The 69,104-nt window shown below is 47.5% G+C and overlaps 1 protein-coding gene across 1 annotated transcript; it reads left to right on the top strand.

The window, feature by feature from the left end:
- The first annotated feature begins 19,952 nt into the window (after window positions 1-19,952).
- Window positions 19,953-68,289, top strand: BLK (BLK proto-oncogene, Src family tyrosine kinase). The gene is made up of 13 exons (XM_070415494.1): window positions 19,953-20,113; window positions 48,746-48,854; window positions 52,470-52,521; window positions 54,662-54,755; window positions 55,713-55,811; window positions 56,880-56,983; window positions 59,711-59,857; window positions 60,292-60,444; window positions 60,880-61,059; window positions 62,184-62,260; window positions 65,031-65,181; window positions 66,384-66,515; window positions 67,436-68,289. Exons 2-13 carry the CDS (start codon window positions 48,747-48,749, stop codon window positions 67,639-67,641), a joined length of 1,503 nt encoding a protein of 500 aa, XP_070271595.1. The 5' UTR covers window positions 19,953-20,113; window position 48,746; the 3' UTR covers window positions 67,642-68,289.
- The last annotated feature ends 815 nt before the right edge of the window (window positions 68,290-69,104 follow it).

The raw sequence follows: 69,104 nt of genomic DNA, 5'->3' as shown, positions 1-69,104 counted from the left end.
ACCCAGTGCCTATCCTGTGCTCCACTGTCAGTGAAATGCCCAGCAGGCAGAGGGGGCATTTCCAGCTACAGATGAGGAGACCGAGGCTCAGAAAGGCCAAGTAGAAACCAGAAGTGGGGTGGAAAACAGACGTTCTTCCAGGTCTGTCTCCTAGACCAGCTGGGAGTAGTTCGAGGGACCTGCCCCCAAGCATGTGTTCCCCCCACGAACCACAGGGTGCCTCATGGCATATAATACTATGTGCTGTGTCAACCACTAGAGGTGGTTATATTCTAAATCCAGCTGCTGCTCCACCAGAGCCTAGAGCTCCAGGTACCTAGGACACATACAAGACAGACGCCAGGGCAGCCCCGTCCTGGCTTTCAGGATCAATTTTTTTAAAAAAAAATTCTTTATTGATTACAGTATTACATATGTCTCCTTTTCCCCCCCATTGACCTCTCCCCGGCCATTTCCACCCCCAGCATGTGACAGCAGACAGGGTTCTCCAGTCCGGACCCTTGGGCTCCGCCTCCTCCTGGGACCACTGGCTGATTCCCGATACCCTTGTGCTGCCCCCTGGTGCCTGTGTCCTTCACTGCTTCTCCCCGTCAGGGCCCTTGACCCACTTCCTTTCCCCCTTCATTAGCACCTCCGCTAATGGACTTGCCTAAGAAGGCACCCTGCTAATGTGAGCACCTCTTCATGCTAACGGGGTAATGCTTCCAAGCTAGCAAGTCTACTTGAACAGCCGTCTTCGGGAGAGTCACAGCACCCACCCAACCTTTTGATTCCAGCTCCTAAACAGTGATCCAATCCTCCACTTCTTCCATCCCCTCTACCTCTGCCCTGGCCCAAGGCATCACCGCTTGCCCCACCTCCAGCAACAGCCTCTTATTGATGCCTGCGCCCACTCTTGGCTCCCCACCTGCCTCCCTCTGAGCCAATTATTCCTCCACAGCCAGAACAAATTCTTTGAAATGCAAATCCGACCCTGGCTTCTTCCTGCCTAAAGCCTCCTAACAGCTCCCATTCCTCCCCCGATTAAAACCCAGCGATTAAAACCATTAAAACCCAGCGTGGCCCACCAGGCCTGCGTGGTCCAGCTCCGCCCACTGGGCCTGCCTTGCGCCTTGCCTTGATGTTCTGCTCTCCAGACAGATGCTCTTCCGGGTCCTTTTACACACCTGCTCCTCCCACACAGGGCTGACCCAATTCCTGCCTCCTGAGAGAACCCCAGGTCACATGTCCTTATAGCCTCACCGACCTCTCCTTCATGGACGAGCTGTCATCTTATCTTTTTCGGTGAGGTTATTTGATTGGTATCTGTCCCCTTCGAGGCTGTAGACTCCGGGTGGCAGGAACCACGTTTGCAAGTTGAAGGCTGGGTTCAGACTTGGGGACTTGGCGTCCTCCTGGGGGGGTTGTCCCTGGCCACACTGCCCTGTGCTGGGTACTACTCGCCAGTGTGATCTGGCCCCAGCATGTGGTGGTGCTCCAATGTCTTCTTGGTGGAGCCATTCCAGCCCATCTGGAAGTGTTTTCTCCCATCTTCAGCGTCATCGCCCCTCATATGGCCTGGGCTCCTGGTGCTGCTTTCTCATGGATGCGTTGTCTTCCTTCTTCACATTGATAACCTGCCCTGGGCAGGAACAGGTCTTACCCTCATGCCTCCCTTTCTGCCTGGCATTTGCCTTGTTAGGGGGGTGGTCAGTAATGAGGACCAGGAGAGGCAGCGAGGGAAGGAAGAGGAAGAAGAGGAAGAAGAGCTGGGTTTCTGTTGGAATAGTCTCACGCTAAGCAGATGCAGTGCTGAATGAGTTCTTGGTAGAACTCTAGCATAGGCTAGTATGTGGCCATACAAATAATGTTTTCAAAAAAAAATATTTGATGGCATAGGAAAATGCTAATGATTTCATGCTAAGTAAATAAGACTGGAACACCAAATGTCTAAGTAAGCAAAACGTTGTGGAAAGTTTAATTCCAATATCTAATTCCTCTAAATGTGCAGAAAAAAGATTGGGAGGGTATATATAAATATTAGCTGTGGTTATCTCTGGGTGGCAGGATAACAGAGGATTTAAAATTTCTTCTATAGACTTCTATTAATGTTCTATGTTTTCTACAATGAATAGTTTTTGTCACTGGCAACTTCAAAAACACTATTACAAAGAAAAGATGGCCCTGTGTTTGGGGTAGCTGATGCCTGCTGCTTTGTGTGGAGCTGCCATTTATATGTGAGGCTGGACAGGAGCCCAGTGATGGGTGGAGGTATCCCCAGGCCCAGAGCCACAGGGCCACCTGGGGACTCTTCCCCTCCAGCTGGCCCTTTGGACCAGGGAATACTGGGTCAAGCCCATGAGTCTGGACTTGGTAACAACAAACTGGTTGTAGAGCTGCCTTTTGGATCAGCCCTATTGATCCAATTTGATTTTTAAGATGTAAGATGTAATGTTGTGTGAGATGGCTGGCCTAGGCATCTGGACCATTTTAGTGAAAGCATATGTCGGCCAACAGTCACCTCACTGACAGGAGCACAGCACTTTACAGGTTACAGAGCAGTTTCCTTTCCATTGGTCCCAAGACGAGTGAACATGGTCTCCTTTGGATCTACAGAAATCCTGTGAAATAAGGGAGTCAAGAAACATTTTCCTGACCTAGCCAGTTTTCTCAGTGGTTAGAGCATCTTCCTGTGGACTCAAGGGTCACAGGATTGATTCTGGACAAGGGCATGTATCTGTACCTCAGTTGCAGGCTCGATCCCCAAGTACAGAAGGCAACCAATTGATGTGTCTCTATCACATCGATGTTTCTCTCTCTGTTTCCCCTCACCCCCCCCCCCCCCCGCCCCCACTTCCACTCTTTCTAAAAATCAATGGAAACAATATCCTGCCCTAGCCAGTTTGGCTCAATAGATAGAGTGTCAGCCCACAGACGGAAGGGTCCTGGGCTCAATTCCGGTCAAGGCCAGGTACCAGTTGCAGCTTGATCCCCAGCCCTGGTCGAGGTGCATGCGGAAGAAAACCAATCAAAATGTGTCTGTCTCACATAGGTGTTTCTCTCTGTCTCTTCCCCCCTCCTTTCCACTCGCTCTAAAAATCAATGGAAAATATCCTTAGATGAGGATGAATAACAGCAAAAAAAGAGAATATATCCTGGGGTGAAGATTAACAACAACAAAAGAAACATTTATTTTATCTTACCTAGGAGGACGCTAAGCTTGAAGAGGTTTGGGGGCTTACTCACACGGCTAGCAGTGGCAGGGCTCCCAGGGCTGTCCCGCTCTGAGTCTAGGGCCCTTCATACTGCATCACACTAACCCTGCAGTCCCCCCACTACCACCGCCCAAAAAAATAGCCAGGGCAGCCTCAGCGACCACAGTGTGCTTGAGCCATGCTCGGTGGTCAGGGATGACCTGATTAATAAGGTGATGTTTGGGCAAAGATGTGAAGATGTGGGAGTTGGTTATGAGGTATTTGGGGGAAGGCTGTTCCAGGCAGAGGGACTAGCCAGTGCAAAGCGTGCCTGTTGCAAGCAAGGAAGAGCAAGGGGCCTCACAGTGGAGTGCAGCGAGCAGGGGAGAGATGAGGGCTGTGGGAGATGATGCTAGAAAGGTGACAGGGTCGGGGTGCTGGAGCAGATCCCGTGCATAGACCATTGTAAGGACTCATCTTCCCCCAAAGGAACACAGAGAATGCACAGCTGGGTTGGGTCTCTGCCTTCCTGTCACTCCCACAGCACAAAGCATTCTCTAAATTAGTCTTCCCAGTTCCCACCGGAGTTTTTAAGCTACTCAAGGGCAAACTCCATTGTCTAAGGCTCCTGGCTATCCTTCTTGGTGATTAAAATTTGGTCCCTATTGACTGAATGAGAGGAGGAGGAAATATATTTCTGATTGGCTCTATTATACGTAGGACATGGAGGCGGGTGACACCCTCCCCTGCTTCAGGGAGCAATTAGAACTCACAGTCCTGGGCCGGAGTCCACCAGCTTCTAATCTGCCTTTGAGAGAGACTTTTCCATTCCGGGGCCCAGCGTTTCAAGAGGATCCAGGAAACGTTTGTCATTTGGCACTGCTGCTGGCGTCAGGAATGGCTTTTCTCTGCCCTTATCTCTCAGGAGGGGCTGAATCAGGCTGAATCACAGAAGGCTCCCATCTTGTAGGGAACCCATTAGTTCAATGAGCAGTATGGGTGGCTCGCTCTGTGCCACCTGGTGCTAAGCATGGGGATACGGTGCCTGCGGCTTATTAGTGTAGAAAGATAATTTAAAAAGCAGCCACCTTGGAACTGGAGTTAAGAAGGTGACAGCTGCCATCTGAGCCCAAATGAGGGGGATGAGTGGGAGCTGGCTGGGAGAGGCGCTGGGGAGGCCTGAGGGAGAGCGTGGCAGGAGAGGAAATAGCATTGGCAAGAGCAAGTTGAAGACAGAGAGGGATTAGGCTTGGCTGAGAAGAAGAGTGTAAGAGGGTGTGATGGACCAAGGTAAGGTCTGTGGACGTGGCCCTGAAGGTGAGGGGTGAAGAAGGAAACATGTCATGGCTTTTATATCTCAGAGAAGCTGGATGGATAAGGGGACAAGGCAGGGGGCAAGGAGACTAATAAAGAGGATGCATCCATTTCACCAGCGGTGAGAGGCGATGGAAGTCCAGACCCACAGCAAGGTGGGGCTCACTGAGTTTCCAGTGGGACAATGGGAAAGGTAGCGCTGTGAGGGGGCAGAGCAGGGGATCTAGAGGTAGGCTGACCCAGGTTCGAGTCCTGACTCTTCTGGTTACTGGTGTGTGCCTGTAAGAAGTCACGCAAGTTTTCTGAGTAGAAGCTACTTCATCTATAAAATGAAAATAATTTTAATGATACTGTTTGTATACATGGGTAAGGGGGCCTGCCTTGAACCCTATGCTTTAGAAGCCTAGCTCTGGGCTTCCTTAAGGTAAGGTGGCTATGCGACATGCCCACTCACCGATCACTCCTTTTCTTCTACACCGTGCTCCAAGGATCAGGGCCTGGAAATATTCTGGCCAAGGGGCCCGCATTCAGGCCTGTGCAGACCTCTTATCTGTGGAGTGTGGGAGAAGGTTGCTTTCTCAGTCTAAGCACAGGGTCCTCAGTTGGAAGGAGAAAGAGGGAGGGCCATGGGCAGGGCTGAGGCCTCACTTCTCCTGACCCTACAAGTTCCAGGGTTCAAGGATGCAGAATTATAACCTGCCTTTGAGGTTGTTATAAAGGTATATTTGTCAAGGCAAGAGGAAAGAACAAACATTGCTTAACCGTTTGTTAGCTTGATTTATAACTCTCAAATATTTAGACACATGGCATGTGGGCCTGCATTTGTGCACTTGCTTTGGACCTCTCCAATGTTAGGGTGGGCCTGATTGTGGTCCTGGCTTGCTGGATTGTTTAAGAAGCAAAAGACACTGCCCGGCTGGTGTGGTTCAGTGGTTGAGTCTTGACCCATGAACCAGGATGTCACTGTTTGATTCCTAGTCAGGGCACATGCCCAGGTTGCAGGCTTGATCCCCAGTGTGGGGCGTGCAGGAGGCAGCCAATCAATGATTCTCTTTCATCATTGATGTTCTTTCTCTCTTTCCCTCTCCCTTCCTCTCTCTGAAATCAGTTTTAATTTAAAAAAAGAAGAAGCAAAAGACACTGTACACAGCACACAGACATGAGCTATTGCCATGCCAATCTCTCTCCCCCTCCATCATGGAATCCCAGCAACTCCTGCAGAGTTCGCCCTTTTATCTTGTGGGACACTGAAGGAATAAGCATCTGGAAGAGGCTGCAGAGAGTATTTCCAGGCCCAGGCCCAGCACATACTGGTGGCAACTGGAAGGAGGGCATGCGAAGTATTTGAAGGAAATCAGAAATGATGCCACTAACGACTAAAGTGAAGCAGCCCCTGCTGGGTAAAGAAGAACCTCCTAGATTCTTCCAAGCATCATCTCACCCATGGAACCCAGGCTCCTTTGAACAATGGAAACAGCTCTGGGTAGGAAACAGGAGATCCAGGTTCCAGACCAGGCTCTGTTACTAATTAGACCTTTGTCAAATCACTTTCCCCCGTTGGATGGTTCCCTCATCACTGGGCAAGAGAAAGCCAAGCTCTGGCATCTTCTGACCCACGATTCCAGGATGCTCCCCACCCACTGAATTGCTGGGCGGGGTCAGGAGGCAGGACCAGAAACTGCAAAGTGGGAGGATCTGGCAGATACTGAAAGTCTGAGGTAGCAAGAGATCAAGGCCAACTGGACAGAGAGAAAGAGTCGGGTGGGCTTGCCCTGAGGCTGAGGTGAGAATTCACAGGTGAGACACTCATGAACAAGGCTGCACCCCCATATCCTGGGAGCTCCTGCTTGTTCTCTGCCCTGCTTTAAGTTCTGTGGGTGGGGATGGGGGAGATGAGGTCACGTGGTCCTAGACCAGCAGACAGAATGAGGAAGTCTAGGATCTCCAGTAGAACTCAACCCCTTATGAAAGTGAACAGATGCCCAACTGCTTTATGAACTCATAGCACTCCTAGTGGTTGAGCCAACAGCTGCTGCTAATGAGTTTATTTTCATTTTCACCAGCCAGTCTTTGATGATACTTTAGGCTAGAGATGGGTGTCAGGAGGAGAAATGTCACAAACAGGGATGAAGTGGAACCTGATCATTCTAGCACTAAGGAAACCTAGACCATAACCATGGGCTTTAGAGGCAGGATCAAGACCAGGTCATGGAAGATAACTCGTGCTTGTCATCCATCACAGCAGAGCACTGGGAAGGGGTTCTAGGGGAAGTTGCTCTGTGGATCTTCATATTCAGCCCCCTTCCAGAAATTCTATCCCATGTACACCAACTGCCTAACAGGAAGCAGAATCTCCCTTGTTACTTAGCTGCTCTCTAAAATCAACTCAAACAACTTCCCCCATAGATGTTAAAATAAATGGAATACACCCTTTCCCCCCCACCCCATCTTAACCAGTGATTGAGGTGGAAAGAAAGTATAGTTGACTTGAACACCAGGGGGGGGGGAGGGGATTAGGGTGTCAACCCCTCTCACAGTCAAAAATCCTAGTATAACTTTTGATTCCCTCAAAATGTAACTACTAATAGCCTGCTGTTGACAGGAACACACACTTGATTAATGCATATTTTGTATGTTTGTGTAGTACACACAGTATTCTTACATAAAGTAAGATAGAGAAAAGAAAATGTTAAGAAAATTATAAGGAGGTTAACATACTTTTACAGTATTTATTGACAACAAATCTGCCTATAAGTGGACGGACCCGTGCAGCTCGAACCCATGTTGACCAAGGGTCAACTGTATTATTACATTACTTCAGTCAGGCTTTGGGGGAGCTTGGGTCAATTTCCGGCTCTTTCACTGTTATCGGCCTGTCTCAGGCAACTATCTAACCCTTTTGAGCCTCGATTTCTTCGCCCATATATTGGGGGTAGGCATACCTCCACTATGGGTTGTTGTGAGGATTCGAATTAATGCCTATGAAATGCCTGACGTGCGTTTGGCACGGAGTGGCCACCCGATAAATGATGTTTCTTATGTCTTGTGAACCAACTGGGTCTTCAATTGTGCACAACCTGAAATGGGGCGTGCTTGAGCCTCATTCTAGTCTAATGCACAGCGTGAGCAAATATTAAACAATCAAGCCGGCAGGGTTTCCAAATACCTCAGCTGCCTTATTTATCTTCTTTGAACACGAGGTAGCTCTGTTTGGAATCTGACACCAGGAAAACAGGCTGGAGCGCGGAGCAGACAAACACACCCCGCGGGTCGGCCACAGTTCCAGGCACAGACTCAGCGCTCCCCGGCGGGGATGCAGCCAGCCTCTCCGGCTCGGTCCGCTGCCATTGTGCTGACTAACATCTTATGACTATGACTGTTCCTGGTTCCCAGAGAGAACTGGCGGCAGACAGGGAGAGAAAAATAAATGCGGGCACACAGAGCGGGACTTATTTAATGCACTCTGGGATGAGAGAAACAAGATACAGATAACAGGCTGATGAACGCACAGCGAAATCACGTCTGCAGGACCCCCTGATGAATCGCTTTCAGGTTCATGTTTCCTGATCGGATCGAAGTGTTTAGCAAGCAGAATCAGCCCTCGTTGAAAATGGTTGTTGGGGATGATGCCGTAGGCTTATGAAAAGGAAAGAGAGTGTAAGGGAGAGAGAGGGAGGAGAGAGGAAGCAAGTGGAGGGGAGAATAAAAAGGAGGAGGAGGAGGAAAGGAAGAAAAGAGAAAGGAAGGAAACTGTTCAGAATGGGTGCTATGGTCTGAATATGCCCCCCCCCCCCCCCCCCGATCCCTGAAAAAAATAATTCATATGTTGAAATCCTAAGCTCTTAGGAGAATGGGGCCTTGGGAAGGTGATTAGGTCTTGAGGGTGAAGCCCTTGGGAATGGAATTAGTGCCTTGTAAAGAGACCCCAGAGAGCTCCCTCTCCCCTTCCACCAGGTGAGGACACAGGGAGAAGCACCAGCTATGAACCTGGAAGTGGGCTCTACCCAGACGCAACATCTGCTGGTACCTTGATCTTGGACTTCCAGCCTTCAGCACTGTGAGAGATAAAATCTTGTTGTTTATAAGCCCCAGTGGATAAGACAGTGGGACTAAGACATTCTCCTGGGGCCTGGGTGTCTGGAGCCCGCAGCCTGTGAAGTGAACAGGGCACTGCCAGAATGAACTAATAGCCTGACTGTTTCTCCCACTTCTCACGAGGCCTTGGCCATGCCCAGCCTGGGCAGTCTAGCTGTTACAGTAGGGCCAGGTCAGCCTGGGGGTAAGAGTTCTGCAGCCAAGCCCCACCTGTGCAAACCCCCACCTCAGGACAGCCCTATCACTCCTTCTCTCTTCAGGATTCACTCTCTTCTCCTTGGACTTGACCTCAGTTTTCTGAGCTGTGGGCATTTCTGCATCGCTGCAAGTGAGGGCTCATAGTGCTGAAGGGTTTAGGTATTTTTGAAGTTTTCCAATTGGCAAAAATGACCTGATGGCAGTCGGGAGAGAATAGCACCTTAGAGTGTATAAAATCCTCTCAACCCCTACTCCATCCCTCAACTGGCCCTTCTTACCCTGAACTCCAGCTGTGCAAACAAATCAGGCCTATGGGACCTCAGAGTCTAAGAGCAATCAGATGGAGGCAAAAAGAAAGCAGGCAGAGGCTAAGTTTAAAAAACAGTTAAGGCCCAAACATCACAGTCCTTCTGAACTATGTCTTTACAAAAGACTTCTTGCCTTGAGAAGAACCATTAGATTTTTGAAACACATTTGTAGTCAAACAAGCCCACACAAATACATTCAGTACCCTGCAAAATGCTGGGCTAGGTTCTGGGCTAGATCAATTATTCTTGTGTGATCTGACTTAAGTGTTAGAAGAGAGTAGAGAAATATTTAATAAATCTGGTCAGATGTACCCATTTGCAGGTCCTAGAATACAATCCTTCCCTAAGTGTATTGATTCTATTTCCCTCTTCCCTCCCCCAAGTATCTACTCCTCTAACTGGAATTGGTGCCGCTCATCTGTGGTTCCCTGTCACCAGGGGCAAACCGCTATGCTACCACTCTATCCTGAGGTCACTAATCTCTGTGTCCATCTCGCCTAATAGGTTCCAAGCCCTATAAGGTCAGGGGTGGCATCTCACTCATTCCATTCCTGGAAATGTTCCCAGTGCCCCACACAGGGCCGGAACGTGGTGGGTACCTAAATCAATGGTGTGTGTATATGTGGACAAATGAAGGAATAAATGCTGAAATATTAATAATAATCAATTATGGGTGTTGGGAATATGAATGATCTTTTTGGACTCATTCTTATAAACCCCTGTGCTTAGTTTCCTCTGCTAAGGAATGACTGGGAGGGAGACAAGCTGAACCAGGGATCCCAGGAATGGGCTGGATGGGCAGCTGGCCATGGGGTGGGTGGTTTGAGGGCTGGGTCATTTGCCCTATCCCATCCTAGGAAGGAGCTTGATGAGGGTCCCTTAGTTCACCACAGATGTCATCTGGCCACCACTGATCCCCCCCCCCCCCCCCCCCACACACACACTGACTTACAAGAAGACAGGAGGGGATCTCACCCCATTATTAATGGGCCTGTGCGATCGATCGCTCCTGCTTTCTTTTTCTTTTTTCTTGTTCTTTTATCGCTACTCTTTTCTAAGACACTAAAAAGGGTAGTAGATTGCTCACTGCATCTTCTTTTTCTGCAAGGGACAAACTTTTCAATGTCCTTTTTGCAGATGGAGAGGCTGAGGGGAGAGAGCGGTCACTTCCCCAAGTGACTCCACAGATGGTTGCCTGTCAGGACTTCTCACTGCCTCCAGCCCTGAGCTTGGGAGTAAGGGCATTAAAATGTTTTCCATTCGTTAGATACCACTTGGGGAAATTCCACGACTCGCCCCACCTTCCGCCAAGGCCCAGGCCACTGAGGTGTGTGCACCTGCATGTCTGGAATGTGTGTGCACCAGGCGGGGGCAGAGCAAGGGAAGATGGGTCTCAGTGCGATCGGGGCCTTGAATTCATTTCTGTGGCAGGTGGGTGCCTCCTGATGGCTTGGGCAAGGCAGTGGGAATTTAGCCCCCTCTGGCTTTAGGCCCTTCATAGGCCAGATACTCTCCTGTGTGTCCTGTTTGGGAGACTGTTTGGGCTACAGTGTGGTGTCCAGAGCTGAGGCAAAGCTAGTCTGTGGGAAATACAAGGGCTAAGGGGGGGGGCGGGGGGAGGTGCTGTGAGAGCAAAGCAGTGGCGACCTGCCTCTTGGGAGGTCCGAGAAGTGAAGAACTGACCGAGAAGTGAAGAACTGAGGTTCAAAAGGCCGTGGCAGCCTGCTGATCCTGGGCCTGGCCCTGCCAGTCTCCGGCCTGTTTGCTCACCACTGAGCCCCATTCCTGGGGTGGTCAGGGACAAAGGTTTTTTGCCTTTGGTTTTAGGTTTGGTCTCATTTCTATACAGATATGGTACATTTGAAAAATAAGAAGTAATTAAACAGTTCACAAAGATGCCCAATTATTCCCACCGCCCATAATTGATTATTATTAATATTTCAGCATATTTGCTTCTAGGTTTTTACACACTGTATATTGTTTTAAAGAGTATATTAATAGTAAGTGAATTGATTCTTTTTTTTAAAAGGTTAGAATCATATAGGTAAGGCTAAGGCTCTTTTGACCAGACTCTGCCACTTACTCCTCCCCAAAAACAATCACTGCTATGAATTTGGAGTGTATTTTCCTTATTTGTGGTTTCACTTTTATACACATGGGTATATGAAGTGGGCGTGCGCGCACACACACACACACACAGTTTATTTTGTTTGTTTGTTCGGATTTTTTCCTAATGGTATAAGCCTGTATTACTTTGTAATTTGCCTTTCCTCCCCAGTAGGTGCTTGATATTGATACACATGGACCTGGGTCACTTCAATGACCCACTCGCTTCCTGATGGACATTTTCATTGTTCCAATCACAATGGTACAGTGCTTTGTTCCAGTCACAATGGTACAGCTCATCTACCTGTGCTTCCTAAAGTGGGTTCCTGGATGTGACATTGTGGGACTAGGCCAGATACTGGCAGGTTTCTCTCCCTATAGTGATGGCACCATTTACATTTCCAACATAAGGACCCATTGTTCCACTAACCCAGCCTAGTTCATGACAGGCTTGGGCCTACTATCCTCAGTCCTGGCTCAGTCTTACTTTTCCACTCTTTTTAAAATTTTTGATGTTTATGTTTTTATTGATTTTAGAGAGATAGGAAGGGAGAAGGAGAGAGAGATAGAAACATTGATGAGAGAGAAACATCAACAGCTGCCTCCCACGCGCCCTCTACTGGGGATCTAGCCCCCAATCCAGGCATGTGCCCTGACCAGGAATCGAACCTGTGATCTCTTGGTTCATGGGTTGATGCTCAACCACTGAGCCATACCGGCTGGGCTTACTTTTCCACTCTTATTCTTCTGTTTGACTCATTTCCCCCATCTACTTAAAAATGTTTTATTTTAATGTATTGTAGAGGCAAATCTTTTTAGTTTAACAACAGTCCTTTTTGGAACAAGGTAGCAAGGCAATCTATAAATGGAAGTATTCCAGGTAGTGGTGGGAGCTATTTTAGGCCTGACTCTGACCTTAGGGGGTCCCAAGGTCTTCTGGGGCCTCTACCACCTCCCTGGGGAGAATTCTCCAGATCCCAGCCCTTATAGCCACTGTGCCTCCCCAGCCCCAGCCCTGGCCTGTTTCTTCGTGCACTTGGGGCTTGGTTTGTGTTCCACTGAGCGACCAGTTTCTGCTACTGCCCTTCATGAGTCCAGGACCCTCCTGGGCACTTAGCCATGACTCACCAGTTGGGCCCCAGCTTGGAGTGTCCCCTTAAGGGGGGCTGGGCAGGACCTACAGTTGCCAAGCTGCAGACGTTGCTGACTGCTCTTTAAATGACTGAGAAAGCCTGATTTGTGGCAGCTCAGCCTTCAGGGTTTGAAGCTCCCAGCACATCTGGTCTCCACTGAAACCAGTCATTAGTGGGATTGTGGGATGGAAGTCTGGGAAGAGTTTCCTAAGAGGCCAAGTATTGGAGCAAGAAGAGGACTAACTGTGGGTCAGGAGGCCTGGCAGCTTGTCCCGGTGGTACTGCTCACCAGCTTGCAGCCTTGAGCAAATCCTTCTCTTAACCCTGTAAAATTGGGATGGTATGACCCAGATGAAAATGTTTTCAATCATTCAAGTAACTATGACTGGGCACTTTCAATGTGCTAAGAACTGTGTGAGGGGATAGAGTGACGGACAAGAACAATAGGCCTCTTTTGGGGGCTACCTACATTCTAGTGAGGAAAGACAGGCAGTAACAATCAAATGCACCAACCAATGAGGTAACTTAAGCTACTGATAAGTACCATCAAGAAAATAAAATGGGTGACTCTAGGGAGATTGCTGGGAAGAAGGCTATTGTGGCTCACGATGCCTCATACTGGGGTGATAGCACTGGGCATGGGCATTAAGTGGGAAGATGTTAGATCACATTGGAGGTAGAGCTCATAGGATTTGCTGATGGAGAAAAGGGATGGAGAGGGTGATTACAAGGCATTTTTGGATTGAGCACTGGAGACAATGATGGTGTTGATTCATTGAATCTGGGAAGAAGTGGTTCTGGAAGGGAAAATCAAGAGACTTAGTCTTAGACATGTTAAATCTGAGACCCTCAGTAGACAACCACTGTGGACGAGATGAAGGCAGCGAGGCACCCTGTCTCGGAATGTGGTGCAGAGCTGCAGAACGGATGCAGAGGGCTCACCATGGTGAAGTGCTACCGGAGATGGGGGTGCAGGTTTCTAGAGCTCTTCACACCTTTCCCACCCACCCCACCTACTTTCATATGCCCTCAAACTGCACCCCTACCCCTGGTGCCTTGAGCATTTCAGTGCTGGCCCCAAACACCCTCTGCAGGTGGCTCTGGGATTGTTCCCACTTCTCAGCACAAATCCACACGTATTCTGTCCTGGGCCTACGGGCCTGGCCCCCAGTTAGGAAAGCAGCTGCAGAGTACCCTTCAGGGAGGTATCAGTGACACTCCATGTCTTATTCTCTGGTGGGTTATTTTCCTCCTTTTTTGGGGTGTGTAGGGGGGGCAACATGTACCAGCATGGGAGCAATGCCCTAATCGAAGCATTGATGGAGATGTTGGGATATTGTAAATTGGGGCCTGGTTTTGAGCAGTTAAGAGCCCTCTGAGGTGTTGGATGTCAGTGTGAGCAGCTTCCTGGGGCAGGGAGAGACCCCCTTCCTGAGGCAGCTTTAGAAGACAAAGAGGATGCTGGCTTCTGGGAAAGGGGTGCCCCAGAGACACCCCCTTGGCCCTTTTCACCCTTGCATCAGCAAACATTGTGGGAGTCTTCAGTGGTGAAACCTTTTGGGTGTCTACAGCAGAGACAAGGGCTGCTGGAATCCTCCTGATCTCCTTTTGTTTTATTTTATTCCTTTTTTTTGTTTTATTTTCTTTTTTTGGAGTGTGTGTGTGTGTGTGTGTGTGTGTGTGTGTTTTCTCCCGATCTCCTTTTCCCCATGTGGGAAGGTCAGACTGAAAGGGTCCCTCTTGGCCCTGAGCTGTGCGGGACTGGAGGATGGGGTGACCCAGGTAAAGGTACTTCCTCTGCTTTCTGCGCAGCCATCCTTGGGTTTTGTGCTTCACTGGGTTGCTGCAAGTTCTTCATTGTATTTCAGAGCTCTCCTGGAGTTATGTTCACCTGTTTGTTGTTCTTGTTACTTTTGCTATTGTTATTTTTTTATTTTATTTTATTTTTTTTTGTGTGGGAGGAACAAGCACTGGGACTTCCTAGTGTGCTAACTTGCTGAGATCACTTCTCCTTTTTACTTTTTAGCTACATCTTCAATTTATCACAATGTACTTTAAATTGATACTGACTTTGGTGAAGAAAAGAAACTCCATTTCTCATGTTCCCTCCTCTGTGTTATTACTGTCAACTGTACTTATACATGCTCTAAACCTATAGTGTAATGTAATTTCTGCTTTGAGCAATCATATGTGTTTTTAAAAAGTTAAGAGAAAATAATATATACTTATATTATTATATATAGTTTTATTTACCTACATGCTTGACATTCCTAGTGCTTTTCACCCCTCTGTAAACTGGTTACCATCTGGTATTGTTTTCTTTCAGCCAGAAGGACTTCCTTTAGTTTTCCTGAACTCTAAGTCAGATAGAAACAAATTCCCTCCAGTTTCATTTATCTGAAAAATTATTTATACCAACACCATTTTTAAAGAATAGTTTTATTGGGTAGTGAATTCTTAGGAGACAGTTCTTTTTTCTTTTAGCACTTTGAATATACCATTTCACTGTCTTCCACTACCATTGTTTCTTTTTTTCCCCACCACCATTGTTTCTGATGAGAAGTTAACTATCAATTGTATTGTTGCCACAAATATGATGCATAATTTTTTCTCTTGCTGCTTGCAAGGCTATGTTTTTTCTTTGACTTTCTGTATTTGGACCATGAGTGGCTCACTTATGTTATGTTGGTTTCATTTAGTTTCTTGACTGTCCTAGTCAGTTTGGGCTACTTATAAACAACAGGAATTTATTTCCCACTGTTCTGATGATTGGGAAGTCCAGATCAAGGTGCCAACAGATTTGATGTCTGATGAGGACCTGCTTCATCGATAGCTATCTTTTTAAAAAATATATATTCTTATTGATTTCAGAGAAGAAGGGAGAGGGAAAGGAAGAGAGATAGAAACATCAATATAAGAGAATCATTGATCATTAATCAGCTGCCTCCTGCACACTCACACTGGGGATCAAGCCTGCAACCTGGTCATGTGCCCTGACCAGGAATCGAACCATGACCTCTTGGTTCATAGGTCAATGCTCAACCACTGAGCTACACTGGCCAGGCAATGGCTATCTTTTTGCTATAACCTCACATGGTGGAAGGGAGGAGGAAGCTCTCTCAGGCCTATTTTATAACGACACTAATTCTTATTCTTTCCCAGAATATAAAACTGAGAGACTTTATTTCTATCCAACTTACATGACCAAATCATTTTTCAAAGGCTCCACCTCCTAACATCATTATATTGGGCATTATGTTTCAACATATGAATTTTGGGAAGACACAAACATTCACACTGCAGCATTGATTCTCTAAGTCAATGTTATTCATTAACACTGGAGAATTTTCAACTAGCTTTTCTTCAAATAATTTTTCTGTGTCTTTTTTCTCTTTCCTCTCTTTTGGGACTCCTATTACATTTATTATTTAAACACTTTATATTGTTTGTCAGGTCTTTAAGGCTCTGTTCATTTTACTTACCCCTTTTTGCTTTCTTTCTTTCAATTGGATAACTTTTATTGCTGTATCTTCAAATTCACAACTTCTTTCTTCTGCCGTCTCAGATCTGCTGTTGAGCATAACTAGTGATTTTCAATGTTAGTGTATGTAGTGTTCAACCCTAGAAATTCTTGATTTTTTAAATAATTTGCACTTCTCTGTTGAGATTCCCTTTCTGTTGACTCACTGTTAATATAAATTGTTTTAATTCATGAAGCATAGTTTCCTTTTATTCCTTGAACAGAACTATAACAGCTTGGAGTCAGAATCTATTCTTTTTACTGGTCACAGTTTCCTGTTTCTTCATGAATCTAGTAATTTCTAGTTGAAAATTGGACATTGTAGCAACTCAGAATTCTGATTTATTTTCCCCAAAATGGTTGGTTGGTTGGTTGGTTGGTTGGTTTTTTTACTGACTCACCTGCATTTGAATTGCAAAGTTGGTCCCCTCCATAGTGTGCAGCCACTGAAATCACTGTACAGTTTTTGTTTTTAGTATTTGACTTGGTTTTTCAGTCTGGCTCTCTAAGGGTGTCCCCTGTTTCTGCATTGTTTAATGGTCAGGCAATTATTTAGACAGGGATTATGCTCAGACACCTTGAACATATAATCCTTCCATTTTCTGTTGTCCAAGCTGTTTGTAGTTGGAGGAACAAACTCAAATCTACAGTAAGTCCTCGGGTCTCCCTTGGCGTCCACTTTTTGCTGCACCCTCAGCCTCCCTGACTCACACATATTTTAGCAGTCAGCCAGGGAGGTATGGGAGTGTATTATCTCAGCCCTTTCATGGCTGTCTAACTTCCAGGATTTCCCCCATTACACTTCTGGGTGATCTTCTACCCATTCTGAAGAGAAGTTTTAACTGTTAAGAGGTTAAGCCAAGAAAGCTGCAGTTTTTCACTTCCTGTCTAGAACTGATTCCTTGACCTCTAACTTATAAAACTGCAGGTATTCATTTTCCCACCCCAGACCAAATCTGTCACCTCCAGCTGATAAAGCTACTGGTTTTCACAAATAGCCCTCAAAACAAGCTCGCCATTCCCACAGGGAAAGCTGTGGTTCTCATCACCCAAGCTAAGGACTGGAGGAGGGGGAAGAGGCGTAGAAGCCCTGGGCAAGAAGACCACAGACTCAACGACCATTCAGATGCAGTAGCAGGTTTTCAAGGTCAAACACAGCTAATGCCTTTGGTCATTCTCCTGTGTCCTGAAATGTTTGGTTTTGACAGCTTTGTCTGGTTTCATACTTGTTTCCTTCAGGAGGAAATGGCCCAACATCTCACACCACCATTCCTGAAGTGAATCTTGGACTGGATTATTTTGATGTTTCTTCCACTCAAATATTCTATTGCCCACAGCTTTCAATTTAGATCAGAAATGTGCTGGTGTTAGGAGGCGGGTGAAGACACATGGAAGGAGAGCTCTGAATTTTGCATAAGTCACCTCAAATGAGCAAAAATAAACGAGGAAGCCAGTGAAGCTGAACCCTGAACTGGGGGTGGTAGAGTCAGGGCCCAGTCTCAGTGCAGCTCGGAGAGATCTCTCTGAGGCTGTCTAACAAAAGTGTCTAAAAGGCCTCCCCTGGCCTCCCCTACCACATCTCAGTGCTCCCCATCTCCTCTCCTGGGTCTGCCCCCCACCTCCCCTCTGCCATTCTCAGGGATTCTACGAGTCTGTAAGGGTGAAAATGGCTGAAATTAACTTTCACTTCTGCTCAGACATCTGAAACCCAAGAGCCAGGTCATTTCCTTGTTCTTTTCTGAGTAGCTACAGGAATCATTTCTGTGTTGTTTTTTTCCGACCCCTGTCTGTTGGAGGTGGACAGAAAGATGAAGTTTTTTTCCAGACCACACAAAGGACAGCTTACCCTGAACCTACCCCCCCCCAGCCCCCCCCCCCCCCTGCCCTGCAAATTCTCACATCCCCTCTCCCTCCAACCTAATTAAATAGATGAGCCAGAATCAGAGGAAATGGATTTTCCCCTTAGGAAGGTAGATTTCCTGCTTCCCACTATATTCTCTGTATCGTCGGGTCTAAGCATATGAAAGTTGTCCAAAAGTCACTTATTGAGTCCCCATTGATGCGAACATTAGACATAACTAGGCAACATCACTGGATCCTTGTTCAGTATAAGGTTCCACTTAGGTATCTGTCCTTAAGTGTTTGCACGATTCTCAGTCACAAATCATGTTCAAAGCCATCTCCTTGGTAACTTCCCCCAGTAATCTCTGATGGAGTTATTGCCCCACCCTAATACTGCACCTTGTGGAGGCATCCATGGCTGCACTTACCTACCCCATTCGAATTGTCTGCTGGATCCTCTTCCCAGGCTCCTTAGGCTGAGTCCCTCAGGGGAGGGTCATGCCTATTTATATCTCTGCCCCCAGCTCTAGGGTGTGCTCACCACAGAGCAGACATTCACAAAAGCTTGCTGTGCTAACTGAATTGAAATAACAGGACTGAATAATCTCATCTCACATTAAGTTTTAGGTTATAAGTTTAAGCAGGTCAATATTCTCTCAATTTGTATTTAATGCTTAGGTCCAACTCTCAGGTGTCAGGAGGTGAATAGAATAATAAATTAATAATAACTATGCTTGGGTGAGCGCAGCTGGTTCTGGACTCTGCTCTGGGCCCTTTGCTAGCCAGGATAGAAGACAAAGCAGTTTGAAAGATCATATTTGGGACTTTGATTAGGCATATTCACATCAGCTGCCAGTTCTTCGGAGCTTACTAAATATCATAATACTTATTATTTGTTAACCTACTTATTCTCACAAAAACCTTTCAGAGAAATAAAGCAGAATCCTTCGAAGGAGCCTTAGAATCCAAGAACACTATGTTGCTATGAACACCTGTCAAAAAGCTTTTTTTCTACCAGGAGCTCACAGCGAAGTATTGTCTTAGTCCTGAAATCCAAGCAAAGAAACTCCACCAGGACACTGAGACTGTGGGCTGTGGTCCCAGGCCAGGGATAGAAGCAGGTCTATTTCAATTCCATCCCCAAGGTTTCCAGACATAAAGGCAGAAGAGGAGCCCACTCACTGGTTCCCTTTGGTCCATGGATCAGACAGCAGGTGAGCTCCAAATTTTTAATTAAATTATATTTTAAAAAATAACAGCGGGTGACCAGTGGCTCACCTGTCTGGCTGGACCAGCAAGTGTCCTGAGATCATCTCAGCAACCTCCTTGGTCCCGTCAATCCCTCGGCTGGTGGAGTTCAGGGTGGCACCTCACACTCTAGATCAGGGGTGGGCAAACTTTTTGACTCGAGGGCCATAATGGGTTCTTAAACTGGACCGGAGGGCCGGAACAAAAGCATGGATGGAGTGTTTGTGTGAACTAATATAAATTCAAAGTAAACATCATTACATAAAAGGGTACGGTCTTTTTTTTTTTTTTTTAGTTTTATTCATTTCAAATGGGCCGGATCCGGCCTGCGGGCCGTAGTTTGCCCACGGCTGCTCTAGATGTTGAGGTCCTTTCCCATTGCCTCTACCATTCTCTGCTCCTCTGAGTTTCCGTAGCCAAGGGAAGTAGCACATTGAAGAGGCTCTGAGAGCAGAATCAGCGACTGGCTAGCATGCTATGAAAAACAAAACAACGGGGAAGTAGCATTTATTGAGAGCCAATTCTGTGCTCCTCTCTCACACCCATTCTATCATTCATGCTCATAGTATCTCACAGGCCAGGTATTAGCAGCACTATTTGGAAAACCAAAGCAACAAGGCAGAGAGAACTGTGGCACCAGCTCACACAGGTGGCACCAGGCAGCAGATCCCAGTGCTGCAACACAGAAAAAATACCTGATAGAATTATCTGGAAGTTTTACTAACTCTGCTAGGCTCATGTAGGAAAAACACTGCCCATGTTGGTAAACCAAAACCCCATGAGAAAACTTTCTGGTGGCACAGGGGTGTTGTGACCAATGTGGCCCAGGGCCAGAGAAAGACCAGCTGCTCCTGGGCCTTCCTCCCGGGCTGTTCTGGGGCAGAAGCGCCCATTGGACCCAGTGAGCCCATGGAAGCTTTCAAAGTGCTCGGGAGGGGCGGGGCTCCTTGGGGGCGGCTGGTGCAGCTCTGACCACAGACCGGAGAGCCTGCCACCTCTGCCGGGTGCTTGCCATCGTCAGGAAGCCACGAGCTGCGTGAACTGATTGAGACCGCTGAGATGGGCTTTTCCTTTAGGATTGCATCAGCCCTTGCTGGATGTGGTTAGAAGGCTGCTAAACCACAAGGATGCTGGGATTTGAAGAGCTATAGTGACAAGCCACTGAGCATTGCCAAGGTAAGACTCTGCATCTTCTGCCTTCTAGACCATCTCATTTCCTTAAACTGTGCAACCAGTGCTCTGAGGCCCATGGTTGAGAAAGCAGGCAGGAGCGGCGCTATGGATGTTATAGATGGAGAGAAAGATATTAATATGATGAGCCACACCAATGAATAGACTGTTCCACTGTTGGTTTGTTTTAATTTAATTTAATTTTTTAAATATATTTTTATTGATTTCAGCGAGGGGGAGAGAGATAGAAACATCAATGATGAGAGAGGATCATAGATTGGTTGCTTCCTGCACGGCCTCTACTGGGGATCAAGCCCCGAAACCCAGGCATGTGCCCTTGATCAGAATCAAACCTGGGACCTTTCAGTCCTCAGGCTGACGCTCAATCCACTGAGCCAAACTGGCTAGGGCATTTCGTTTTAATTTTAGAGAGTTTTTTATTTATTAAAGCTCATCCATTCCAGGTAGATTCTGCTTCTTGGGCTTTTTAAACTGGAAAAGACAGTGAATATGCCATAGAGGAAAACAGACAAGTCTGAGGGCTGGGGATACGGGTGGGCACACATGTTTCAGTTGGGGGCAGGGGGTGGCTCTAAGCAAGTTACTCAGCCTCTCTGTAACAGGTAATGGCATCTCCAGGGCAGAGTTGATAGAGGCTAGCATTATGTGTGGCTCCAGGTAAATGCTTGGTTGTTGCTTTTGCTTTGTTTGTTTTTGAAAAAAGTTTTCCATTTTTAAGCCATTGGGGGCAGGGTGATGAAATAGGTTTAATGATGACCTTTTTGGCTAAGAGATCTATTTGGCCAGCTGTGGAAAGGAAAGAACGGTTGATAACAACATCCTGAAGATTTTTTTAGAAGTCTGGGGTTTTGACAGATTTTCCATTCATTTTCTAATTGGCCACTGCTTTCATTCTCAACTATCCACATTACCAAGGAACTAAAGAATCACTATCATCATGCTTCCATAGTTATAGAGGAGAATTCTGCATAATAGATATGTTGTAGACACTCCTCTGTCCTTGAGAGAAGCTGTATTCCCCTCACCTTGAGTGAGAACTGGAAGTAAAGATGGAAAGGGGGAAATAGAAACTCTATAGTGGTGAATACGGGCAGACACCACCTTAGCCAGGTGATCAAGGTTAATGTCTTGAGGCTAAGTCATATATTGTGTAACTTCTGCTATGATACTTGGAAAAAATACTTCACCTTTGTGCTATTATTTCCCCCAATGCATAACCCCAGTCTAGTCAGGAAAAAACATCAAACTCAAACGGAAGGACAGCCTACAGACCACTTGACCTTCAAGTGTGTCAAGGTCATGAAAGATGAGGAAAGATGGGGAAACTGTCGCACATCAGAGGAGAGTAAGGAGACAGGACAACTAAATCCAGAACTCACATCCTGGATTCAATTGAATCCTGGATCAACACACACAAAAAAGTCATTAGTGAAAAATAGGTGAGATCTAACTGAAGTCTAATATTTTAATTGATGTCATTGTACCAATGTGAATTTCTTAGTTCTGGCAAATGTACCATGGTGAGGTAAAATGTTAACATTCGGGGAAGCTGAATAAAGGGTATATGAGTAGTCTCTATATTATCTTTGTCATTTATTTGTAAACCTAAAATTGTTCTAAATTAAAGAGCCAAAAATGTATACTTATCCTGCCTCAGAAGGGGTCAAAATCTGAACATACTTGGGAAAACTGGCATCTATGGCCCAGTGGTCCCCATTATCTCTGAACATTCTGGAACATAGGAGACCATTCTCTCTCCCAACCTGCACCTTATTCCAGGAAAGCTCTATATTTCCCTCTCTTGATAGTATTTCTCACCAGTCATTTCTTTTCTCAATCAGCACACATATCTTGAGCCTTCAGTCTGTGTCAGAGGTTTTAGAGTCAAGTACCCCTCCCTTTATCGGCCCAGCAGAGCTCACTGGGCTGGATCAGGCTCTCAGCCCTCCAAGTGCTTGCCCAGCTGCTCAAGCCTGACCCCTCTCCAGTTAGGAAGCAGAAGACCAAGAATGGAGGCAAGTGGGGGCCCAGACCCTGCACAGAATACCTGGATGGGATCTGCTTGCTGTCCTCTGGGCTCAATCATCCCTACGGAATCTGTGGCCAGCCAAGCAACTGGGAGCTGTTCCGGGAAACACTCCCTTTGAGTGGAGCTGTGGCCTTAGGGGCCTAAAGTGGGACTCCAAGGGTCAGTTCTTGCTTGAGTGACAACCTGTCCTTGGGAGCCCACTCTGCTGCCCTAGAATCTGCAGCAGCCAGATGAGACCCCCAGGGACCAACATCCTTGCTTTTGAGGTTCGGGTGTGTGGATAGGTGATGAGGAGGCAGAGAAGCTTGGCACCGCCCCCCCCCACCCCCCACCAACACACACCACAGACACAGAAGAGCAGGTGTGCCCTTGTGCAAAAGTGATGTCTCAACCAGATTGCAGAAATGCTTTGGAAGCAGGAGAGAAAGAAGAAAGAATTATGAAACCACAGGAAGACAGCATGTAGATGAAGATCACACTTAGATGAAGATCAGAACTAAAGAGTGGTGATTACCACTGGGCCTACACTACCTTTCCTATCGAATCTCCTGCTCCCCACACTGCCAACCTGTATGCTTTGACTACACCAGCCACAGGCTGCTTCTAGAATGCACCAGCCGGTGCTCCTGCTGGCCCCTCTGTCTGGGGTCCCCTCCCCACTTACTCATGCAGGCAAGCCCCACTTGTTCTCATTCTATGGACCAGCATCAATGTCTTCTCTTCTGTCACCAGTGCCCAAATCCATCCCTGTGTCCCCAAGAACCTTCTGCACATGCTTAGGGCCATATGTTTTCAGATCTGCTGGTGGGTTATTTTGTTTTATTTTATGCCCAAGTTCTTCTCACTGGGCCTGAGCTCCTCCAGGGCAGGGACCAAGTCCTCCCTTCGGGTCCCAGCACCCAGAATAGTGCCAGCACAGGGTGGATACCCTGTGAAATGGTTCTTGAGTGAAAGAATCAAAGGGCAAATTCTTGAACGCAAGTGAAGATTAAGACAGAAAAAGGCTTGAAGGAGCAAAAGCATGTAAGACTTAATGATGGCTCTTAGGCCCAATGAGCTCCAGTGCCATCGCCACATGGGAATTTTAACAGGGGCCCTTGCAGAAGGAGATGGCCATGTGGGCCAGGTGAAGGTGCTGGGCCTGGGGCCAGCCAGTTCTACACTAGGACCTACCTGGCTCTGCTACTTGCCACCTGGGGGAGTGTGAGCAAATGACCTAACTCTGTGAAATGGGAACAGTTGCATCTAGCTCCGAGCCCAGATGTGAGAACTAAATTGAGCAAGATGATCATAGCACAGAGACTGAGACATACAAGAGGCTCTGCCATGGGCACTGCTGCCCCCACGTGACCTCCATTCCCCATGGGCCACTGTGTGGTTCATGCTTACTTCCAAAACCATGGTGGTTCTCTTGGGTGCCTTGTCATCACTGGCCTCTGCACAGCTTGATACCTGGGCTGCTGGACCAGGACCAGGTTGAGGCAAGCAAGACACCAGTGGCACAAAAGTTAAGAAGGTCCTGACTCTCGGTGTCGCTCAAGTTCAGGGAATGTTCGTATATGTTTATGTAGTATCTGCAAGGGTATGAGATGATCTGTGCTTAATGAATTAAGTCAGGAGTTCTGACCTTCATGACCGTGGACCCCTAAAGAATTTCATGGGTCCTATGAAGTCCTGAACTTGAATGTGAGCTTTTGTGGACATGCACACCTTTCTGCAAAGAGTGCTTATGGCTTTCATCAGATTCCCCAAAGGATTTGTCAACCCCAAAATATTTGGAATCACCAAGTCCAATATTTACTAAAAATAATTTAATTTTCTCTCTCAATGTTTTGTGCAGAAAAGAAAGTGGGAAGAACTTGGGCATAGGAGCAAGACAAGGCAGCCATGCCTTGAGAGGTCCTATTGCATAGAGGTTGGACACAGCCTTGTGACCAGAGGGTCTGAGTTCAGGGTTGAGTCCTGCCACTTTCTGGCTGTGTGACCTTGGGCAAACCACCAAATGTCTTCATTACATAACAATAGTTTGACCTCACTCTATACTGGCAGCCTTACCTATCTCAGGCAGATTACTTAGACCCTCAAGTCTTATTTCTTTATTTATTGATAACAGCACATCACAGGGTTATAAGAATTAAACCCCGAAGACCTAATTATTAGGTGAGTTGAAACTGAAAAGTCCACAGTAGCTGCCAGTACTTGAGTGCCAAGAAATGTGCCAGGTGCTTTGTGCACACAGTTCACGCGATCCCCACAACAGCCCTATGATGACCTCAGGAACCACCCAGATGCAGACTCAGGTCTGTGTGACTCCGAAACCAGTGCTCTGACCTCTTCGTTAGTCGGTCTATTATTCGCTCACTGTGTGTGGATCACTGATTCGAGCACTTTAAAAAGGCAAGGGAAGCTCATCGCCTGCACCAAGGTGAGCGCTGCACATACGCTGTGAAGTCCTCCCCAGTTTGCAGACACGAGCACCGCAACTTCGTGGGAATGGAGAGACAGACGGAGGAGCTCACGACACGTTCACACAACATCTGGGAAACCTCTGCCGGTGGAAGTTGCTGTTCCTCCAGTAGGCGCCTGGCGCGACCTGGCCTGAAGAAACAGCCCTCCAGAGAAGGCCTGCCTCATCGTGGGCTGGGTCTCTACATGCCAACTTCCCTTACCCTTTCTCAATGGGCATGATTCCTGTGCCCACGCGCTCAGCCTCCTTGCTGGCGCCTTTCCTTACTCCATTGCTCCCACATCTGTCCACCCTTTGGCATCAGCCCTCCTCTGAACACCTCCTGCCTTGTGGCTTCCTGGCCCTGGAACTGTCAGTGGTTGGCCACTACTTATTGTGACATGCGTGGTAAGCCAGACTTGTGCAGGTACAGAAACGTGGGTCTCTCTGAAGTCAGACATGTCCAGCCATCCTTCCCACCCCAATGGGTCTGTGATGGGGCTGTCACCCAGGTCCTGCCCTCTCTTGGGCCATCAGACAAGGAGCTGCAGAGGGAGGGTTTTTGCAGGAACCAGAGCAGCCCTGTGTCCGTCCGCTGAGCGCTTTGGGAAGGAAATGTCACATGTGCAGGATGTGGGCCGACCCTTGCTCTTACTGTTCATACTCCCCCTCACCCCCCACCCCAGCTGCAGGTGCCAGAGCCCACATGTGAGGGAGGCGGTTAAGGGGCTTGGCCTGAGGGGAGTGAGTCAGGCCTTGAGGTCAGAGCTGCGCTGCTATTACTTAGGAGGCTATACTGATGACCGGTGTGCTGATCGTGACCCGTAGCAAGGTCAAGCGGCCTCCTGATGGATGAAGCTGCTGCCCCTCCTGTGGGTGACACTGCAGGAAGCTTTCTGTAATTTTCTCTGGGTGGCTGTCATGAGAATAGCTAACCTCCCAGCACCCAAGGGGACCCCGTGGGGCTACCACGTCTGTTTCCAGCATTAGCAAAAGGCAGCCAGGCCCCAGGCTTTGGCTTTGGAGTGATTCTAATGCCTTCCCACCAGGACCAGGTCTGGGGCTCTGGACAAGTCATTTACTTCTGACTCTGTGCACCAGCCTCCTTGTGGGTGGGATGAACCTGAAACTCAGAGGGCCTGCACTGTGCAGGGTCTGCTGGGAACAATGGAGGCGCCATCACTGCAGATTCGGGGTTTGTGTGGGGCTGGGTATGCAGGGCTCTGACCATGTCTGCCAGGCCCAAGCTGCTCTCAGCTGCTCCTGAGGCAAGCAAAGATCTGGGCTGCCAAGAGGCAGGTGATGGGCTGCAGAACTGGGAAGAGCAGGCGGATTTTGTACAGCTATAGCATTTCTTTCCTTACTTTGTAAAAATCATATAATACCTAAACATCTTGTGAAAACAGATACAAGCCATCAATAATTCCACCACCTTCACATTTTTTACCCAAGAGCTGCTTGTCTTGGTTCACATGATGCATTTTTTTTCACCGCTGGAACCTTGAAAGATAGATGACTTCGGAGTCTGCTTTTTTTTTTCTTTCTTCCTTTGTTTTTTTCATCACGACATAGACATCTTTCCCACAGCTACACGTCTTCACAATGATCATTTCTGAGGCTGCAATAACATTTCATTGTATAACTCTATTTCACCATTTCAACTAGACGTTTAGTCACTTCCCCTTTTTTAAACTCTAGAGAGGACTATGATTAAAAACAAAATGCCATGTAGCCAGCAGAGGTGTTCTGAACATCACGGTGCAACTGAAGACTATTCTTTCCTAATCTCTTCAGGGAATGACAATGACATAGGGAGACGGAATGCTTGTTTGGGGGTGCAGGGGGTGGACTTGGAATTGCAGGGTGACAGTGCCTGAGTGTTCATCTCCTCTCATCTAGTTCCCTTGTGTCAGCAGCTATATTCACTGGCCAGGATTACTGATGTGGTCTTTGGCCGGAGAACAGACTTTCCTCTCCGTGAAATGAAATGACTCATAAGGAAACAAAACCCAAGGGTTTGGCCTCATTTGTCCCATAGTTTCAACCAAAGCTCTTAATCAGAGGCCCGTGAATCGTTGTGGGCAGGAAGGGGTCCTGAAACTGCACAAAATTCGACATGTATGTGCATAAGTGTATTTTCTGGGGAGAATGTCTATAATCTCAGCAGATTCTCAAAGCAGGCTGTGGCCCCAAAATGTTTTGAAAAACAACTGCTGATCTATCTATCTATCTATCTATCTATCTATCATCTATCTATCTATCTATCTATCTATCTATCTCCTCCCTGACTCCCCACCCCTCATTTTTGGGAACCTGGGATTAAAATGAAGGATTCCTAAAGATATGTGTCTACATACAGAGCCCCACTGATGAGTTGAGGAACATATTATCCCCAACTTAAAGATGAGGAAACTGAGGCTCAGAAGTACTTCTAAGGCACACAGCCGGCACGTGGGGAGCTCTGGATTTGAACACAAGTCTGCCTCGCTGCCAAGCCTGGGTGTGCACACTCATTATGCCAAAGTACCTTTTGGTTAAGAGAGTTGCTTCTATTTTTACTTCTTTAACCAAAGGTAATTGCTGATGTGTTAGAGAGATTCTGCCATGATTAAGGCCACCCATGGTTCTTGACTAAAGGAAATGTTTTGGCATCTTTCAAAGCCTTGCGTTTCTCTCCAAGGAGTCGGGCTGACACAGAAATATTTGTGGTTGGTTAACCGTTCTTTCCTGCTACAACCATTAACCATAGGAGATGAACTGTGTTTATCAAACTGAAATGTTATCACTCAAGGCTTAAGGAGACAACGTAAGATTGAAATTCAAGAGACCAAACCCAATGGGTGGGAGACTTCAGCCCACAATTTCCTAAACACCATTGGGCCTTTTCAAACATATGTTTTTATTCACAACAAACTACTTAGCTCCACTGAGAGACTTTGGCTATTTAAATGTGTTTGATTCCCTTCTCCCTTAGTAATCCTTTCCTACATCTTTTAAAACTCCAGCCTGCATACCTGGAGGCAAAGAAGTTGGGGCATAAATCAATTTCATGTCTCCTTGTTTCCTCTGAAAATCTCTGCCAAATTAACCCCTCATTACTAATGAACACTGGCAGCCCTTAAAGGGAAAAGGCTTTCTGAAATATGGGAAATAAACCTGCAACAAAAGACTAAATTTTAATTTCATCTTGGGCTTCTTAGATGTAATACATTATACATTAGGTCAATGTGTCTTGTTGGGCCCAAAGTTTTGACTAACAATCAATAATCAGGATATAGAAAAACACCAGCTTTGGTATAAATGGCATCTGTCTACTGTTGTCTTAGTAAATTAATCTGTTTATTTGTTATGACAGTGGGTTAATGAGGGGAGGTGAATAAGTAGGCATTTATTTATGTTTAGGTTTTCCCCAATTGATTGATTGATTGATTCGTTTGTTCATTCATTCAAAAAAGAAAGATTTACTGCAACGCTGATGTTTCAAATGCTGAGATGGGCCCTGAAAAAAACAAGTAGTTCCTTCCCTTGAGGCTCTCACAAGGAGTCTAATTTAGAAGGCAAACTTTAAACAAAAGGCCCAATATCCCATGGCTGGTGTGGTAAGAAATACTGTCGGCCAGCACTTGTTTCTTGATGGTTTGGGGTTATTGCTATAATGTATCACTATGCCATGCTATATTAATAATAACTGACACTGGGTGCTTACTGTGTGTGAAGGTACCCTTCTAAGTACAGCATATATATCATCTTGTTCAATAGAAAATCATTCAGAGACTTCCTTTCATTTGGTTTTTGTGCCTTTGCCTCATCTTATAGATAAGTCCAGATTATTCATTTTCAAGGTTTTGGGGGCAACATAACATGATGGTCTTTCTAAAAAATTATTTATTCAAGAAAGGCTGAAGCAAGGTTCTCTCAAAAAACTTTTTGGCTCCAGATAGAATTTTTATTTCCACGGTTTATCACAATTTACCCGATCCCTCACCTCCATGGCCCCTGCCTGGATTAGCCTCCGGCATCGAACCCCAGCAGAACGTACTTGAGTCCCAGAGTGCTAGGCCTGGCTGAGGCTGCTGATGATACTGTGTGGTCGGCTCAGGAATCAGGACCTCCCATTTTAAAGTGCGTGCCACTGGGTTGGGAGGTGAAGATGGCAAAGGCAGGGGAACGAGGCTGAGGGTGGCAGAAATGAAGACTGGTGATGCATGGACCATGAAGAAGGCAGAGAGGGAATCAAGAGGAGAAGAGAAACCAGAGTGTCGCTCCTAATAGGATCTCCGTGTCACTGCCTCGGGCCCCTTTGGGTAATGAGAATGCAGGAACAGGACCAACTCCAAGACCCATATCCATGTCCCAGCCTCATTCTCTGCAGCTCGGTGAGCCCAGGTTCCCACTGAGACCCTGCTGTTCTTCTGCCCCCATAAATCTGCAGTGGCATCAAGGGAGGGCTGGGGGCCACATGGAGACCATCCATCCAAAGCCCACACCTTACAGACGAGGGGACAGAAGCAATGAGGTGAAGTGACGCACCCAACATTGCACCATGAGTAATCCAATGATGCCCCTCAGACATTACAAGATGCTCAAGTGCCCTCTGGACAACCAGAAAGGGTAGATGTGCTCAGAGCAGATTGGGGGCATTTATCAAGTTCCAGGTTATTTAAATGTGGTAGGCTGGCAGACCAGGAATCCCTTATTGTATAACAGGGCTCTGTAGGAGCAAGAATGTGGGCAGCCAGACCAGCCCACTGCCCGGCCCAGCTGGATTTCAGCTTAGCGTAACTTGGAGAAGCCTGTGCCTTGGAGAGTGTTTAACTCATTGGCCTGTCTTTTGTGAGGGAAATATTTGGAATTTTTTATAGGTCACAGTGACTGTGGTATTTTATTATACTTAACCTGATAAAATCTGTAATAAATATCCAAAAGAATTCAAAGCAGAGTCTCAGGGAGTTATTTGTATACCCATTTTAATAGCAGCACTATTAATACTAGCTATGGTTGAACAAATAAATAATAGATAATCAAATTATTACACACACTTACAATGGGATATTATTCAGCCTTAAAAGAGGAAGGAAGTTGGAACACATGCCACACATGGATGAACCTGAGGACATTGTTAAATGAAATAAGCCAGACACAAAGGGACAAATTCTGAATGTTTCCACCTAATATGAAGTATCTATAATAGTCAAATTCATAGAGACAGAAAGTAGCATGGTGGTTGCCAGGGGGTGGCGGAGTGGAAAACGAGTTTTTCTTTAATGGGCAGGGAGTTTCAATACTGCAAGCTGACAAAGTTCCGGAGATTGGTTGCACAACAGTGTGAAGATACTTAACATTACTGAATTGGACACTTAAAAAATTAAGATGCTAAATTTTATGGTCAGTGTATTTTACCACAATGTAAATTTTAAAAAGACATAGAAGATATTTAAGTGCACTCGTTGCTTGAGGTAGGGTAAGAAATGTATTGTGGCCCTAGTCAGTTTGGCTCAGTGGATAGAGCATCAGCCTGCGGACCAAAGGGTCCCGGGTTCGATTCTGGTCAAGGGCACATACCTTGGTTGCAGGCTCCTCCCCAGCCCGGGCCCTGGTCAGGGCTTGTGCAGGAGGCAATCAATCGATGTGTTTCTCTGACATCAATGTTTCTCTCTGTCTTTCCCTCTCTCTTCCACTCTCCCTAAAAATCAATGAAAAAATATCTTTAGGTGAGGATTGACAAAAAAAAGAAAAAAGAAAAAAGAAAGAAAGAAAGAAAGAGAGAGAGAAAGGAAGGAAGGAAGGAAGGAAGGAAGGAAGGAAGGAAGGAAGGAAGGAAGAAAGAAAGAAAGAAAGAAAGAAAGAAAGAAAGAAAGAAATGTTTTGTGAACCATTGTTTCATGGTGTGGGTGTGCATATGTGCACCTAGGAGTGTTCTATCTGGTGGTGTACAGTGTATTTCTTACTGATGGTCAGAATAAAAAGAAAGAAGAAAAAGAATTTTGGCAGACACCTCGGTGGACGACCTCAGACCACAGAGCAGAGAGCCCTCCCCTGTGTGTGGTACAGCAAAGAGCGGCTGCTGCTCTATTGTTGTCACTTCCCAAGGGGCCTTCTTTGATACACACAGGAAACACTTGTTGATGTCTACTGAAAGAAGGAGAATCTAGGAGGCCTTGTACACTCTCTATATTCTCGCATTTTCCCAAGAAAACTCCATGGATGTGGGAGAGAAGAAAATAAATATTTAGCAAACTCAACTGTGTAAGGGGGGAAGAAAGGAAGGAAGGAAGGAAGGAAGGAAGGAAGGAAGGAAGGAAGGAAGGAAGGAAGGAGGAAAGGAAGGAAGGAGGAAAGGAAGGAAGGAAGGAAGGAGGAAAGGAAGGAAGGAAGGAAGGAGGAAAGGAAGGAAGGAGGGAAGGAGGAAAGGAAGGAAGGAAGGAAGGAAGGAAGGAAGGAAGGAAGGAAGGAAGGAAGGAAGGAAGGAAGGAAAAAAAGAAGGGAGGGAGAGAAAGAAGGAAGGAAGTGGGGATAAAGATGGAGGTGGTCTAGATTTCTCAGACTTGCAGATTTTATATAAACCCTCTGTAATCTCATGAAGCTAAACACCTCCTTGGAAGCCTTCCCAAGGCTTGAACAGGGATCTGGAAATTGTGCCTGTTCTGTAGAAGCAGCAGGGAACAGCACCCCATGATACTGGGCCTTCAGGCATGCACAGTAGGTGTCCTGGGAAATGTCCTGCAGCCATGCCCAAGCAGACATTGTGGAGGGGAAACTAGTGAAAGTGAAAGTGTGGGGTTTGATGAAGCAGAACCATTAGCACCTGGTTTATAACTTTTAGAAAGTGCTACACGTAAGATGAGCTCCTCACAGTGGCTCCCAGATACGGAGAGGCAGAGCATTGACTTAAATGTATTCATCGTGCTTTACAATCCCTACTCTTCCTGCCATCCCGGGAACCTGGGAAAAGTGGTAACAATAGTTTGGGCCATGAGGGGAAAGGGCGATGGATTAAAATGAGGGTGGGTTTTCATCCTGACACATCATTTACTAACCCTGATGCTTAGTACCTTCCCCTCCCAACCCTCACAGGGCTGTTGCAAGGAGCAAATTTGATGACATGTCAGTTGTCACTATAGATATTAATTAGAATGGATGCCATATTAGAAGAGGAGCCATCCATTCTTTCATTCAAAAATATCTGTGTACTTTTACTACGGGCACTGGAGTTACAACATGGACAAAACAAGGCCTGTCCTCATCTAGGGGCTCCCCTAGTAGAGGGAGAAGACAGATGCTGAGCAAATCAGTAAACCTGGAGTGTCAGGTGGGGCCAGGACTATGGAGTAAAATAAATCAGAGTGAAGTGCCTGGGATGGCTGGGTCTGTGTGATTTTGAAAGGTCAGGAAGCATCCCTCTGCCAACCAAGTGACATTTGAGCGGAGGCCTGAAGGAGGTAAAGGAGCTGGCAATAGCTGAGGAAGAATGTTCTAGGCAAAGGAAGAACAAGTACAAATGTCCTGAGGTGAGAGTGTGTTTGCTTGTTTAAGGCCCAATAAGAAAGCCGGTGTGCTGGGGGCAGAGTGGGTAAGGGGGGAGAGTGGTAGGAGAATAGAGAGGAGAGAAAAGTGTGGATCAATTCTAAGGACTTTGGAGTGTGTGTGTGTGTGTATGTGTGCGCGCGTGTGCGTGTGTGTGGTAAAATATCTATATATACAAAAGCCTAAGTGAGCATTATGACCAGTTGACTGGTCGCTATGATGAGCACTGACCACCAGGGGGCAGACGCTCCATGCAGGAGCTGCCCCCTGGTGGTCAGTGTGCTCCCACAGCCAACTTACCACAGCCTCCCACAGTTCCTTCCTCCCACCCGCTGCCCCGATTGGCCCTGATTGGGACTGGTGAGATGGCCCTAATCAGCCCCGATCTCCGGCCAGGCCGAGGGACCCCACCTGTGCATGAATTCATGCACTGAGCCTCTGGGACATGACATAAAATTCACCATTTGAAGCGTACAGTTCAGTGCAGTAAGTACGCTCACATTGCTGTGCAACCATTTTTTTCTAAAACTTGTTTAACTTTCCCAACTGAAACTCTGTACCCATATGTTATGGGCTGAACTGTGTCGAAGTCCTAACCCCTAAAACTTCAGAATGTGACAGAATCCTTCAAGAAGTAATCAAGTTCAAATGAGATCATTATCTTATAATTTAATCTGATCATTCGCCTCTAAGAAGAGGCGGTTAAGGCGCCGACAGACACAGACAAAAGACCATGGGAAGACACTGGACAAAGACGGTCATCTATAAGCCAAAGAGAATGGCCTCAGAAGACACAGACCCTTCCAACACCTTAATCTCAGACTTCTAGCCTCCAGAACTGTGAGAAAATTAATCTTTGTTGTTTGAAATACTCAGCCTGTGGCACTTTATTACGACAACCCAACTAAGTAAACACACCATTTAACACTAACTCCCTAGTCTCCCCGTTCCAGCCCCTGGCCACCATCATTCTACTTTCTGTGTCTATGAATTTTACTGTTCTAGATGCCTCATATGAAGGAATCATATAGTATTTGTTCTTTTATGTCCAAATGCTTTCACTTAGCATAATGCCTTCAAGGGTCACCCATGTTGTAGCGTGTGTCCGAGTATCCTGCCCTTTGTAGGGCTACATGCTGCTGTATTGTATGGATCTGCCACAGTTTGTTTATCTAGTCACCCATCGATGGACACTTGGGTTGTTTCCACCTTTTGGGTATAGTGAATAAAGCTGCTATGGCTGTTAGTATACAAATATCTATTCCAGTCTCTGCCTTCAATTCTTGGGGCTCTATACCCACAAGTGGGATTGCTGGATCCTATGGCAATTCTGTTCACTTTCTTGAGGAAATGTCATAGAGGACTTAGGATTTTTCAGTGAGTGGGATAGGACCAATGGCGGGTTCTGGTCTGACCAGAGAAGTTTCACTGAGTGGCAGAGGACCATTGGCAGAGTCTGGGTGGAGACATTTCAGGATCACAATTGGCTGCCTTGCTGGAAGCAGGCTGGTGGGGGGGCAGATACAAGAGCAGAAAGACCAGTGAGAAAGCCACTGCAAGAATCCCGGCTTTGACTGGGATGGCAGCAGTGGAGGCAGGGAAAGTGGCCCGGCTCTGGATGTATGTAGAAGGTAGAGCTGGCAGCGTTAGTGATGGTTTATTTGTAAGATGCAGGAGAAAAAGCGTGAGCAACCAGAAGAGGGAGCTGCCATTTGCAGAGATGGGGAAATCTTTGAGACCCGCAGGCTTGGGAGCAGACTGGGGACTTGCTCTGGCCTTTGGAAGTCTGGGCTGTTTAATAAGAATCCGAGTGGCAATATCAGTGGTGATGTCAGCTGGGCCCCTGAGTGCCACCAGCCCTTCTCTGGCTCTTGTCCCACAAGGTCCATGGGTATCATGGACCTCCAGCCTCCAAGCACAACCAGACCTTTCAGGTGCGTCTAGGCTTCTGAGAGCTGCTGCTGCTGCAGCTTATGCCTTGTCCTCGGTGCCTCTCCTGCTTTCTGCCCTTCCTGGGCGTGTGGGGGTGAAAAAAAGCAGCCACCAATTAAGAAAGCATTTAAGCTCAACCATATAATTATCTTAATTCCAACCATATAAACTAGCCCCCAATGTAAAACTAGACTGTTCTCTTATTAAACAGAAGTAAGACTCTTAATACGAGTAACAAGAATGACTTCTCCCTGCATGGACTTAGAACAAATAAACCACTGATAGTTAACAGCAAAATAAACCCAACCCAACAATAAAACACTTACTAAGCAAGTTGTTAACCCAACACAGGCGTACATTCAAGGAAAGTTTTAAAATTTTCAAAGGAACCTGTGGGGGCAGGAGGTAGTGGTCCAGCCCCTGCAGACCTCACTCCTTCCCCGCCGGAGCCAGCTGCTGTGAGAGCCCACACCTGCCTGTGCCGCGGTCAGAGCTCCTGGTGGGTCCCGTTACATGGTGGGTCCTACTCCCCAAGGCCCCTCTCAGACCTGACAGTGGTTCTGGAGAGCCAGAGAAGTGAGTACGTTCCCCACAGCAGCACCCAGGGCAGCCCGGCCCTGTGCCCATGGATGAAAAGGCAGCTCCAGGAGAAGTCATTAAAAAGATGTGGTCCCTGGTTAGTATTTCCCAGTGGTTAGAGCATCGGCTCTGCACACCCAAGGTTCTCAGGTTTGACTCCCAGTCAAGGGCATATACCTCGGTTGCAAGTTTGATTCCTGACCCCAGTTGGGGCATATGCGGGAGGCAACCAATCAATGTGTCTCTCTCACATCAATGTCTCTCTCTCTCTCTCTCTCTCTCTCTCTCTCTTCCCCTCCCTCCTTCCTTTCCACTCTCTCTAAAAATCAATGAAAAAATATTCTTGGGTGAGAATACACAAAACAACAAAAAGCATACAAACAAACAAAAGGATGTGGGAGCAGGGCGTCCTCGAGTGGCTGGTTGTCAGTGAGTGCCATGGATGCCGGCCTCTCAGCTCTCACTTTACAGAAGGGGAAACCGAGGCTGGGAGAGGGTGAGGGAATGGTCAGGGTCCACAGCCTGGCTGAGAACTGTAGGATCCAGTTCTCCTGGTTCTGGGGAGCTGGCAGTCCCCCGACCCCCACGGAGCAGCCTTTGGCCTCACACAGGCATTGGGAGCCCTTTATTCTAAGCAGGCATGCACTTTCCAGTCCAGGCTTCAGCTAAGGCTCTACGGCTTCCCAGACCAAACCCGCACTTCCCTGTATGTTTATCCAGCACACTCAATTTTTAAAACCTGACCTAACCAATCCCTGCAGGACACTGGGTTCTAGTTCTGAACGCAGACGTCCCACAGCAAGGGTGGGGTGCAGCATAAGGTGACACTCTTTTAAAAATATTTATATTTTTATTGATTTCAGAGAAGAAGGGAGAGGGAGAGAGAGCTAGACACATCAATGATGAAAGAGAATTATTGATCGGCTGCCTCCTGCTCCCCCCACCCCCGTGCCCGCCACTCCCCTCTTCCCCCCCGCCCCCCCCCCCCCCCACACACACACACTGGGATCGAGCCCGCAACCCAGGCATGTGCCCTGCCTGGGAATCGAACCATGACCTCCTGATTCATAGGTCGATGCTCAATCACTGAGCCACACAGGCCAGATTACATTCTTTAGGACTGAGGGGCACCTCTTTCCCCTGCACAGACAGCCCCTCACAGTTGAAGGTCATCTTCCCCTTGTCACTGACACCTCACCATTTCCACCCACTGTCCCCATTTCCACTGACACACTCTCTCTCACCCCACCTCCGGCAGTGGTCTCCAGCCCAGTGACCCTGATTCTGGGCTCACACCCCACAATCTTCTCCACATGCAGCCTCAGTGATCTCTTAAAGATAAGTCGGCCCTGCCTAAAACCATCCGATGGTTTAACGTGGCATTTTGAAAGAAAGCCCAGCTTCTTTTCCTGTCCCTTTTCTTTGTCCTCACCTCCTCCCGCGCCCTGCCCCTCTGCTCCCAGCCTGGCCCAGGTCTGTGCTCAAAGGTATCCCTCGGGGAGAGACAGAGCTCCTCACGGGGAGGAAGAGACTGTCTGGCCCAGCCTGGGGGCCTGAGGGCTACGCTGCTATCCCGTGGGGCTCGCACACAGCTGCTGGCGGCCACACTGCCACAGCCTTTCCGGAAAGCAACTTGACAGGTAGGATCATGGATCCTGAAACAGTTCCATGGTATTGGGCCAAAGCGATTTTCCTTCTGAGCGCCTAAACAAAGGGGAGAAATCATAAATGTAGGCAGCAATTTATACAGAAATATTAGATGAAGCTCTGTGTGTGTTAGTATAAAAATTGTAATGTGTTTTTATAAGTTTGAGTGATATCAAAAGGCCTATGATGTAGTATTAAATGATAAGAACACAAAAGTGTATGAACGCTAATAATAGCTAATGATATGCATTTAGAAGCTATTTGTGCCAGGGACCATGCCAAGGACTTTACTTATTCTTTCTAATTCTCTCAACAACCCTGTAAGGCAGTTATTAGTATGTGACTGACTGGGAAAATGAGACTTTAAGAGATTGAGGAAATTGACAAATGTGATGTAGTTTATAAATTATAAAGTCAGGATTTTGATCCATTTTAAAGACTAAACCATACTCCATACTGATTTCAGCTTTGTAAAATTTTTTAAATGTTTGTGTCTCCCCCACCCTTCAAAAAAAGACTAAGAAGAAATAAACCAAAATATTAACAAAGATTCCCTCTGAGTATTGGGATTGTAAAAATTTTTCTTCTTTATAACTTCCTGTATTTAAATTATTTTTTAATAATGAGCACATATTCTCATACAAAATTTTGAGTTTTATTAAAAAATAAGTTGTACACAAAACTGCAGATGAATAGGTGGCTAAATAAAATGAGGCATATTTACTTAATGGAATAGGATCAAAGAAAAACTAGAAGAACTAGGGGATCTATGTAGCAAAGCGAACAAATCTGAAAAACAATTTTAAGTAAAAAAGAAAAGCAAATTGCAAAAACTTGCTTTATGAAGTCATTTTTGCAAAATTTACAAAACAACAGTATATGTCACTTGTGGTTGCTTATACATACGTCATAAATGCACAAAATTGTACACGGTAATGACACCCACTAGCTTCAAGATTACTTTTGGAGACAGAGAGAAGGGGAAATAATGCTCAAGCTTTAGCGATATCTCTGACATAACAAGAGAGGAAGAAAAAATAGACAAAATTAAGTGTGACAAAACATTAGTATCTGTTTGATATTAGTGTTATTACATTGGTCTGTGTGCTTTTATATAGATAAGATATTCATAATTAACAGTAAGAAAACTTAAACTAGTTTAATATTTCTATAAACTTGGGGTGGGGGAGAAATTTCTAAGTGTGAACATCAAAGACAAAGATGGTAACAGAGATGAATAAGTTGGCTAGATAGCAATGATAACCTTTGTGTGAAATAAATACCATAAACATTAAAAAGCAAAAGATAAATTGATAAAAAATATTTACAATATATATGACATACCAGTGTATAAATTAAATACATCAATCCTATAGAGAGGCCCTATGTGTCATTAAGATAATGATAAACACTTCAATGTAAAAATGAGCAGATCACATGGACAACCAAATGATCATGAGTAACAAGTAGTTGATAAATACATAATAAATATTAATAGCAAATGAAATTAAAGCTATGTTGTTTATCACCTTTCATTTAGCAGATTGGCAGAGATTTCTTTAAAACTTGATAAAAGCCATTGATGAAGGACCAGGGAGATGGGCCTTCATCACTGTGAGAGTGTAAATCAGGATTACTTTTGTGGAAACCAGTTTAGCATCACAGATGAAGATCCTTAAAAATGTGCATCTTCTTCGACTTAGTCATTCCACTTATAGAGAAATAGCTTTAAAAATATTGAAACAACAACTAAATATATATTTTATAAGGTTGTTTCTTACAGGTTTCTTTAGACTAGTCAAAAGTTGAAAATAACTTATTTGACCAATGGTAGTTAAATAAATTAATGTTAAGTCTTTGCAATGGCACGTAGTTAATAATATTACTTCCAAGTTTGTATACTCATGCATGCTGTGTGAAATTCCTAGAGGACAATTTACAAAATATGTCAGAAGACGTAAACGTGATGTGCTCTTGGGCCAGCAATTGCACTTATAGGATTTTTAAACTCATCCAAGATTAATGGGGGATGTGAAGAAGGATAAAACACAGGAGCAAAGGACTTATTAAAAAATAATCCTCATCGGAGGATATGCTTTTCACTGATTTGAGAGAGAGAGAGAGAGAGAGAGAGAGAGAAACATTGATGTGAGAGAGAAGCATTCATTGGTTGCCTCCTGCAGGGCACCCTGACTGGGGATCAAACCCACAACCTAGGTATGTGCCCTGACTGGGAATTGAACCCTCAACCTTTTCAGTGGACAGGACAACGCTCCAACCAACTGGGTCACCTAGCCAGGGCAGCAAAGGATATTTTTGCCGCATTATATTTGATACTAAAAAGAAAAAAATGGAAACAACTTAGGTGTGTTACAAAAGCAATGGTTAAAATAAGTTTGATACAACCTTCTGATAATGTGTCTCACAGCCTTACAATCAATGCTACAGGCAAAACAGGTGACAGGCGAAGATGGTCATGATACTCTCTTCTAAAGCAGGTCACAAAACAGGATGTAGATAATGATCCCAGTTTTGCTTTTTTTTTTTTTTAAATGGCAATGGAAAGTTACATACCAGACTGTTAACCATGGTTATCTGGATGGTGGTATTGCTGGTAATTTTTATCTTCCTCTCTACTTTCTGAATTTCCTGCAACAAAAGCAAATTACATGCATGGAGAGGAGAGTATATTTAACGTGATTCATAAGAGGAGGCTGAGTTCTCCAAGTGTGGCCTGAATACATAAAGGTTTAACTATATTATTTTATATCATAAACTCAATCACCCTCATTCTGTTCTAAAATCCTCCCTAATTTTCTGATCAGTTTCACATTTTTCACAGATATTATCACAAGTGTTTTATTTTTTACTACCTCACATACTTTGGGAAAGGGTAGAATCAGCCAGACTTCAGATAGAATTGATTTTCAAATACCAGGCAAGCCCTTAAACCTCACTGAGCCTGGGTTTCTCCATCTGTAAAATGGGGAGGAATGTGTCTCCTGTTGGGGCTAGATACGCACTCTACACACAACACAGATCATCGTGTCTAGCCTGGCGTCGGAAGGAGGGCTAGGCACTGCGCTAACCATTATTAGTATTCCTGTCCTCATGGGAGACACAAATCCTACGACAAGAGTTGTACAAGTGAATTTAAATCTCTCTGTCTCTAGCAGGACCAACGTGTCTCTAGAGCAGTGGTTCTCAACCTTCCTAATGCCGCGACCCTTTAATACAGTTCCTCATGTTGTGGTGACCCCCAACCATAAAATTATTTTCGTTGCTACTTCATAACTGTAATTTGCTACTGTTATGAATCGTAATGTAAATATCTGATATGCAGGATGTATTTTCATTGTTACAAATTGAACATAATTAAGGCATAGTGATTAATCACAAAAACAATATGTAATTATATATGTGTTTTCCAATGGTCTTAGGCGACCCCTGTGAAAGGGTCGTTCGACCCCCAAAGGGGTCGAGACCCACAGGTTGAGAACCGCTGCTCTAGATCCACTCAATAATCACAATTAACAAAAAAATGTCAGGGGCCTGAGACCTTTTTATCCTTTCTTTTTCTGTCTTTAACCTTTTCCAATTCATGTTCAAAAACATAAATTAGAGCCAGCTTTTCCAGTCCACGTGGTTCCCTGGCCCCTGAAACCTGGTAGAGGTGCTTCCCCTCTGGTCACAAATCCCTTCTCTGGGTTCTGCTTAGCAACCGTTGGAGAGGCAGCTCAAAAGGATGGAATGATGGAGGTGGTGCCTTTTAAAAGAAATTCAGGTCAGAGCGGATGTGTGTCTGGGAGGATCCCTGTGAGCCTTAGGGGGAGAGAGCAAGGCTCTGAGTGAGAGACGTAACTTATGTCCCTGCTCAGCTCTTCCAGTTTGTCACCTCTGTCTACAGTCCCTGATCTGAGGATGACGATGAGGATTTTATTTAGCTTATAGGGTCCTTTGGAGGCTCTTAAGATGCTTTGTGTGAAAATACTTTGTGAACAGGCAGGTATCAGAGAGACGCTGTCATTATTATTATAGAAAGGGACGTTATTTCCCATGTCAAAAACAATGCAGAAATATATTAAAGCGTAAAGGAATGTTTGTGTGGAGGACAGAAAAATAATTCATTCCCTTTAAAGGCGAGAGGATCCCTGGCAGGAAAACTACGCACATTATTTATAAGGGACTCACATCAAGAAGTGCCCAAGGTTGGCAGGACTGTCTTTCAATCCTTGTTCACAAGTCACATTTCCGAAGCGCAGCCAAATAAAAGAAAGGGTCTTTGTAAAGTGGGGTTGGTGAGCTCTCTACATCAGCATCTGTCGGAGGCACTTGTAAAAAAAATGCAGATTCTGGGGCCACGCCCCGGACCTGCCTAGGCTGGGCCTCAGGAGTCTGCAAACTCCCGGTTGGTTATAACGCAAACTGAGAGCTTTGAGAACATTGGTGCTAAGGAGTCAGAATTGAGTCCATTAGGAAGCAGTGAACTCATTACTTAATTTTTTTAATGAAAAAAAATTGCAAGAAAATTTCAGAAACTGCAAAGTAAATTGAAGTCCACAGTCCCATCGATATAAAATACAACAGTAGTGGTATTTACAACTTGGCATATCAGCAATATGTTTTAATTATCACTATTGTGGGGTTTTAGACAAAATATAATTTACATGTCTCCAATTGAAGGAATTTTATTCGGAGGCTAGTAATTATCACAAGAATTTAAATATCAATACAATGCTATTTTCCCACATGATAGCCTAACAAATTTCAAGCTTCTCCATGTCAGCAGAACCAAATGCAGGTGACTCATTAACATGTGTCTGTGTTTTACTGAACACAGCTTCACAAAAATGCTGTCTTCCTTCCTGAAGTTTTTTGCTAAACCCTCAAACTTTTTACCACCTAAAAAATCTTTTTGCCCAGCCAGTGTGGCTCAGTGGTTGAGTGTCGACCTGTGAACCAGGAGGTCACGGTTCCATTCCCGGTCAGGGCACATGCCAGGGTTGTGGGCTCAATCCCCATTAGGGAGCGTGCAGGAGGCAGCCGATGGATCATTCTCTCTCATCATTGATGTTTCTATCTCTCTCTCCCCTCCTCTCTGAAATCAATAATAATTTTTTTTAATCTTTTCTACCAACTTTACCACTGTGGGGAGTGAATTTCAATGGCAGAAACATTTTCACTGGGCAAAATTGAAATAGCCACATGTATGCCTTCTCACTGCGCCTAAATTGACAGCCACATGGACCAAGGCACACAAGTCACTTTGTTCACTTGCCCCTTGCCAGGGACCACAGGTGCACAGAGGCCCCTACCTACTCAGCCAGGAGTCACAACTCCATCGGGTCCTATGCTAGTACCAAGCAAATATTCTACTGGTATTTTAAAAGTATCACACAAGATGTTAACTGTGGTTGTTTGAATAATTCTATTATATATTCACCAATCCAGCCAATAGAAAAATTCTGTTTTCTGAACAAGTTTTCTGATTCTATGTCTTTGGGAAAGCATCATTTCTCTATATCCAAATGTTACCTGACCCTGAGGCACATGTTTCTGGTTGTTCTCTCTTTCTCATCCTTTACTCTAGCAACTTTCAGCTGACACATGTGGAAGGAATGGTGGAATTAGGGCATCAGTATTTAGTAACCCCTGGTGGAACCATTAGCTGAAATGTTGATGAGAAGCTTTTCAATGGTGGGATCAAACCAGCATCACCTGAACTCAGATCTCTCTTAGCATCACTGAAATGGTACAGCCAGACAGTGTGGTCACTGCCTGATAGCACGTGAAACAGCCTGATAGTGTATGACATGGAGCACATGTCACCCCCATAAGACATCTCTACAAGAAAAAAGATGAACCTGAAGCAAAGGAAGTCTATGGAGTTCATTGTATGTGCAAGGAATAGGGAGATAGAGGAACAGTTATAAGCTCTCACAAGGAAGCAATATCCAGAATGCAGAACACTCGATAGGACCTCTAACCTGGTTTTTACAAACCGATGCCATGAAACAAACCAGAGTGAGGGGAAGAGGCAACTCTAGTAAAAGAGACATAAAGACATAACAGATGTCATGCATGAAGCTTGTTGGAATCCTAACTAGAACAAACCAACAGTAAGAAGCCATTTTTTGAGACACCTGGGGAAATGCGATTATGGATTGGATTTTAGATCACCCCAGAGGAAAGGTAGGAAATCTCCATGAATCCCAGGGCCGTCTTGAAATGTCAGGATGCTCTGGAGAGGGACAGTGTCACCCAAGTTCCTGTGGTCATCCTCTAGTTGGTAGCTACTCAGTGCTTTCTATGCTCTTGTTCTTTCCCACCCTCATCTTGTTTGGTTCCCATGACAACCATGTGAATGATGTATTATAGGCTGTTGGTCCTTGACCTCCATAAAAGCCTATGTATATGCTCATCATGTGTCAATATCACAAAAACATTTTTCATGTGTTGAATTGGTACTTGAGCACATCAGCCGGTGAAGGAACATTCCCAACCATCACCAGGGACTACCACTGGCTGCCAACAGCTCAGCCTTGGCAGGATAACCATTTTCGTCTGGGTAGTCATGTTTGCACAATTGTTTTAATATTTTGGTTCATTTTCCCCTAGCTTTACACAAATAGTCAGATAGTCATTGGAATTACGCCCATAATCATGAGGAGGTGCATAATTAAAAGACGTCTGTGAAAGGCTGAAAATAGATTGTGAAGCTTTGCCAGTCAGGGAAGATGTAATTGAGAATTTCATAACATGGTCTAATTCTGTGGAAACAGAACTGCCCCTCCCCCCCAAAGAGGAAAGTCCATTGTTTGCTGCTTTCAGCATTCCCCTTTGAGTACGCCTTCTTCAGGAAGGTTTTGTGGATGAAATGATGAGCAGACTCCCCATCTTATAGGTAAAGAGACTGAGACTCAGATTCAGTCATTTGCCAAAGTTCACACGGCCAATGCATAGCTTGCTTTGAGTCCAGGTTCCTTCGAGCACCCATTCACCCCCTCTGGACCAGGGAGGAGGGAGGAGGCTTTCTGAGACTTTGCCTGAATTTCAGGGTGGCACTCGCCCTCAGATCTCCTTGCCCCAGCAGCTCCACCAGCGGTTTCTCCCCTGGAAGGGAGGACTCTGAGGCCAGGGGCAGCCCCTTAGAAGAGAGAAAAGAGGATCTGAACCTGAACTGTGAGCCATGGGGGATGGAGCCACAGGCTAGGCCACCCATGTACCTGCGTTGGGCAGCGAGCTCGGGGCAGAGACCATCCTCCAGCTCCTGGCTCTGCCACCTTCAGTGGGGGCTTCGCAAGCCACCTCCCACTCTGTCTTCAGCTATAACCTAAGGATAATTAACCTACCAATTCTACTGTGACTGTCAAATATATGTCAAGTGCTCTTTAACCTGTGAAGTGCTAGGCAACTGTAAATAAAGGCTATCTAGTTTCTCTAGCTTTAGTCAGGCTGAGGCTGTGCTTCGGGCTTCAAGCATCTTCCCTGAGGCCAACCTTGACCTCCCTGCTTTGGTCAAAGTCTGTACAGGGGGTCTAATCCAAGCAGCAGAAACAAGCAGAAGTTCCCTCCCCCACCTTCCCATCCACACACAAGTACACACATAGGTCCATACACATACTTGCTCTGCTGTGCCCATACACCCGAGTGTGCATGTGTGTGCACTCTCGCACACAGACATACACAAACTCACAGCCTCTCCCATCCATCCTTCACCCCTGAAAAGGAGGCCAGTGTCTTCAGCCCAGCAAAGCCACCTGCAGTCAGCAAAGCCACCAGGACCAGCAGGTGTTGCCCTCAGCTTGTGCGTGGACTTGTGCATTTCCTGACTCCTCCCAGCCTGAAACGGCTAAAATATCCCCGTGGGCTGGCAGCCCACACACCAGAGCCAGCTCTCGTTGTTACCTGGCCTCCTGAGTAACTCTAGCCAGAACCCCTGGGGTGGAGGGACCCGCAGAGAACCCATGTATTTATAAAACCCATGGACAATCACTTGTATATACACTGCTAAGGAGTCGAAAGGCAAAGAATTGTCAGCAGTGGGTGATTTCATTTTAGGCATTTTACTCTTTGTTAAGTTATTTAAATGTTCAATTATGTTGTTTAAGTGGACATAGATGTTTGCACGGGAAGTTGAAAATCGGCAGCGATATCACTGACCGAAGAGGGCTGGTCATTTGAGCAGGCACAGAAGCAGGAGTCCAAGTCAGAAAAATTCTAGAAACTGCTGCCTGCTCACACTTTATTGAGTCCGGAGGCTGGGAGAGGTCAGCAAAGGCCTGAGGCTCAGGCTGCCCTGGCTGGCCGCTCGGTGGGGTGGCCCTGACTCTAGGCCTTGTGCCCCACTGTTGCTGGGCAGGTCCTTCACATTCTATTTTATGTTTCTGCTTGTACCAACAATATATGCTTACTATTAAAGAATTCAAGGAATATATAAAAATCACAAAAAAGAAGATAAAAGTCACAAGAAGTCCTACCATGAAGAGTCACATTAAGTCCTGAGAGAAACAATATTCACATCTTAGGAAATATCTTTTTGGGGCACTGCTTTGCATTAATGCCCACCCACCCACACAGTTATTTTAACTTCCTATTTATTTGATGGGGGAACCTCTTACCTCCTTTTTCTATGTCTACCTCCCCCACCAATAACCAAAGTAAACAACTTGGTGTGCTCCTCCCAAGCCTCTCTTCACGTAACATAAAGACACACACGCATGCCTGTTTTTCTCACTCTTCAGAATTTCTAAATATGGCATAATGTCATGTACTTTGCCTCCTGCTTCTCTCATGTAATGGCGTGTTGTAGAAAATCCTCTTAGCCTCACTGGTAAAGACCTAGCACATTTTTAAAAATAGTTGTGTAACATTTTAGAGACTTTTAGAGTGTGATTTATTCACAATTCCCTGGTTTGTGAGCAATTACAAAGCTTGTTTTTGTTTTTTGCTGCTTCGACTTTCACTGCAATTAACATTTTGATATTTCATATATTTCAATATAATGATGCTTTATTAGTCTGTGAGAGTTCCATAAACTGGGATTATAAATCAAAGGGTATGTATAATTTAATAGAACTTGACTGATGGCTTGTAAAAGGTCGGTAATATTTCATATTTTATTTGTTCAGTAAATATTTATTAAGCTCTTACACAATGCCAAGCACTGTTTTAGCAATTAGAATTCAACAACGGTCCCAGACCTCTTGGAGGTTTCATGGAATGGGAAGAACATGAAATGACAATAACTTTAATAAATACTTTTGTACCAGAAATGTAGGAAAACACAATTATCCCTTGCTTTACTATCAACAATTGGTATTATTATTCTTTTCATTTTTTCCCAGTTTATTCCTATAATTTGATATTTTATTATCTTAATTTTCATTTTCCCCATCAGTAATTTTAACATTTTTTTCCATGTCTATTTAGCTGTTTGGATTTGTGTTGGGTGAATTGCCTATTTATAATCGTGTATTTTTCTATTGAGTGGGTTGTATGCTAGACCCATACTTCTTGTCAATGTTCATGAGCTCTGTGTATACTGTAAATATACATTTATCCGCTGTGTGCTTTGCAAACCTTTTCCCCAATCTATTGCTTATCTGCTGACTTCATGATGGTTTACTTTACCATGTAATGCCTTTCATGTTAGTGAATTTATCTTTTTGTTATGACTTCTTTTTGTCCTCTCAGCTTCTGCCTATTCTATCTCTGTCAATTCTTATCTTCAAACTCTGGTTCATATGAAATGTTTCCTAAATTTTCTTCCAAATAATTTTATTTGTTATGTTCTTCTTTAATACACCTGCAATTTATCTTTTGATGTGGGGTTTAAGGTAGGGGTCCAATTGTACTTTTCTAGGTAGATAGCCAATATCCCAATACCATTTATTAAAGTAAACCCTCAATTCTCCACTGAATTAAAGTGCCACCGTTTACAGTTCCCGTATGTACTGGAATCTGTTTGCATCTTATTGTTCTGCTCCACTGAATATCTGTCTATTCCTGTTCCAATTTCATGCTGTTTTGATTAGTCCTCTTTTTCATCATTTTAAAAGTTAGGTTTAAAAATTACAGTTTTTATCCAATTAAAAACTATAATGTTATTAATTTATATTAGGAATAAGAAAGATGCCATAATCACAAAACAAAACAGATTGAAATAATTATAAGACAATACTATGTAGAAGTTTTGGAAACAAATTGGAAAATGTGGAGAAAATCAAGTATCTTCTATAAATCACATAAGTCATCCAAATGATGCAAAGTGGGGAGAAATGGAAACAGATAAAATCAGTCTGTGTCTGAAAGATAAATTTCTGAAGAAGAAATTTAAAAAGTATTTAATGGCCTACTATTTAACAGGGCCCGAGAAACAGATGACTTATCGGCTAAGTTCTAGCCTTTAAAGAACAGATAGTCCCAATGTTATTATTACTATTCAAAACCAAAGGCAAAAAGACAGAAGGCTCCTTGGTATATGTTATGAAGTTATGAAGCCAGCATCATCTTAATGGCTAACACCTCATAGACAAATCCCACTTGGGAATATAGATTCTCATTTGAAATAAAATATTTGCAAAACCTATCCATCCATGTGTCAAAACCGCTAATGTACAGTAACCAACAGCTTCTACTCCAAAATACAAGGATGCTTTGATAACAGAAAATTTATCAACATAATTCATTACATCAACAAATTTTAAAAAGACTGTCATATTAATAGACACTAAGTAGACACCTGATAAAATTTAGTAGCTATTCCTAATATAAACCCATGATCCCTCATCCAAAATTCTGATACCCCAGTAGCTCTGAAAACTAAAATGTTGACCTGTAACTTCGCACCATATTTCGTCTGATGTTAAAGTTGATCTGAACTGACACAAAGTAACTACTTAAATACAGAAAGTGTTATTTTTTTTACAAATGTACAGTATTATATGTTCTGTAGGCAAAGCACACTCAGAAATAGTATGGATTATTTGTGGCTCTCTGTTCTATATTCAAAATTATTATAGTCTTTTCTTTTTTTAAGTTGAGTTTAAGGAGAAATACTATGAGGCATGTACTAGTACCTTTAACTCTCCGGAAAAACAGCAACCCATTACCATGTTTCATTGAATCTAAGACACCATTACTTAGAAGGCTAGCAGTTATTTTATGTATCACCGAAAGAGAAAAAAATATGCTGTAATTATAATATGAGCCATCATCAATTGTAAAACATACTCCATTTTCAGAGATACTGAAATATAAAAAAGGTGTATCTCAGAATCTATGAACTATGGTGCAGACATCCAAAGGCAATCAGGAGTCTACCAGGGACCACACGGCTGGCCAGGACTCAAGGTCCCTTCCTCTATCGATGTCCGGGTCTGGGGGAGGACCCAGGTGTGCGGCTGAGTGTGGTGGTCTGGGGTCAGCCAGGCTTCAGAGTTGCTCTGTATTGATTAATTGTTTTGATCATGAAACAGCTATTTAATGCCTCAAACCACAGTCCTGGCTGGGATAGTGCTGGGATGGTACGAACACCTGCTTACACTTTAGAGAGTTGAGAGTGGGATATGAGATAGCGCTTGTGACATTCCTGGTCCAGAGTAAGCCCTCCCTAAATAGCAGCCCCTGGGATGAGGGTGGTGGCGAGAGTGGCCAGAATCTAGGCAGTGATGGCAAACCTTTTGAGCTCGGCGTGTCAGCATTTTGAAAAACCCTAACTTTGGTGCCGTGTCACATATAGAAATTTTTTGATATTTGCAACCATAGTAAAACAAAGATTTATATTTCTGATATTTGTTTTATATATTTAAATGCCATTTAACAAAGAAAAATCAACCAAAAAAATGAGTTCGCGTGTCACCTCTGACACGCGTGTCATAGGTTCGCCATCACTGACTAGGGTGTTTCCCACACCTGTCATCCTGTGATTCCCTGATATTCCTGGAGAAGCTGCGATTGGCCTTAGACGCCTGTGCTATCTGTGTGCCCTAAATTTATGAAGTCTGACCTGAATACCTGAGTTGGCAAGGACCGTGTTGACACGCCCTAACGGGTCAAGAGAGGAAGTGTGACTTTCCCGGTGATGCGGGCAGTGGCAGGTGACAACTAAGACCCAGACCACTGGACACATTGGTCAGACTCTTTCCAGATGCCAAGACTCCTGTCCCGGGAAGTGGGATGAGGGGTGGAGTCCACTCTAGTAGTTTATAATCTCTGTGTCCCAAGTCCAGTCATTTCTCCTCTCTGGGCCAGTTCTCCCTGCTCTGGGGAAAAAAGATGGATGCAAGCTTAACCCACCAACCCCATTCTAACTTTGGGTCTGACTTTGACCTTCACCGTCCCCCACTTCCACCCCACCTCTCTAATTGGCCGCCGGGAAGAAGTTTAGGGGAGCTCTTCCGTTCAGAGGCTCTGAAGACGTGCTCACATCACCCATCTGCTGTGTGTTCTCTGACAGGATGGGAGTGGTGAGCAGCAAAAAGCAGGTCAAGGAGAAGAGTAAGGGCCAATGGAGCCCTGTGAAGGTCAGCGCCCACAGCAGAGAGCCCCCACCACTGCCACCCCTGGTGAGTGATCGCTTCTCCCAGCTGGAGAGGGAGGGGGAGGGGGGAGAGCACAGAGCACGTGTGGCTCCCTGGGGGCTGCTCCTAGTCTCTAGCAAGTCCCAGTGCCCTCTCTTGATAACCCAGGGCTCCCACAAATCAGCCCCCTCCCCCATGCCAGTGCCACCCGAGCTCATATCGGTGTTACAGATCATAAAATATTTAACCATCAGATTGCTGGAATTTAAACCTGTTAGCTGTACCTTTGAAGCAGGTTTCTTAACTCCCTTTAGCCTCAGTTTCCCCACCTGTAAAGTGGGTAGAATAAAAGTGCCTTTCTGATGGGGATGTAACAATACGCCATGTAGATACAAGTATGCAGTGCTATCATGTATTACCTTTAGCACAGACCTGTGCGTGGTTCGCCCCCAATAATTCTTAGCGAGTTTTCATTGGGCAAGGGCAGCCTTGAAGAGAAAGGAAAATCAAAGAGGTCAGCTGAGGAAAGGGTGCGGGGGAGAGTCTAGGGCAGGGGTCCTCAAACTTTTTAAACAGGGGGCCAGTTCACTGTCCCTCAGACCGTTGGAGGGCCGGACTATAGTTTAAAAAAAAACTATGAACAAATTCCTATGCACACTGCACATACCTTATTTTGAAGTAAAAAACCAAAATGGGAACAAATACAATATTTGTATTTGCATGTGGCCCGCGGGCCGTAGTTTGAGGACCCCTGGTCTAGGGCATTTAGCAATATCTGCTGCCCTCAACTCTATCCAGAAGCTCCTGGATCATTGTCCCCTTCCTGGTGTGCCAGCATTCCAAAGAGCTCACTCCCCTGGGACAAGGCAACCTAAGAGGGGAGGGTGCCTATGCTCACCTCCCCCACAGGCCCTCGAGTGTTCATGGAGCCTGTCCCAAAGTTCTGGTTTGTTTACAAAGTAGTTAGCTCCCTTTGATGCTACTGGTTCCTAAAGATGCATTTTTAAAAAAATATATTTTATTGATTTTTTACAGAGAGGAGGGGAGAGAGATAGAGAGTTAGAAACATCGATGAGAGAGAAACATCGATCAGCTGCCTCCTGCACGTCTCCCACTGGGGATGTGCCCGCAACCCAGGTACATGCCCTTGACCGGAATCGAACCTGGGACCTTTCAGTCCGCAGGCTGACGCTCTATCCACTGAGCCAAACCGGTTTTGGCGAGATGCATTTTTAGATGACTGTCTGTGTCCCCCCATCTGGCCACCTACCCCCTTTTTATTTGGGGCAATTGGAAGTCATGCCTGGACTCCTCTTTCCTGCTCTCCACCCCCCCACCCCCACCCCTGCCAGGCACATCCAACTAGTCATCACTTCATCCCAACTGTGACCAAATGGGAGTGGTGACTGCTATTCCCATTTCTTAGGTAAACCAGGCATCTTATCGGTGTCCCAACTTAGTGCAGGGCTTGGCATGTAACAATGAAATGTTTGTTGAATAAATGAATGATCAAAGGGCCATAGATTAATTATTGATTTATCCGACTGAGAAAATTACTCAATAGGACTTAGATTCAATAACTTCTTCAGAGTTATATGCTAATAAGTAGTAGAACCTGGACTGTTTTTAGCTTTTAAAAAGTCACATAATACATATCAATTATGAAAAAATTTATAAGTACTCATATCCCACTAGCCAGTGATACCCGGAGTTAGCATTGCAGAGGTCCTGCCTCCAGACCCTTTTCTTCTTTTAATTCTTTATTGTTTAGAGTATTACATACGTCTCCCTTTCCCCCCCCATTGACCTCTCCCCAGCCATTCCAACCCCCCAGCACGTGCCCTCACCCCAGACTCCTTTCTTGTGTGCTATTTATGTGTTTCTATTTTCAGTGGAACCGTAATACTATACATACCATTTTGCAAATTGCTCCTTCAAATTTGTGTTTAATAAATACCAAAAAAAGATTATTGGTAACAGATTGAAAGCAGGAGAATAAAATGAACACTTAGTGCAGCCCCTCCCATCCTCAGAATTAGAAAGTGACCCATCGCGCGGAAGGCCTCTGCTGTCCCCCAGTCTGTCCCCCTCGCCCAGGCCCCACTATTCTGATGTGCTTACTCCTTAGCTTTGCTTCTTCTGTAGCATCCTATAGGCATATATTCCTAAACACTATTTAATTTAATTTTGCATGTTGTGAACTTTAAATCTAATGAGTCCAACAGCATGGATTCTTCTGAGACGTGGGTTTCAAATCTGTGTTTTTCATTGGGAGCATCATCCATGTGGATGCCTGTAGCTATAGCTCCTCAGCTGCCACCGCTGTGTAGGATTGATTGCATGCATATGCCCCAATTTATCTATTCTTTGGTCATTTGGTCATGTAATTATTATTATTATTATTATTATTATTATTAGTGTTTCTGCTGGGAGCAATGTTGCACATGTTTCCTGGTGCACATATGCAAAAGTTTCTCTACAGGGTATATTCGTAGGAATATATTAAGTTAAGTTTTAAGGAAATACATTTTTTTTTTATTTATTTTTTTTATTTTTCGCTTAAAGTATTACAAAGGGTATTACATAAGTATCCTTCCCCCCCCCCCTTGACAAACCCCTACCCTCCCTTACCCCCCAGTGTCTTATGTCCATTAGTTATGCTTATATGCATGCATACAAGTCCTTCGGTTGATCTCTTACTCCCCTCCCTCCTGCCCCCCAACTCTCTCTGGCCTTCCCACTGCAGTTTGACAATCAGTTTGAGGCAGCTCTGCCTCTGTATCTATTATTGTTCAAAAGTTTGTAATGGTCTTTATTATCCATGAATGAGTGAGATCATGTGGTATTTTTCCTTCATTGACTGGCTTGTTTCACTTAGCATAATGCTCTCCAGTTCCATCCATGATGTTGCAAATGGTAGGAGTTCCTTCTTTTTAACAGCAGCATAGTATTCCATCGTGTAGATGTACCACAGTTTTCTAATCCATTCATCTACTGATGGGCACTTAGGCTGTTTCCAGATCTTAGCTATGGTGAATTGTGCTGCTATGAACATCTGGGTGCATATATCCTTTCTGATTGGTGTTTCTGGTTTCTTGGGATATATTCCTAGGAGTGGGATCACAGGGTCAAATGGGAGTTCCATTTCCAATTTTTTGAGGAACCTCCATACTGCCTTCCATAGTGGCTGCACCAGTCTGCATTCCCACCAGCAGTGCACAAGTGTAAGGAAATACATTTTTTAAAATATATTTTTATTGATATCAGAGAGAAAGGGAGATGGAGAGATAGAAACATCAATGATGAGAGAGATACATTTTAAAAATAATTTTTCTTAAGAAAATTCATCATTTAATGGCAGAGGCAGGATTTTAAGCCAGGTGATGGGGTGTCCCCCCCTCCCCCGACCACCACATCCATTCCACAGCTGCCTCTTGAAAAGTTGGGCATCCCTACATACTGCTCCTCTAAATGTATATATAAGGTCTGGGCAAAGATGGCAGGTGATCCGGGGCTTATTCGAGATGGCACTGGTACCTGTGCAAACTCCTGTGCCAACAGGGCAGCTCCCACACTCACAGCAGCCTCACCCACCGCCCTGCAGGCCCTGCCCAGCCACGGGCCTTGAACTAACGCAGAGGGCATGTGTTTCTGCTCCAGGTCCTGTTTAACCACCTGGCTCCTGCACCTCACAACACACACCCGGATCAAGGTAAGAAGGGGCTGCTTTGGAAGCTGAGGCTCCTCAGGCCTCCTCCCCAGGCCCCGGATTTATGCAGTTAGAACAGGGGCTCAGTCAGGACAGCTTCCTGGAGAGGAAGTGCCTGGGCCCCTAGAGTCTTAGGGGAGACGGCTAGGGGAGGCTGAGGGAGGAGCCTGTGGCCCAGCTCTGACCCACCCTCGCCTGCCCTTGGGGGCCTCTCCGGCAGCCAGGCACCGGTTCCTTTAATGTGCCTCGGTGGGTGTTTGTAAAGGACTTTACAAACTACAGATGAGCACAAGACAAGAGTTACAGTGAACACAAACAGCACCACGAAACCCAGGCTTTCAAAGATCTAACTCCCAATCTCAGAGGGTGAGGACCACGGTTCTGAGTCCTCCTTCCCAGCCCTCAGTTTGTTGCTGTTTGAATTACCACCCTGTTCCTCACTTTCGAAAGTCCCCTGCTGACCTTCTAACCCAGGGGTGGGCAAACTTTTTGACTCGAGGGCCACAATGGGTTCTTAAACTAGACCGGAGGGCCGGAACAAAAGCATGGATGGAGTGTTTGTGTGAACTAATATAAATTCAAAGTAAACATCATTACATAAAAGGGTACGATCTTTTTTTTTTTTTTAGTTTTATTCATTTCAAACAGGCCGGATCCGGCCCGCGGGCCGTAGTTTGCCCAAAGCTGTTCTAACCACTCACTACACCCTCCCGCGCCCATCTCCACTTGCACTTCGGTGGGCGGGACTACAGAGGTGACATAGCAAATCACCTCGAGGGCCTTCCTGAGTCAGGGGCTCAGACCTCAGGAGGGTCTCACTCTGAAGTGGCGTACGGGAGAGCAGAATGCTGGCCTGGGCCTACGCCATTCATTCACTCACGCACACAGAAGGCACTGAGCAAACAGGACCCAGAGCTGGCTCTGTCCAGGGACTGGGAAAGCTGTATAAGACGTGGCTCCTCTCTGCAAGAACTCAGCATCTGTCAGACTCACGAGCCAGGTGTTGGAGCCGGGGTAGTGACCTCACCTGGTGTCCCTCATCCTCTTGGAGATCACAATTAATTAGCATCGTAGGGCCACCCTCCGCTTCCTGCCAGAGGGGTCAAATTTCCAGAAAGAAAGTCTAGGTCAGCGGTTCTCAACCTGTGGGTCGCGACCCCTTTGGCGATCGAACGACCCTTTCACAGGGGTCACCTAAGACCATCCTGCATATCAGATATTTACATTACGATTCATAACAGTGGCAACATTACAGTGATGAAGTAGCAACGAAAATAATTTTATGGTTGGGTCACAACATGAGGAACTGTATTTAAAGGGCCAGAAGGTTGAGAACCACTGGTCTAGGTGAAGGAAATAAACTAACTGCTTTTGGTACAGGAATTTGAATCTCAGAACCAGAGGGGCCTCTGTCATCTCCTCCAACCCCTTCTTCCCAACATGGGAAGGTGACCAGCCCAAGGTCACGCCAAGCATTAGAGACATCACTCTCCGGGAAGCTGTGTGGTCTCCAGGTGACCTTTTCCAGGTGGGCCTTGGCTCCTCACAGCTGTGCAGAAAAGCCCTCATCAGTTGAGAGATGCCATGCAAGCTCTGGAGCCCTCTCTCCACCTCCGTCCTAGGGACCACCAGCAAGCAGGGGGCTGCCAGCCAGAAGCACCATGATGGGACCTGGGCATGCCTGCAGGTCCATGTTCTAAGACCACTGCTCCCTTTGGAGCAGAGGCTGGAAGGGACAGGTGGGGACGGGAAGAGAGGAGAAGCTCACATGCCTCCAGGAGATAAGGGATCAGCCAACACTGGTTTCCAGGCTTGGGTCTTTGGCCATCAGGTCCACGCTGCTGATCTCCCTAAATGCTGGGCTACCCAGTCCCTTACACACTAGCCCCGTCTAGGCCTGAGGGGGTCCAGAAAGGAAGTCACGGTGGGCTCAGAGGGGCAGTATGCCCTTGTTCCCAGCAGCAAGCTCAGGAGGCCAGTCTGCCAGACAGAAATGTCTTCCGCATCAGTGAGTGAGAAGGCTCACCATGGCTTCCCCTCTATCCTTACCTTTTCCTGACCCTCTTAGTAGCCAGAAGGTGCTCACAACACAGGCTTATGCCATGGGCCTAAGCGGTGGCCATGTCTTCCTTGTTCCCCCTAGAAGAGCATTTCGTGGTGGCGCTGTATGACTACGTGGCACTGAATGACCGTGACCTGCAGATGCTGAAAGGGGAGAAGCTGCAGATCCTAAAAGAGTAAGTTTCCAGGATGCTGTAAGTCTCCAGGATGCTGTCTCGTGGTCAGAGGCCTCTGCAGCTCCCTATCAGAGCAGGACTCCCACCCATCCGCCCATCTGCCTTATTCCACCCCACCATGCTCTCTTTAGCTGCCTCCAGAATATTCTCTCCACTGCCCAACCCCAGGCCCAGGTACCCAGCATCTTCTTTAACTTGACCCAACTGTCTTTCTTCCATCTGCCTTTCCAAAGTCTTGCTGCTGAGGGGGTTTCCTGCTCCGCTGTCAAAATCCTACTCTTCCTTCAAAACCCACTTCTAATGCCACCTCCTCCTGACTCCCACAGTGTTCGCCTAGTCGCTCCATCACAGCGTTGTGTTGGAGTCAGTTGTGTCAATATTTGTCTCGCACGGGATTCTACTTATGAAATCGGCTGTGGTTTATTCCCACTGTTCCTTCTCAGAGACTCCTCCAGAATCTGATCTCAAACATCTGATTGTCCTGAGGGCCTGCTTTGTTCTTGATGTTCTGCAATGACCTTGAGCTAGCAGCATGCAAACCCTGACCTGTTGGCCATCCCTGGGCCGCCCGTTCCTCCTGTCACCAGCAGCCCTCCTGTGTTGTCTTTCCTGTCCAGTCCCAACTCACTCACTATGTTCTAAAGACGTCCACTAATCAAGAGGAAGGCTACTCACTGTGAGACAGGGGCCCCGGTGGGTTGGTCAGGCTGTCTAGACCAACTGTCCCCTGGAGGCTGTGCATCCCCCCTCTCCCCTGGGCCAGGAGCACCATGAGTTTGAAATAGCCCAGGTAGTTCCACGTCATTGAGCAGCTTACGTGAGCTCCCTCTCATCTGTCAGGCTGTCTGCCTCTGTGGGTCCTCTGCCTCCCTGTGAGTCCCAGGGGGCTGAGAGCTGCTGCAGAGAGGCACCCGTCTGAGCCACTCTCTCATTTTTGTTGTTTCCTTCTTCCCTTAGGTCTGGAGACTGGTGGTTGGCCAAGTCTCTCATCACGGGAAGAGAAGGCTACGTGCCTAGCAACTTTGTGGCCCGAGTAGAGACCCTGGAAGTGGAAAAGTAAGTGGACAGACGGAAGGCCCCTCAAAGCAGAGGCATGTCCCCTGCTTCTGCCGTGCAGGGTGTGGCCAGACAGTGGCTAAAAAGTAAGCCTGTGTGAGCCCAGCAGGAGGGAGCAGGAAAGGGACAGGGAGCTGGAACTCCTGGAAAAGGCTTGACGATGTTTCAATTGCTGCACGATCCTGAAAGAGTCGCTCCTCTGTGAGCACCTCACTCCCCCATATGAGAACCGACCTTTCCTGGCTCACCTGGACTGAAACGTCCCCGTGTCCCACGGCCTTGCAAGCTAACAAGGAGGCACTGGATGGGCTCACACTCCCCAGTGCCTCCCGGGGCTGGGGCCTGGGGCACTCCCAGGGTGGTGGCTCATTCAGAATTGGATTATCAAGGAGCAGCATCCTCATGAGCCCCTGGAAGGTCGGCTGTGGGCTTCAGCCATTCATTCACTCACACAGAGGGCATTGAGCAAACAGGACCCAGGGCCCGGCTCTGTCCAGGGACTGGGGAAGCTGTAAAATGAGAAATACGTGGCTCCTCATGTCAAACTCAGGAGCAAAGCATAGGAACCGGGTTAGTGGTCCCACCTGGTGTCCCTCGTGCAGCGATGGTAGGTCGCCCTTGGAAGGGTTCCTTGTCTGGCACTCCCGGCCCTGGCCCGGCCTGGGAACAGCATGCACTCCCACGCTGACCAGTCCCTGCGCAGGGGGCCATGGTGGGAATCAGACTCTGAGAATCTACTTCAGAGACCGACTGCAAGGAGAGTGTGCTCTGAGAGTAGGCGGCTGGGCGCCTTTTCCCCGAGTGAAGTTAACAAAGGGCACCCATATAATGGTTTTGTTTCACTTCGAGAAAACAGTAAGTCCAGGAGTGGGAAGAAAGGGGAGGACGACACCAAGGGGCATGCGTGGATCAAGCTGGGAGGAGCGCTAGCTCAGGGTGGACCTGGGAACAGGAACACAAATTTTATTTCTTGGGGGCAGAGGCACAGCTTAGGAGGGAGGTTTGGAGAAGAATGATCCGAGGAGCGTGGCCACTCTCTGAGGCTCGCCTGCCTTTGACCTTTTCCAGGTGGTTCTTTAGATCAATTAGCCGGAAAGATGCCGAGAGGCAGCTTCTGGCTCCAATCAACAAGGTGGGCTCCTTTCTCATCAGAGAGAGCGAAACCAACAAAGGTAAGCGTGGGCAGAGCCCTTCCTTCCCTGTGTGCTCTGGGCGGCCCCCACCTGCGGCATGGCTGCTGCCGGGGCAGTGGGAGGGGAATGCCAGCCAGGAGAACCTGGCAGCCCCCAGGCCCCAGGCTCCCAGTTCAGGCTGGATTTGGTTCCCTGTGGTTGGCACGATGAGAATGGACAGAGGTTTGGCATTCAATTACACACACACACACAGCTCCATTCACGGCCTTAGATCTGCAGTGAGTGGAAACACCAGAGCAGCAGATGCTGGACACAGAGAGCTGCTTATCACACACTGTGAGGCTCAGGGGACAGCCCTCAGCCTCATGCCCCTCAAAGGGCCGGGGCTGGATTGGAGGAGAAGGGGTGCATTGATAAGTTGGGGTGCTCTGTGCAGACTTCTCTGTGCAGAATTTCCTGTAATGGACCAATGGATGCATTTAATTACACACACACACACACACACACACACACACGGTGGGGCAAACGTAGGTTTCGTTTTTCATATGGAAAATAACTAATAAATAAACATACAAGAATAAAACCTGTTTCACGCACTCACAACTGCAAACCTACGTTTGCCCCACCCTGTATGTATGTTGCCACTATTCCATTTTAATGGCAGAGCACCTATGTCCAAGAATGAAACCTATGTGTTTTGCTCCTTTTGTAGACTATTTTAAACACATACAGAAGTAGAGAGACTAGTATAATGAAACCCCTTGTACCCAACGCCCAGCTCAGCCCGTCTTATTTCATGCATATCCCCACCCACACCTATTATATTGACAGATATGTCATTTCACCCTGGGAAGGATGTTTTTCTCATTGCCTGTGGCTAAGGTGTCCCCCTCCCGACCTCGGTGTGGAGGAGGGAGGGGTTCTCTAAGGGTGGGGACCTCCTCCTTGCCCACTGTGGGAAGCTAATCCCAGATGGGCACTGGCCAGATGGAGCTGGGCTGCAGAATTATCCAAGCATCGTCACCCCCGACACATACACCTATTCATGCACGCGCACACTCACGCACATGCAACCCCTCAGAACTCCAACGCAAGATCCCTCTGTCTACATCTGTCTACAATGGCTGTAAGACAGGGTAGAAACTCAGAAGCAAGGGGACAGAGTCCTAGCTCCCTGTGGCTTCCAGGTGTCCCTTAGTGTCTCTAGCCTCAGTTTATCGGTATGTGTGTGAGCACCCCTTAGTCCAAGAACAGGTGGCCTTTCGGGGTTAAGAAATCTCTGTCTCTGGGAGCCCAGTCTGCGTGCCCAGCGCGACCCAGAGGCAGGGCAGGGGGTCTGGGTTTTGAAGCAGGAGGTGCAGATTTTGTGAACCTGAAGCTGATAGGATTTGGGCGTTCCTTTAAGAAGAATACCAAATTGTTAAAAGATAATAGCAGATCCTTGATGAGCCTGGGCAAGTGAGGGGACCCTAAGTCGTGAACTTGGGCAGTGGTTCTGGCTGGAAGAGAGCAGGTCTCCTGGGCTCATCGTGAGTTTGTGCACTCAGGGTGCAGCCAAGGAAATGGGGGAGGAATCCCTTTGTCTCGATCGGGTGGTGGGAACTCATTAGAGCCACTCTCCAATTCCTTAAATTCTGGGGCATAGTTGCACCTACTGGGCGCAAGGTGGGAGAGACAGTTTGCAGCCTGTGGTTGGGGCTGGGGTTGCAGGCATGGTGTGGGCTGTGGCCGGAGCAAGGCGCCTGATGCGACACCCACCCTCTTCGGGGTCCTTTTGCAAGGAGGTGATGAGAGAGGCACGATGGTTAAGGGAGATGGAAAGAGAGAACGAGTTTGAGATAGAGTGATGGTCTGAAAAGAAAGGAAATGCTTGCTGACAAACAGTACAGCCGAAAATCAAGCGACATGTCCCAAAAAAGAGGTGTTCAAGCCTGACATCTGGCGGGAGGGAGTGGTACTGCTCGCGGTAGGCAAGTCCTTAGTGAGGACTCCAGGGCTCCCAAGCCTGCTGCTTACCTAGCAGAGTGACCAGAGCCAAGAGACATCCCCCTTTGGGCCTCGGCTTTCTCACCTCCCAGTTAGAGTAGGGGCATGGTACCCAGAGAGGCGGTCAGAGGCATTTTTATGAAAACATCAAGTTAATGGGAAGAAGTTTTTCAACTGGAAACTCTTGCCTCCTTAACTTACTCTTAACCCCTGGCATCGGCTAGGCGTTGTCTGCAGGCAAACATTAACATAGATGACAAATCACACTGACTTGCGAGTGGATGTGAACAGAACCCCTGGGAAACAGCTGGTCATGCTCTCCTCCCTGGACAGGGGTGCTTGAGGTTGAGATTTGCTGTTGCAGGTGAGTTAGAGTCAGCCTTATCTGCCAGAATGCATCAATCAATCAGTCAACCTTTTAGTCCCTCCAACAGCTCTACATTCTCAATATTCCATGGCAAAGGGTCCCTGAGTGACCAGGTGCCCGGTCCTGCTTCCTAAGAGAACGTCCTCCCTGCTCCAGAGTTCTTGGTGCCCTGGCTGAGTTGGGGAAACTCTGGCAGGAACATCTAGAACAGAGTCGGATGGAGTTGATAGGGCAGGCTTCCAGAAACCTGAGGTTGAGATGAAGGAAAAGGCAGCCCAGGATGGAAGTGGTCAAAATGGAGAGCAGAATGCAGGGAGCTTTTCCCCAAGGCATTGAAATGAAGCCCGCAGCCCAATCCAATTCTCCCTCTTAATGCCTCTCTTCTCATGCCTGTGTGTTTATTAACCCTCCAGGTGCCTTTTCCCTGTCTGTGAAGGACGTGACCACCCAGGGGGAGGTGATCAAACACTATAAGATCCGCTCCCTGGATGAAGGGGGCTATTACGTCTCCCCCCGAATCACCTTCCCCACACTCCAGGCCTTGGTACAGCACTACTCTAGTAAGACGGGGCATGTGATGGGGGTGGAGACCTGAGCCGGGAAGCCCTTGTATCTCTTTATTGCTAAGATCTCGGGATTGAGAATCATTGGTGCTATCTTGGAGTTGACATTGTCAACATAGTGATTTAAAGTCTGTGTACTTAATCCCGTCTACTGGATCAGCATTCAACAACCTGGAGAGTAACAAATGTTTTCCTCTTAGAGAGAATCAGGTTGATGCTAGCATGCCTTGCTTTATACCAAACAATTGCAAAGAGCTGAGTGTGTGTGTGTGTGTGCGCGCATGCACATGTGTATAGGAGCACTTGGGGTGGGGGTGGGGCTAGCAACAGGTGGTACGGGACACAGCTAAGAGAGGTAAGGCTCTCCAAGAAGAGATGTGAGCCTGGCTGCTCTGGTAACCTCCAGCCCCATTTCTTCTTCTCTAACACAGAGAAAGGGGATGGCTTATGCCAGAAGCTGACTCAACCCTGTGTGAGCCTGGCTCCTCAGAACCTCTGGGCCCAGGATGAATGGGAAATCCCCCGGCAGTCTCTCAAGCTGGTCCGGAAACTTGGGTCTGGGCAGTTTGGCGAGGTCTGGATGGGTGAGTGTGTGGTATGCCGGGAGCCTCTCCCCCTGCCCTGCGTCCTGACGCACAGAAGGCTCAGGATTTGCACAGTGCATCCTGTTTCCCCAGAAAGGCTGTGAGGGAGAAGGGACAGAGGCGATGATACCCATTTCACCAATGAGGTGATGGAGGCATAGAACACTGTTCCTCAAATGCCGGAGGGAGGCTGAGACAGGCTGACATCTGGCAAGATAAGCTGACACATCCATCACCCTCAGAAGCTGTACATTCCAGCTCAGGGCCACTTCCTAAGGGGGTGGCTCTAGCCTCAACCCGCAGCCCACTTCCCAGCATCGGATGGCTCCCAAAAGCTTATGTAGGTTTTGGTTAAGAGATCACCTCTCACAGCCTCTGGGACTTCTGAATGGCTTCTTCATTCTCTCCCCCACCCCGCCCCGTCTCCCGGCTCAGGTTATTACAGAAACAATGTAAAGGTGGCCATCAAGACCCTGAAGGAGGGAACCATGTCTCCGGAGGCCTTCCTGGGCGAGGCCAACCTGATGAAAACTCTCCAGCATGAAAGGCTGGTTCGTCTCTATGCCGTAGTCACCAAGGAGCCCATCTACATCGTGACCGAGTACATGGCCAGAGGTGGTGCCCCGTGGGGGCCTGTGTCCCTCAGACAGAGGCAGGGATGGGGGAGGCTATAGGCTTAGGGGCTGAGAAGGCAGAGGCCCATCTGCTGCCATGGGTTTGCCTGGCAGGGGACCTGTGCAGGGGATCACTGAGCCGTGGGCTGAGTGGATTAGCCAACATACTGTGCGCCTAGGGTGTCCCATAGCCATAGAGGACATAGGGGAGGAACAAGACAAGTACTAGTCAGTGGCTCTCTAGAGCTGTGTCCTCCGCTCAGGAGCACTTGGAGTATGCCTTCTGTGGCCAACACTGTTTGACACCTGCTGGGGAGAACAGACCATGGCCAAGTTGAAAGAGCAGTAGGCTGGGCATCCAGAGATGGTTCTAGTCCCAGGTCTACCACTCACCAGCCATGGGACCTTTTAAAACCATATGAACATTTTACCACACGGTGAAAGGAGAGATTGGAATTGATGGTCTCTGAGGTCCCCAGTGTGGCCAAGCTCTCATGAGGCAGTGGGCCGGGGATTGGGCTTTGGCCTTTGACCTCCTTCTCACCCCTCCGGTGACACTGACCACACATTGCTTCCTGTGGATTCTAAATGTCGCCTTGAAGGGGGGCCACATTGAGCTGGGGCCCCACATTGAGCTGGGGACCCAATGGCTCCCCTGCTCACCTCTTAGCCACACCTCAGGTGAGTGTCCCTCAGGGCTTTTAGACACACCAAATCCCAGGGCCTGGGTCTCTCTATTCTGGTGCTGAGAGGCACACTTTCTACCAACAAAGGGTGAAGGGAGCGAGAAGGTCATGCCGGAATGAGCACAGAACTTAGAGTCAGAGGAGCAGGTTCTGCTCCTGGCTCCCTGGCTTGTGACCCTGAACCTGGCTGAAAACTAACCTCCTGTGAGTTGCCGGGAGCATATTAGCTGCCTCCTGGGTGCCGTGAGGACCGAGGTTGGAATTCTGCAGAGCGGAAGGCACTCTGACACTGTGGATGGATTTCTTCTCTGTGGACAAGAGTCCCACTGAGCGCCACCTGCTTCTGGCCCCGGTGGGGAGCAGCCCACACCTGGAGGAGGCTGGCCTGGCCGGGGAGGGGTCATTTGCAGAAGGGTAGCTGCAGCTTCTCTTTCCTCAGGATGCTTGCTGGATTTCCTGAAGACGGATGAAGGCAGCAGATTGTCCCTCCCAAGACTGATCGACATGTCGGCCCAGGTTTGTGAGCTGCCAAGGGCAGCGGACCTGAGTGCCAACACCCTCATGGGGGGCCGAGGCCTCCAGGTCTCTCCTCCCTGCCCTCTGGTTTAACAAAATCAACTATTTAGAGGTTGTATCTATCTGATTTAGGCTGGGCTGTGAAGGACAGAAAACCCAAAGTAATAATGGCTTGAATGTGTCAACATCCAAAGGTGGAAAGTCTGGGTGGTAGGTGGACTTGTCTCTCAAAGTCACAGGGACCCAGGTTTCTTCCATCTGCCAGGTGTCTTAGCATGTCATCGGATTGCCCAAGGTGGATGCTCACGCCTTACCATCTTGTCCTCTTCTCAGTCAGCAGGAAGAAGTAAAGGGGTTGAAAGCCCATTTTCCTCCCTAGAGAAAGCTCCCAGAAGTCACCCACTACATTGCTCTGACATCCTCCTGGCCACACCTAGCTGCAAGGGATCTTGGGAAATGTAGTCTTCATTCTGGGCAACCATGATGGGATGATGTGGGTTCTATCAATAAGGAAGAGAGGGAGAACGGATGGTGGTATGGAAAACCCAGAGAGTTTGCATGAATTCCATGTAGCATGGCAGGCAAGTGTTTTGTGGTGACCTCATTTCTTCCGCAGGAGGTGTCCACAAGCATCTTCTGAGGCGGGGGGGCGGGGAATGGAGAGGAGGCTCTTTCCTCCTCAGCGATTTTAGCTGAGGCCTCTCACTGGCAGGAAAACCCATCTGGGGGCCCCGAGTGTGCGTCTGTTAAAACTGGAACTCTCAGCAGAAAATCTGTGGTCAACCTATGAGACATGTAAATGCACACACACATCCGGCTCCAGAAAGGAAACCTCCCCTCCCCACACACCCCTCCCCACCCCGGAGGCCTTATCTGTTATTAGTATCGATGCAGGAACTGATGTCACCACACCCTTTTTCCACCGACAGGTTTGAGGAGGCTGGTGAGATGGTCTCAGAAAATTAGCTCTGGTAACCGGTTTCAAACCACATATGAGTGATAAACCCGTGGGCTCCTTTCTTTTCCTTCTCTCGCTCTCTCCTGCCTTGTATTCAATTCCTTAGTCATCCAGGGGCAAAGGATGTGAAAAGCCACCTCAGTTCACCCCCAGGTATGGCCAAGATGCTGAGGGTTAAGAAACCCAAAATCAGAACCTCCCAGGTGATCAGCTTCTAAACCATTTTCTAGTCATGCTAGTACCTCACCACGGGTGCACATGCGTGCACACACACACACACAAACACTCAAACTCAATGCCCTTCTGGGCAGGCCTTTTCCTGCTCTACAGGATGGAATGCACAGCTCCCCTCCAACCACAACCCCAGGCGCAGCCACACGGCAGCTCTCTGATGCCTTGAGAGCCTTTGCCCGGGCTCCTCTCTTCCCCAAATGCCTTTGACTCTCTTCTCACCTGGAAGAATCCTAATCAATGTTCATGACCCAAGTCAAGTGTCATTTCTAGTAAACGTTCCCTGGACAGAAAAGTGCTAGAGAGCACTTAGCTCGTATGTTCTCGTTAGCATCATGCAGGTAGATTCAAGGTAGATTCTTCTCCTTGAAAGCAGATCTGGGTCCTACTCAACCTTTTTTCTTTGTTTCTTTCTTTCTTTCTTTGGTATTTCTAGTACTACTCGATACATATTTTTTAATGGGATGAGCACTGCTAAATGCTACTCGATACTCGATACTTAGCTTTATAGTCCCCACAGTATCATACCAGTAAGTGTGTGTTGATGGAATGATTTAGCAAAGGAATGAATGAATGAATTCATTCCTTCATGGATAAATCAATACACTTGGAAACAGAAAGAGAGGTGTGATTAATCCCAGTGCTGGCTTCTTGCCGCCACAGGTCTGAGATGATTAACTGGCTTTCTATGCTCTGCCTCAGTTTCTTCATCTATCAATGGGAGTGCAGAGAATGAAGCCTGAGTGAGTTTCCTTGGCTAAAGGATACATGAGCAGCACAAACAGCTATTCCGGCCCAGTGCTGGTGACAGGGGACAGCCATGGAGTCTCCTCTTCTTTTCCTGCCTCTGTTCCATCGGGATTTGGCCCCTGCTCCCTGAGGGCCTGCCCTGAAGCGGTGCTGGGTTAGGCTCTCAGCCACCTGTCTCATTTAATGCTCACCCAACTCCATGACCTGGACACCCCTTTCCTGTGTTCCAATAAGTTCAGTGACAACTCGGGGAGCTTCAGCAACAGGCCAGGGGTCAACAACTCCAAACCAGGGCACCCTGCTCCAAAAACTGTGCTTCCAACAGGCACAGAAAATGAAACCCTCCCCCCTTCCCCTCTCCCTCCTGCCCCTTCCTTTTCTTCTCCCCTGCCCAGAGACCTCCCTTTTCTCCTGTCTTCATTCTGCTGTCTCCCTCCCCTGCGGACACCTGGAAGGAGAGGAGAGGTAGCCCCTAGCTCTGATGGCATTGTCTCTGCCTTTCTGGGCTTCGAGGGGACAAGGGTGTGTAGCTTATTCAGCTGAGGACAGTGGAAGCCTTTCTACTCCACCCAAGAACCTGCTCCTTCTCCAGCACCACCACCCTCCATGCACCTACCCAAGACAACAAACATCAAGCATTCCTTCCCTCCCCTTCCAGACTGAGAGGATGAAGGATGCTTCTACAGACAGGCTGGTGGTGAGGGTGGGCAGGGTCCTTCCTCTCCCCTGTTCCCGCAGGGGCCAAGTTCCCCTTGTAGAGCGCCCCAGATGGGCGAGGTCCTTGCATGGAGGTCCCCATGCTGCCCTTCCCTTTGTGGCGTGTTCCCCCAGATTGCCGAAGGAATGGCGTATATTGAGAAAATGAATTCAATCCACCGTGACCTCAGGGCGGCCAACATCCTGGTGTCTGAGACGTTGGGCTGCAAAATCGGTGACTTTGGCTTGGCCCGGATCATCGACAATGAATACACTGCCCAAGAGGGTGAGCAGAGACTCCCAACCACAGGGAGACCTTGCGACTTAACCTTCCCCAACTCCCAACTCCCCTTGGACTTCTCCTCATCACTACATAGCAGAGCCCTGTGTGAAGAGATCAGAGAGCTGTGGGGTTTCCACAATTCTGGCCTTACCCCCAGGTGGATCAGCTTTTCCCTAACTGTGCTCTGCAGAGCACTACTGCCCTCTGAGGAATGGCTATGTGAAGTAGGTCTGCAGATACTGCAAAGGCCATCCAGGGCTCCCTTGGTGATTTCCAAGGCATACCAGCATATTAAAGGCACTGAGAAGTCCTGCAGGAAAGCCACTGTGTACATTTGCTGCACTCCTCCAAACTGATTTGAGCCCAAAATACATTTCCACTTTATCATCTACTAACCTCCCATAGAACTAGGGTTTCAAAGGACACTTTAGAAGGCACTGCTCTCAAGTATGAGCAGCAAAACCTTATACCTGAATTAGATTTCCACAGAGCCCTTTAGCATAACTGAAGTAAAACTCCTCTTCACCAGGGGAATCGAAGGGGTCCCATACATTTATCAAGCAGGCTGGCCAGCCATATCGGCTGAGCACATTAATCAGTGGGTGCAGGAGAAGGATCAGTATGGCTCATCCCCTGAGGGACCTCAGGCTGGCTGGGGAGGTGGAGAACGCTAGGCGAGATGGGAGCAGGCCAGGTGCTGAGCCATGCCATCCGCTCTGAATGCTGATCAGATGGCAGCCATCTGCAGGGCTTTGTGGGGCAGCGGCATTTGAATCCCCTCCGCACTGTTACTCTCAGAGATACACAAATCATCATTTCCACTGTGCAGGAAAGGATTAATAGGCAGGGACAAGCTAAAGTGACTCGCCCAAGCCCTGAGTCCCTGTTATTCACAAGGCCAGGTCAGGGGGAAAGGGACACCTCTGTCCAGATGGAAACGGGGTGGTTGCCCAGGGAAGCCCCCTGGACAAAGCCCTAAAGAGGGTGACCGGGGTGACGTTTGTGTCCCTATTGTCCTTTCATGCTGTGGTTCCCCGTTGTCTGCACGCACTTGGCCATGCGTCCTAGTGAATCTCAGTGACTCTCTGGACAAATACACAAGCCCTGCAAGACGCTGTAGACTGGGAGGAACAGGAAGAGCAGGAAGTGGGGTGTGGGGTCAGTCAGCCATGGCCTCACAGAGCTGCTCATGGCTTTTCCCGCAGGGGCCAAGTTCCCCATCAAGTGGACTGCCCCGGAGGCCATCCATTTTGGGGTGTTCACCATCAAGGCGGACGTGTGGTCATTTGGCATCCTCCTGATGGAAATCGTCACATACGGGCGAGTACCCTACCCAGGTAGGCAGTTTCTTCCCGTGGCGACTCTCGGGTCCCCTGTGGTCCTGGGTGGTTGTGATGGCAGACAGCCCATCCATGTGCCGGGAGTGCCCAAATGTGTGTCAGAATGGAGTCTCGATGGTGGGGACAGTAACCAGGCATACCAGTCTGGGGGGGGGGGGGGGGCGCGGTGTTCTGCCCCCTTCTTTTTAAAAGAATATATATTTTATTGATATTTTTACAGAGACAAAGGGAGAGGGATAGAGAGTTAGAAACATCAATCAGCTGCCTCCTGCACACTCCCCACTGGGGATGTGCCCACAATCAAGGTACATGCCCTTGATTGGAATCAAACCTGGGACCCTTGAGTCTGCAGGCTGATGCTCTATCCACTGAGCCAAACCGGTTAAGGCTGTTCTGCCCCCTTCAACATCGCTCTTGTCAACAGGGCCGCGCCCCCTTGTTCCCTAGGGCTGCATCAGCCCCCAAACCTAGAAATAAGAAAAGGTCAGGGTCTGACTCTTTTACCCCCAGTTGGTTTGATCTCAGTGGAGGCCTGGGCCTTGGGAGTAGCCCCTCCCTGGTTGTAAAACCCGGGCCCCCGCCCCAGTCAGAAGGGCCTGGGGCAGCTGAACAGTCTCTCCTAATGAATGAGTGGTGCGTTCTCCCCAAACACCTGCCCAGCGAGCGAGCCATGCGCTTCGGCTGCGTGTCAGGCAATCACAGAGCCAGGTAGGGTCCCGCCCACAGAGGAACTGGCCGCACTGAGGACAAGTCCACAGCCTCATTGCCAGCGGCGCTCCGGGCAGTGAAAAGTACATAAAGGCCGGTTTCAAGGGGGCACCCGGCGGGCAGCCACGTGACCTGCGGGGGAGGAGACCGCGGTCGGTGCCTCCCGCCCCTGCCGCCCTGCAGCCGCCCCGCGTCCCCTCTGCCTCCAGGAATGAGCAACCCCGAGGTCATCCGCAGCCTGGAGCGCGGCTACCGCATGCCGCGCCCCGACTCCTGCCCGCCCGAGCTGTACCGCGGCGTCATCGCCGAGTGCTGGCGGAGCCGGCCGGAGGAGCGGCCCACCTTCGAGTTCCTGCAGTCGGTGCTGGAGGACTTCCACACGGCCACGGAGCGGCAGTACGAGCTGCAGCCCTAGCCCGGCGCCCCCACGCATCCGTGCCGCGGGCTCCGGGTCCCAGGGTCCCAGGGTCCCAGGGTCCCAGGGTCCCAGGGTCCCAGGGTCCCAGCGCCGGCGCGCACACCGTGGCCCGACCCACAGAAGTGAGGAGGCAGGTTCCCCTCGCGGCTCTGAACCGCACTGGCTGGAAAGGCAGGAGGGGACTGGCTCGCCCTTTTCAAGGATGAGGAAGCTAGGGGCGGCCTGGAGGGTGGTCCTCAGCGTGGGCTCCGAGCCGGGTCCCATTGCAGCCCCACCCTTCTCGGGCTGTGTGTCCTTGGGCAAGTTACTTAGCTTCTCTGTGCCTCTGCTTCCTCCTTTGTGCAGCAGGAAGAACTGTTATAGTACCTACCTCGTATGTTCCTCTTGGGGATTACGTGGGTTAACCGGGGAAGATGTTCAGAACAGTGCCTGGCACGCTCTTTAGTGTTTGCCATCCTATAAGGCTCCCCTGTGTGGCGCAGGGGACCGGGAGTGCCGGGCTCCCGCCTGCACGGACCGCCTCCCACCTGGGGATCCCTTGCGCCCACCCCAGAAGCGGATCTGGGTCCTCCCGGACGTGGGCGCCTTGGCTCTGGGAGGGGAGAGCACTTTGGGACTTTTCCGTAATAAAGTCACGAGATCTGAGCTTTCCCGTGTCGTTACTGGTGACATGCTTGGTCCTCGCATCCACGACCTACATGGATGCATGTAGTGGCGCCTCTAGGGACTCACGGATGAGAGTGGGTTTCCGGTGGAAACCGAGTCCCCAGCGCCAGGACAACGGCGCAGGCCCAACTGTCATTGCCTCTAAGCAGGGCCAGCAGGGGGCGCCCTCACCTCAGAAATCTTTGGCCTGCAGGTCTGAGTTAGGGGATCCTCAGCAAAGCCTCAGAGCTGACGGTTGGAACCTCGCTTCTTGGGGGCCTGCACAGAGGAGAGGAACAAGCGCCCTGGGCTCCGAGGTGCGGGGAGGGGCGGATGGAGTGATGGCTTGGACAGATCTCCACCAGGAGGTCCAGGATGCTGGAGGTAGAGGCCCCAGGGGGCTCTGGGAGTTGCCTTAGACCTTTCCCTGGAACCCAGGGCTCTTAAATTCTCTCAGAAAAAAAAGCACAGCTCACACACACCCACCCGACCCCCATCCCCAGGAGATTAGCACCCACACCCCCTCTCCCTAGAATTTCTAGGAATTGAGGCTGCCTGGCCCAGAACCTGGGGTAAGGGGTGTGACCAGTGGGAGCTAAGCTGGAATGCAGGACACCAGAGAGCTGACTGAGCCTGCAGGGGTGGGTGCATCAGACAGACACAAATACTAGTGGCGGTGCTCATGGGTGAGAAGGGCACCTATGGGTGCCTTCGGAGGTAGGGATGGGAAAGGACCCAATATCTGTAGGATGTGGACTGCGTCTCTCCTTCCAGTTTCCGCAGCTCATACCTCAGGCCTGTGTACCACCTCCTGC

Source organism: Myotis yumanensis, unplaced genomic scaffold (assembly GCF_028538775.1).
Source record: "Myotis yumanensis isolate MYYU_CA2020_CCGP unplaced genomic scaffold, mMyoYum1.0.hap1 SCAF_5, whole genome shotgun sequence".
Taxonomy (NCBI): Eukaryota; Metazoa; Chordata; class Mammalia; order Chiroptera; family Vespertilionidae; genus Myotis; species Myotis yumanensis.
The sequence above is the reverse complement of the archived record's forward strand: the minus strand, read 5'-3'. Positions and strand labels throughout refer to the sequence as shown.

Coding starts and splice junctions, on each gene's coding strand:
- BLK (XM_070415494.1), top strand. CDS start 48,747: ATGGGAGTGGTGAGCAGCAAAAAGCAGGTCAAGGAGAAGAGTAAGGGC. Junction 60,445..60,879: donor GTTTGGCGAGGTCTGGATGG/GTGAGTGTGTGG, acceptor CTCCCGGCTCAG/GTTATTACAGAAACAATGTA. Junction 62,261..65,030: donor TGATCGACATGTCGGCCCAG/GTTTGTGAGCTG, acceptor GTGTTCCCCCAG/ATTGCCGAAGGAATGGCGTA.